Source organism: Rhinoraja longicauda, chromosome 29 (genome assembly GCF_053455715.1).
Source record: "Rhinoraja longicauda isolate Sanriku21f chromosome 29, sRhiLon1.1, whole genome shotgun sequence".
NCBI classification, from domain to species: domain Eukaryota; kingdom Metazoa; phylum Chordata; class Chondrichthyes; order Rajiformes; family Arhynchobatidae; genus Rhinoraja; species Rhinoraja longicauda.
Genome location: NC_135981.1, coordinates 20,585,177 through 20,657,265, shown reverse-complemented (window position 1 = coordinate 20,657,265; position 72,089 = coordinate 20,585,177). Strand labels below are relative to the sequence as shown.

General features: G+C 40.5%; 2 protein-coding genes and 1 long non-coding RNA gene across 3 annotated transcripts; 1 reads left to right on the top strand and 2 right to left on the bottom strand.

Moving 5' to 3' along the window:
• Window positions 1-33,777: 33,777 nt before the first annotated feature.
• On the bottom strand, window positions 33,778-52,035 carry LOC144607772 (uncharacterized). Its single transcript, XR_013549140.1, has 3 exons — window positions 51,901-52,035; window positions 50,168-50,254; window positions 33,778-34,505 (listed from the first exon to the last, which is right to left on the bottom strand). It is a non-coding gene; the product is annotated as an uncharacterized LOC144607772 (long non-coding RNA).
• Window positions 41,373-49,781, top strand: dlx4b (distal-less homeobox 4b). The gene is made up of 3 exons (XM_078424829.1): window positions 41,373-42,466; window positions 43,217-43,410; window positions 46,752-49,781. Exons 1-3 carry the CDS (start codon window positions 42,166-42,168, stop codon window positions 47,001-47,003), a joined length of 747 nt encoding a protein of 248 aa, XP_078280955.1. The 5' UTR covers window positions 41,373-42,165; the 3' UTR covers window positions 47,004-49,781.
• Window positions 52,036-57,075: 5,040 nt separating the features above from the next.
• Window positions 57,076-62,558, bottom strand: dlx3b (distal-less homeobox 3b). Its single transcript, XM_078424451.1, has 3 exons — window positions 62,102-62,558; window positions 59,651-59,841; window positions 57,076-58,263 (listed from the first exon to the last, which is right to left on the bottom strand). Exons 1-3 carry the CDS (start codon window positions 62,427-62,429, stop codon window positions 57,958-57,960), a joined length of 825 nt encoding a protein of 274 aa, XP_078280577.1. The 5' UTR covers window positions 62,430-62,558; the 3' UTR covers window positions 57,076-57,957.
• Between the last annotated feature and the right edge of the window lie 9,531 nt (window positions 62,559-72,089).

Genomic DNA, 72,089 nt, shown 5'->3' with positions numbered 1-72,089 from the left:
ACGTTCTTAATGCCAAGCACATTTGAAGGAAAGGAATTAGCTTGGCAAGCTGCATGAACTACACATATTAATCTAAGTCAAAGCAGCGAGGTTTTCTTTGGGATGACATTTAATATAAAGTGGAATGACTAATGTTGTCACAGGAACCAAAATGGCTTGCCAGAAACAACATTACACCTTCCTCTATCGTATTTACATGCTGTGTCTAGCAACCAAGAAACAAGGAATGTGTTATGTAGCTTCTGTAATTGTATCTGCAGCCCAGTGAGAGTCGACAGGCTGTGGGTTTGTGTGAAATGTATTGATCTGCACATCAAGAAAACTCAAGGCTACTAGGGCAGCATTGAAAAGGAGTGGAAGCAATCGAAATCTGTGCACTGCAGTGACGGTGCATTCATTTCGACGATTTACGCTTGTTTTTCATGAAGAGGTACAAAAGCGACTTGATGGGGATGCACCTTGCATGTTTTCAAAAATGCATATCTTGTTTTATGCAGAAAAACATGACAGCGTTTTTCTCCTACATATGTCATTGGGAAGGATGATCAGTAGATTTCACTCACTTTTGAGAATGTAATGTTAAGAACTTGAGAAACCATATTTTTTTAGCAATAGACAACATCTATTAATGGGAAAAAGAATCCAATAGATATTGATTTGAAGCAACAAAAACATCACACTTCTGTTACTACAAAATATATTCATCCTCTTTTTGTAACCAGAGAATTCCATTGGAAGTAGCTTCATTTTTGTTCAAAGTTCTCAAGAGTTCCTTATAATGTATTGGTATTAGTTTTGGTTTATTAACATGGAAGTTAAGATGCATTAATTATCAATTTGTTCTGAAAATAAGCAAGCAAATCTGCCACATAATGTGCTAGAGTAATTCAGCAGGTCAGGCAGCATCTCTGGAGAACAGGGATAGGTGACATTTTGAGTCAAGACCCAGAGTTACTCCAGCACTTTGTGTCCTTTTGAGTATTAACCAGCATCTGCAGTTCCTAGCTTCTACAAACCTGCCACAAACTTGTTTTCACAATTGAGCCATTTTAGCCATCCCTGTGTCTCAACCTCATGGTATGGACAGAGTTACATGTGGACCTGACAGGAATTCATAAATTCATGTTATTGAAGCAGAATTAGGCCATTCGGCTCTTCGCGCCTCCTCCGCCATTCAATCATGACTGATCTATCTTTCCCACACAACTCCATTCTCATGCCTTCTCCCCATAACCCCTGACACTCGTACTAATCAAGAATCTGTCAATCTCCACCTTAGAAATGTCCATTGACTTGGCCTCTGAGGGTAGGTCCTTTTACTCTGAGGCTGTGGCCTCTCTTCCTAGACTCTCCCACAGTGGAAACATCCTCTCCACATCCACTCTATCCAGTCCTTTCACTATCTGTAGATACATCCCTTCATTGCAGCACGTGAGACATCACAGCATATCCCATGCCACATTCTTCCAACGCCACCCCGCAACTTTATTGAATTCATTTTTATTGCATTCTGTGGTTGTAAGTGTACACAGAGCCACTGGGTTGCATTTTACAATGTATATCTGCCACTCTGCTGCTTTCCACTTTGCACTCCCAAACCATCTGCCTCATTCAAATATCATACCCTGCGTGCCAGTGGTCTTCCTCAGCTTACTTTATATTGAATATTCTTCATCCGTGACTCTGATTTATGATGTGATAACTTAATCGTGGGAGCTCCCAGACAATGCACATTAATTCATCTATCAGCGGGACAGTAGTCAATACTCTCTGTGAAAACAAATAATGAGATCACATGGAATTGCCCTGTATTTAATTTTTTTAAGTTAAACTTCAGATCACCTAATTTAACCCCAAGTAGTTTTACTGTACAGCAGACGAAAGGCAAGCATCTTTACTTTACAGCTTCAAAGTACAGTTGCAGATAATCAACAGAGGTTCAGTTGGAGTAAGATTATTACATTAGCTTCCCTTTTGCATGTTTGAGGCATCCTCTGAAACAAAAATGAGGATGTTTGGGAATCACTCCAGAATCGCCATTTACACAATTCCAAATTCACTCCAGAGCCGTAACAATTACGGGAACAGTCTGTTTTTCTCTGGGGCAGAGCCTGTAGACTCCAGTAGCATTTACTCCGGTCTGGATTCACTCTGGAGCTACAAAGCTCCATTGTGAGTTGAGATGTTTGTAGAATGTTGATAAAATTAGAAGCACATGCATGTTGAAACTTTAAAAGCTTTATTCGATGGATTGAATTAAAATTACAGTTCTTGGTTCCCGCAAAGCAATATAATTGTGATTTTTAAATACAGACTATCTAAAAATGTGCAATGTTTGTGGTCGCAAGCATATCTGTGGGATCATTTTATGTTCAATCTACCGAACTAAGTGCGGTTACAGTCAGGAAATCAGAATTAACATCCCATGCAGTCTGAATAGGCACATTCTTCACTCTACATTACAATAAGATTTCATTAAACTGTAGTGCTATGCTGACTTCATTGCACTTTTTGTATTTGTGAAGGAGAGTTGAATTGGCTGCATTTCAAATTCAAGCACTTCATTTTGTATTGACTGGAATAATTCTCACTCGAATTTGTAAGTTGAGGAGTTGATTGTTTGGATGGAGACTATTATTGATCTATCAGCAACTTCCCATTGCTGTGTAACCATCAGGTAATAGCCTATTGAACAAGTGTGGGTATCTCAGGTGACATAGGTGCCTCAGGCAGTCAGAAAACCTCTGGGTCACAGTGGCCACTGGGATATTTACCTTAAAGTGCGTCATTGGAAGTTCCTCTGACAGTATCCTAATCATTCTTCCTTTAAAGTGAAAAGAAAAAGGAAATTTTATTTTAATTTGGAAAGAACTTGATATCTTGAAAGTTGCAAAGTTGCAATAATATTGTTTACTAAACCAAGTGGACCCGTTGGGCCCAAACCTTTCCTGCATTGGTGCAGCACCCTCTCCTCTCCCCTTCTTCCCCCACTCCCCCCTCCCCTCTCCCCCCTCCCCTCCCCTCACCCCCTCCCTCCACCCCCCTTCCCCTCCCCGCCCCTCCTTTCCCCCCCTCCCCCCTCCCTCCCCCTTCCTCCCTCCCTCCCTCCCCCTCCCTACATCCTCCTCTCTCCATCCCCCTCCTTCCCTCGCTGAGAGATAGATTTAAACTTTAAAATGTGAATAACTACAAATATAACGCCAATTTCAATGAAACTTCTTCCATTAGCACCAAAGGGATGACGGTGAGTAAGGTGGGCCTAAAATTGTCTCGCTATCGTGTGCCGTTTTGGCTGTAGTTCAGGAACAAACAAACAAACAAACAAACGAGAGTTTTAGTATGTAGATAAGCTCAGTACATTTATTATTATTATTATTATTGGTGTTATTATTGTTGTTATTATTATTGTTATTATACATTTATTATTCTTGCTTATACAGGGCCACACAAATTTCCTTAGGGCATTATATATTTGAGTTTATGCTTTCCTCTGTTATTTATCTGCATCTGTTTGTGACATGAAGATATTGTACAGTAGTGATGTATTATTGTTAACAAAATTCAAACACCATGAAATTAAGATTTGTTCATGTTGACTATTGGGTAGACCTTTTCGAATAAAAGTTGTTATTACAAAATATAAGACGTTAATCAAAGTGAATCAAAGGAATATATTTTTTAATTGAACTATTGCTGACTGGTATGCACGCAACAAAAAAGCTTTTCACTGTACCTCAGTACCGGGACGATAAACTAAACTAAACTAAATTAAACTAAACTAATGTGTTGTCTCAACTTATTATATTAACAAGTCATTCCACACACCAAATTGGAGTCTTTGTAAGGAACTGTAAAACAAATTTAAGGAAATAGAAGGTGATCTGCTGCTGCCTGCTTCATGGCCTAACCTTTTCAGAATATATTGAAAGAGGTGGTAAAATAAACCACTGTATCTGTGAAGTAATCCCTCTCACTTCTCGTCAGTTTTATTTAACATCTTGTATAGCAGCAGAGGCACAAGCACCCTTGCACAAAGAATTGATTGCTTGGACAGAAACCAAGGATAACAATCAGAGGTGGTTAAAGAAAAAGTTTTACGAAAATAAAAAGTCCCACTTGTTCTTTGGATGGGGCTGGAGGAGGGTGGAACTGAACGACTGAATGGGAGGAAACCTGATCCCTTCAGCCCGTACAAAGAGGAAGGCAGACACATGAGAGCATTTGAAATGTAGAAGATATGCATGCTGTTTATATTGTCATACAATATGCACGACAGCCTACTACTCATAGGTATTACTGAACATATAAAGTTAATCACAGAAGAATGTCAGATGGTGTTAATCTAAAATCATTTTGATCACAGCAATAAAATATTGCATATATTCTTTTTAACAAATATTAATTCTTATGGTCTTTTCTTCCCTGCAAGGGGGCAGCACAGTGACGCAGCAATGGAGTTGCTTCCTTACAGTGCCGGATCCTGACTATGGGTGCTGTCTGTACAAAGTTTGTACATTCTCCCCGTGACCTGCGTGGGTTTTCTCCGAGATCTTCGGTTTCCTCGCACACTGCAAAGATGAACAGGTTTGTAGGTTAATTGGGTTGTTAAAACTGTAAATTGTCCCTAGTGTTAGTGTGCGGGGATCGCTGGTCGGTGCGGACCCAGTGGGCCGAAGGGCCTGTTTCCGCACTGTATCTCTCAAGCAAACGAAACAACAACAAAAAAACGTCCTTTCAGTTTTTCTGCATTTTTTGGAAAATGTTCCTGTTAGGTTTAGGTTTAGATTTATTGCTGTCACTTTTACAGAAGTAGAGTCAAACACTTTTGTTTGCATGCTATTCCATCAAACGCAAGGATAAAAGGTAGAGCAAAGACAAAGATTATAATCTCTCAGCATTGCAGTGCAACAGTTCCAGGGAAAATGTCCAATATCCGCAATGAGGTAGGTTGCTGAATCGGGACTGTACAATAGCTTATGGAATGATCGTTCAAATGTCTGATAACAGAAGAGAAAAAGCTGTTTGGTTTAGAGATGCAGTGCGGAGACAGGTCCTTCGAACCACTGAGTGACCAGCGATCCTTGTACACTAACACTATCCTATATACTGTGGACATTTTACAATTTTTACCTGAGCCAATTAAAACCTACACACCTGTACGTCTTTGGAATGTGGGAGGAAACCAGAGCTCCCAGGGAAACGTACAAACACTGTACCCATAGTCAGGGTCAAACCTGGGTCTCTGGCACTGTAAGGCAGCAACTCTGCCGTGCCGCTCCCAGACTGTTCCTGAGTCTGGTGGAACAAGCTTTCCAGCTTCTGTGTCTTCTGCCCGACAGGAGTAGTGAGAAGAATGAATGACCGAGGTGGAAAAGGTCTTTGATTGTGTTGGCTCCTTTCATCAAGGCAGCATGAAGTGTAGTTGGAGTCAATGGTGGGGAGTCTGGACTGTGTGTGCCAGTGTGTAGCATTGCTTATTGCATTGATTGCATTGGAGGAATCAGTCCGTAATTTAATCTGGGATCAGAGAAAGCTTCTATCCTATGTTGCTCAAAGCAGTATGCTGCCACCTCATCACACAATGCCACTGGGACATCTTAAAGCAATACATCTTTAAGGAAAGTCTTGCCATCAGTTCAGCCAACTATCTCCACATGATAATTACTGATGTAATTTAATGAATTAAACATGGATATCAGATATATTGCAAGGGTATAAAAACCACGAATGAGTTTGTCAGATTTTTATCCCTTCAACCTATTGTGTCCATCTTGATTATCAAGACCCTATTTTTAACCACTTGGAAAATTGTTATGAGCCATCTTTTTGAACTGCAGCAGTCCATCTGCTTGTTTGACAGAATATTCAATGATTCAAACCCAATAACTTTAATTAGCAGGTAGATCATTTCAGCCAAAAGGAGAAATGAATGAGCTGATATTTTAGGAACATGCCCAAGGCTAATTTTTGTCAGTTTTTAAAACTGAATTAAATAGAACACATTCCACAATAAGTGGATCAAAAGGAAATGAAGCTGAATTATTAATGTTTATTGAGAAGCCTAATACTAACTCTTACATAAGAAAATATAAATAATGTAATCTTTTCCATGTTTAAAGACCTCATTGAGCAGTTGTCTGTTTAAAGTTTTGAAGTATATTTCTGTTGAAGTAATCATTTCCTTACTTTGCCATTGATAAAAAGCAACACATTTGAAAATGATCAGATCGAGGGTGGTACAGTGGTGTAGCTGGCAGAGTTGCTGCCTCACAGTGCCAAAAACAGGGGTTCGATTCTGACCTGTGTGGAATCTGCATGTTTTCCCTGTGACAGCATGAGTTTCTTCCTACATCCCAAAGATTTGTGGGATTGAGGTTTAATTGGCATCTGCAAATTTCCCCCTGTATGCATCGAGTTGCTGAGAAAGTGGGATAAGATAGAACTAGTTTGAATGGGTCCTGTTTCCATGCTATGTCTCTAAACTAAACTAAACATCGCAATCTCTCTGCTATTCCATTCAGAAAAATGGGCAAAATTGAATTATTACTTGAATTGTTAAGTCAAACTAGATGTGTTGGCCAAAGTGGAATTATAATATATTATATTCTAAAAATATATTAGAATATAATTATAATTACAATGTAGGACACACAACAGAAAGGTTGGTGGAAGAAATATCCAAGGATTTCACATTTCTGACTTATATCATCTCAGTTACCTGATTTCCTAAAATATACAGGTGGAGACATTTTGAAAGTTCGGGATGAGTTGAAGAGGCAGATAAAGTCCGATGGACTTTAAAAATGCCAACAAACAATAAACATGTCCAATTAAAATGTATGCAGTGATCAATCTTCCATTGTTACACATGCATATATTTTAAATAATAATAATTTTAATGGCCAGTTGCTGTTGGAGAATCGAAAGTCTAACATAGTGACAAAGATCTGGCTTTTCCTGGTATTAGTAGATGCCATCAAAACTTTGCAGAATGATCAACTTTGCAGAATGATGAGTGTTTCCAACAATGTCTATTTTTATTTCAGATTTCAATATTTGCAGGTTTTTTTTTTAATTTCCCTTTTCTTCTGATTTTATTTCAACATCCTGTAAACTTTCATAGCTATCATATCCTCATGTCCGAAAAATACAAAGTGCTGGAGTAACTCAGCAGCTCAGGCAGCGTCCATGTAGAACGTCAGCCATGTTCTCCGGGGATGCTCCCTGACCTGCTGAGTTACTCCAGCACTTTGTGTCCTTTTGTTTTGTAAACTGCAGATCTTTGTTTCAACATACTTATCCAAATATCTAGTTACCTTCAGAGATCTGTGGACATTTTCTCTGAGGTCCCTCTGTTTCTTTCGACTACTAATGACTGCAAGTTCAATTGCACAAAGTTCAATTAGAGTACAACTGTCAAGTCTTTGAATCGACCTAATCGTACCTTGGCAAATGAACACTGCAGATCACCTCTTGCACACCATGGATTGGTTTGTGAATTGTATGATGTTTGCACTAATGTCTTGTTTTTTGCAGTCTTTTTTATTTCACTGACATAAAACCTGTGTGTAATTTATGTATACTTTCTGTAACGTTTATGTTTCAGTGCATAGTCGTTGCCCATTTGATGATGGAAGCAAGATTTTCATCTATATACTAAAACTCTTATTTGTTTGTTTGTTTGTTCCTGAACTACAGCCAAAACCGTACACAATAGCGCGACAATTTTAGGCCCACCTTACTCACCGTCGTCCCTTTGGTGCTAATGGAAGAAGTTTCATTGGTATTATATTTTTTAAGTTATTCACATTTTAAAGTTTAAATGTATCTCCCAGGGAGGGAGGAAAGGGGGAGGGAGGGTGCTGCACCAATGCAGGAGAGGTTTGCGCCCAACTTGGTCTAGTTGTACTTGTAACTCACTGTGCTTTTGAGTATATAAGAATAAACTCGACTTGACTTGACTGGACTTGACTTGGTTTTCTATAATGCTGAACCATTGCTATTTGTCACCATTAACCTTTTTGCCTGATCCTATCCTGTATATTCCTCAACAACCACATGTGCCGAGATTTGTGAGTTCCATTTTTCTTTCATTGGGAATGTTTTGTGTCTGAACTTCCATTATGAACACTTGACTCTCTTACATTGATTTAACCCGCAATTTCCGGCCCTTTGGTACTGAATTACATCCTAGGCTAGTTAAAATTGGCAGTATTCCATTTTTTTTCCTCCACTGGTCTAAAAAGTTAAATAATCAGTTTCTGCAAGTAACTAAATACCGTCACCACAATTTGATGCTTCTTGGATTTTTGCTGGAATTCTCTGTTCAAATGTTCTGCTCTTGGTAAAACTAAACACGAGGAAGTATCCAACAGAGGATTTGATAGTGTGGATCCTTGAGTAATTTATTTTGTGGGATTTGGAGATTTAACCAAACGTTAACCAGTGTTCTTTGCTCCTGCTAAATTAGAAATCTTTTTTTTTTTTAATATATAAATCTCCAATGTCTTGTGTTACCCTTTTAAAAGAAATTCTGGCTTGAATCATTTTTATTAATATATTTCACATTTGAAATCTGCTGCCTTGTTTAAATTACATATTGCGGTGCTACCTAAATATACAGTTGCTTTAACAAACATGGCATGTTATTGCAACAACATGCATGAGCACTTTTAAATATTTTCAGTATGCTGCACATGGTTTCTTTTGAAAACCATTGCTGTGAAGGTTTGTCTTGTAAAAAGTATAGACTCACCTCTCCAAAAAATGGTGAAGGATCTTCCAAAATTTTGCACAAGATTTGAGAAGAAAACTGCAGGGCAACCAATGAAACAGAATTCCATGCTAATATAAAGAATCAAATAAAGAGAGTCAAATGGAGATTCTGGAGTCTTTAATTGTCACATATACCCACGTGCAACAATTACATTTTTACTTGCAGCAAGTTAAGATGCCAGTAAACCCAATATACATGGATAAATACAAATATTATTATTTTTTAAACCTATAATACTAGCGGAGAAACAAAACTGAAGTCTGGAGTGCAATCAAAGAAACAGTTCATTGTTGCTGAGGTTATTGTCGTGTCGTGTTCAAAGGCTTGCTGGTTGCTGGGAAGAAGCAGCTCTTGAATCTGATGGTCAAGTTATGCTGGCAGAATCTGCTGCGAAGCATACGCAACTTTAGTCAGAGGGTGGTGAATCTGTGGAATCCATTGCCACAGAAGGTTTTGGGAGGCCGTCAGTGGATATTTTTAAGGCCGAGATAGATAGATTCTTGATTAGTACGGGGTGTCAGGGGCTATCGGGAGATGGCAGGAGAATGGGTTTAGGAGGGAGAGATCAATCAGCCATGATTGAATGGCGGAGTAGACTTGATGGGCCGAATAGCCTAATTCTGCTCCTATCAATTATGAGATGAAAATATTCAGAAAAAATAAACTGTGGGATTTAGTAAAGATGGGTACTGGGTGACTGGCCTGAGTGACTGGCCTGAGTATGGTGAGCTAAAGGATCTGTTTCTGTATGGGTTTGGATAATTCACTTCATAATTAAAGTGAGAGAGGGATGATATTTAAGGTGTCCTATTTAAACCTGCATTTAATCTCCAGAGACAAAGAAGTGTGGAAATATTCTGATCCCCAGAGATAATCAAGGAAATAAAACTTTTGCTCTTCCGTTATCTAAATCATATTCCTTGCACACTCCGGTAAAAGAATACTCTCGTTCAATAATTAATTGACAAACTTTCTTGCAATTAACAAAATGACTGAAATAAATTCACTTTAGTTTTCAAAGTGATGCTGGTTTTTCCCAAAATGTCATCTTAAAAAGATACTGAGGGTTCTGCAATTGATGCACCTTTTCTAGCATTATTACTACTATGTATGTTAAGGGTGGCATGGTGGCGCAGCAGTAGAGTTGCTGCCTTACCCATTTGCAGTGCCGGAGACCCGGGTTCGATCCCGACTACTGTCTGTATGGAGTTTGTACGTTCTCCCCATGACTGCGTGGGTTTTCTCCGTGATCTTCGGTTTCCTCCCATACTGCGAAGACGTACAGATGTGTAAGTTAATTTTATATGTGTAAATTGTCCCGAGTGTGTGCAGGCTTGTGTTAATGTGCGGGGATCGCTGGGTAGTGTGGACTCGTTGGGCCAGAGGGCCTGTTTCCTCGCTGCATCTCTAAACTGAACGAAACTAATCTAAAAATAGACACAAAACGCTGGAGTAACTCAGCATGACAGTCAGCATCTCTGGAGAGAAGGAATGGGTGACTTTTCAGGTCGAGACCCTTCTTCTGATTGGTTAGGGATAAAGGAAACGAGAGATATAGATGGTGATGTGGAGAAGTAAAGAACAATGAATGAAAGATATGCAAAAATGTAAAGATGATAAAGGAAACAGGCCATTGTTAGCTGTTTGTAGGGTGAAAATGAGAATCTAGTGCGTCTTGGGTGGGGGAGGGATAGAGAGAGAGAGGGAATGCCAGGGCTACCTGAAGTGAGAGAAATCACTGGGCTGTAAGCTGCCCAAGCAAAATATGAGATGGTGTTCCTCTAATTTGCCAATCTAAACTAAGTATATCCATTATTACAAGTTCATTAATACTTTGAAAAATGGTTTGAGGTGAATTGTTCCCCAGCTCATTTTGGGTTTGAATGTTGATTAAAATGACATGGCCAGACTTGATATTTCATTACAATTCATTGAATACTTTTGACTTTATGATGCTTTGTTAACCGATTTATTATGTGTAGAGAAACATTTATAGTCACCTTTTCAAATTGTGAGGTGATTTAATAATAGATTAGTATGCCTCTGATATCGTATTAAATCACCATTGACTCCATCTACACTTCACGCTGCCTTGTAAAAGCAGCCAACATAATCAAAGACTTGCCCCATCCCGGTCATTCCTTCTTCTCCCAGCTACCGTCTGGCAGAAAGTACAGAAGCTTCAAAGTGCACACCACCAGGCTCAGGAACAGCCCCCTCTGTTATCAGGCGTCTGAATGGTCCTTCCATAAGCATGGGTACTGTTTAGTTCGCCTCTGCCCCATTGTGGGTGTTGAATTTTGTCTCTGTAACTGATGAGCTACAATGCATGACAATGCTGAGAACCATATTCTGCACTCTGTCTTCACCTATGGTCTAACTATTGTAATTGAGTTTGCATTAATTGTATTCATGTTAGGAGGGAGAGATAGATCAGCCATGATTGAATGGCGGAGTAGACTTGATGGGCAAATGGCCTAATTCTACTCCTATCACTTATGATCTTATGATCTTATGACTTATAATAGTGTGATGTGATCTGATTGAATAGCATGCAAAACAAAGCATTTCACTGCACCTCATTACACATGACAATAATAAACCTAAACTCGAGCCTAAGCAATATATTCTGCAATCCATGTAAACACTTTCTTCTACATGTCTGTGTACTCTGCGCCTTTAGTTGAAATTGCAGAAGCCAATGGGCTCGCCCTCTCTCCAGGATAACTCGGTCCATAGATTGAAAGAGAACTCTGAACAACATCTTCAACTGCAAATTGTAGCCATTCATCTCATTCCTCTACAATTTCTACCAATCATTTACCTGTAAAAATTCCAGGTGTATGTTTATACTGTAATTTAGGATGTACATTTCGAATGACTTGCTCCAAGAACATTACACTTCCACTTCAAAAGCCCAATCTTTCATGGTATTGTTTAGCTAGTCAATAGCAGTGCAAGGAAAACAGAACAACATAAAAGGTCTGAGCTATTTGTTACTGCATCCTAGGGGGGGAGGAATTTTCTCTGATAACCCTGCTAGAAAAGTGGACTAAATTGAGTGGAACAGAATATCACTGATGTCCCAGTTTCAAGTTGCATCCGTAACCCACTGAACTGAATCAGAGCAAACTGAATCAGTCTGAGGAAGAGTCTCGAACAGAAACGTTGCCGATCCATGATCTCCTGAGAACCCACTGAACTACTCCAGCACTCTGTCTCTTTTCTTCTATCCTTAACCCATTTCCCTGATCTCTCAGCTTCATAGGTCTATGGTGCAAAATCTGACATCGGCTGGAGTTTGTGCAAATGGCGACGGGAGTAGAAGCACAGAAATAAAATAAAGGGACTGGACTTAACAGTGATCTCCTCATTCTCACTTTTCTCCAGATTTTCTGTTGGAAGTTTTATTGAACCGTTTACTGATTTTTTTTGAGATCCTGGTCACCCTTTATTGCCTTCGACTAAACCATGATGTCCCAGAAGCTGATACTGGCTGGAGTCCTGCCAGAAGCATGCATGGAGTGAAACTATTCACATCAGTTCAGCGAGTGAGATGAATCCAGTCTACCCAGGATTTAATTTATTGAATAGCTTTCCACTCAACATGCTCCAAGCTTCATATGCAAGTATATTGCTTAAATTGTTAGCACATGAATTTCAATTAATAGTGGTGTCACAACCTGTTTACACTTCTGTTGGTATGCTGGCTGATGATAGATTAAATTATTAAAATATGGGCTCTGCCAATGTAAAATATCTGCAAAAGGGAACTTGGAATGATTTCATTCACATCATTCAGTGACCTGGAGTCACAACATGCCACATGTGCTCCATATGGCATACATCAGAAACTAATCGCAATGATAAATGCATTATGTCATCTGCTAAAACCATTACAAATTAGACAAAGCTAAAGATAGGTCTCTGGCCCAGCAACGTCCCTAATGATTGTTGGCATTTTAGTTATAACCTATTGCAGTGGTCAGATATTACTTGCCACAGGCAGATTATATAATGAAGCCTTGAGTAGGACTTAAGTGAATCAGGAGATCTGTGTACCAGGAGAGCTAGCTCAGGTCATTAATCAGTATCTATCTATCTCACACGCATTAACTCAGTTTGGTGAATGGAAGTGACACATTATCTCCCATTCTCTCCCACGGAAACGTAGCAGCCTATTTCACTCACCATTCACGTTGGCATCCAAATAGAGACATGTATTTATTAATTAAAAATCAAGGGTAAAAATTGAAACATTATTATTTTTCTTAACGAGGCCATAGTAACTATTGCGATATAACAATGGCACCTTTCTGAAAAAGGCCCTTGACCCGAGACGTCCAGAGAAGCTGCCTCACCTGCTGAGTTACTCCAGCACTTTGTGTCCTTTTGTGTATTAACCAGCAGCTGCAATTCTTTCTTTCTATCTTCCTGTCAATCCAAAGCAGCTTGAGAAAAACACAAAGTGTTGGAGGAACTCAGTGGGTCAGGCAGCATCTGGAGAGAGAATGGACAGGTGACGTTTTGGTTCAGAACCCTTCTTGAGGATGATCAGTCTGTCCATTCCCTCCCCAGAGGTATTGATAACTGACCTGCGTTCCTCCAGCACTTTGTGTTTTGCTCAAGATTCCAGCATCTGTCGTCTTTTGTGTCTCCAAAGCAGCTCTGCAGTTTTGGGGCTGGATCCAAGAGCAGAGATATCTCACCAAGTTCCCAGTCCATCGTTAGACACTGAAGAGCATCTAGCAAGGGAATATCGTTGGGAATTTACTGGCAGAGCTTGGATGGTGAATTTAGAACTTCCGCAGTCACGTCAGAAAACCTGAAGGTGTTTACATGACATTTACATAGGTCTGCATGGCTTTTGGGAGGTTGAGTTTTAATTATGCCCTTTACTCAATGGGCACAAAACAAGCTCCTGATTCTCATGTTATTTCCAACGAGATGAGATTATCAAATAATTCTTCTGATAACATTTGGAATAATATCCAAAATCTCTTCTATTGTTTTGTTGGGAAACACATGTGATTGTTCACAAATTCAAACTCAGAATGTATCTCCTATATCGCATTAGTCAATAGACAATAGGTGCAGGAGTAGGCCATTCGGCCCTTCGAGCCAGCACCACCATTCAATGTGATCATGGCTGATCATTCACAATCAGCACCCCGTTCCTGCCTTCTCCCCATTATCCCTGACTCCACTATCCTTAAGAGCTCTATCAAGCTCTCTCTTGAATGCATTCAGAGAATTGGCCTAAACTGCCTTCTGAGGCAGAGCATTCCACAGATTTACAACTCTCTGACTGAAAAGTTTTACCTCATCTCTGTTCTAAACGGCCTACCCCTTATTCTTAAACTGTGGCCCCTGGTTCTGGACTCCCCCAACATTGGGAACATGTTTCCTGCCTCTAACGTGTCCAACCCCTTAATAATCTTATATGTTTCAATAAGATCCCCTCTCATCCTTCTAAATTCCAGTATATACAAGTCTAGTCGCTCCAGTCTTTCAACATATGACAGTCCCGCCATTCCGGGAATTAACCTAGTAAACCTACGCTGCACGCCCTCAATAGCAAGAATATCCTTCCTCAAATTTGGAGACCAAAACTGCACACAGTACTCCAGGTGCGGTCTCACTAGGGCCCTGTACAACTGCAGAAGGACCTCTTTGCTCCTATACTCAACTCTTCTTGTTATGAAGGCCAACATTCCATTGGCTTTCTTCACTGCCTGCTGTACCTGCATGCTTCCTTTCAGTGACTGATGCACTAGGACACCCAGATCTCGTTGTACGTCCCTTTTTCCTAACTTGACACCATTCAGATAATAATCTGCCTTCCTATTCTTACCACCAAAGTGGATAACCTCACACTTATCCACATTAAACTGCATCTGCCATTCATCTGCCCACTCACACAACCTGTCCAAGTCACCCTGCAACCTCATAGCATCTTCCTCACAGTTCACACTACCATTGGATTATTAGACTGTATTGTCTTGTTCAACAAGTGTACGATGGCATTCATCACAATAATACATCATCAGGCTCATTGATATATTACAAATATGTATTTCCATTCTGGTTTCTAATTCGAGTAGTGTGTTTAGAGCCCAAAAATGGCCACAGCTATCAAACATTATTGCTTTTATCTCCTTGACATTAACTTCCCCACTGAAGTAAATAGCAAATAATAACTACATTGGCACGAACATACATTGTGCTGCCCAAATATCGAGGAATGGTAAATTGATATTACAGCCAATTGGTTTGGTTATATGTGAACCCTGCTAAAACCCCAAAATAATCTTTCTTGTTAGGTCACAAAACCCAGCCACACTATCACAATACATTCACCAACAACAACAAAAAACAACTGCTGGAGGATCTCACCAAGTTAGGCAGTATCTGTGGAGCAGGACATTCAATGTTTCAGCCCAAGACGTTGCATGCAAGGTCTCAAACAGAGGTAAACCATCCATTTGCCTCCATAGATGTTACTTGAACTGCTGAGTTCCTCCAGCATTTTCTTTTAGTGCGAGATTTCAGCACCCATTTTCTCTTTTGTCTCCAATAAAAAGTCAATATCTTAAAGTTACTTGGAATGGGAAATATATATTATCCCTAGCCATGACACTCATGATCCATGAATGAATAAATAACAAAGTAAGATAGACACAAAATGCTGGAGGAACTCAGTGGGACAGGCAGCATCTCTGGAGAGAAGGAATGCGTGATGTTTTGGGTCAAGACCCTTCGTCAGACTGAAGATAGGTCTTGATCTAAAACGTCACCCATTCCTTCTCTCCAGAGATGCTGCCTGTCCCGCTGAGTTCCTCCAGCATTTTGTGCCTATCTTCAATGTAAACCAGCATCTGCAGTCCCTTCCTAAACAAAGGAAATTAGCTCAATTGGGAAATCATGAGAACAATGGACTGGGTGAAATAAAGCCAGTGGACCTATAGACGTACAGGTATGTAGGTTAATTGGCTGGGTAAAATGTAAAAATTGTCCCTAGTGGATGTAGGATAGTGTTAATGTACGGGGATCGCTGGGCGGCACGGACTTGGAGGGCCGAAAAGGCCTGTTTCCGGCTGTATATATGACCTAAATTATTCTTGAGGGTCACTGATTGCACAATTTTCACTTTTACAAAGATTTTCATATCACAGATCAGGACATCATACAATCTTGACAACGCATTGGCAGCTTGATGTAAAAGTAATGTTTTAGAAACAGAATCATAGAAAGTAGGTACAGGAGTAGTCCATTCGGCCCTTCGAACCAGCACCGCCATTCAATATGATCAAGGCTCATCATCTAGAATCTGTACCCCATTCCTGCTTTCCCCCCATATCCCTTGATTCCGTTAGTCCTAAGAGCTATATTTAACTCTCCAGTGAATTGGCCTCCACTGCCTTCTGTGGCAGAGAATTCTATAGATTCACAACTCTCTTGCTGAAAAGGTTTTTCCTCATCTCAGTCCTAAATGGCCTACCCCTTATTCTTAAACTGTGGCCTCTGGTTCTGGACTCCCCCAACATTTTTCCTGCATCTAGCCTATCCAATCCCTTAAGAATTTTATATGTTTCTATAAGATCCCCTCTCATCCTTCTAAATTCCAGTGAATATAAGGCCAGTTGATCCATGCTTTCATCATATGTCAGTCCTGCCATCCCAGGAATTAACCTGGTGAGCCTACGCTGCACTCCCTCAATAGCAAGAATGTCCTACCTCAAATTAGGAGACCTAAACTGCACACAAGACTCCAGGTGCAGTTTCACCAGGGCCCTGTACAACTGCATTAGGACCTCCTTGCTCCAATATTCAAATCCTCTCACTATGAAGGCCAACATGCCATTTGCTTTCTTCACTGCCTGCTGTAGCTGTGCTTTCTTTCACTGACTGATGAACAAGGACACCCATGTCTCATTGCACCTCCCCTTTTCCTAATCTGACACCATACAGATAATAATCTGTCTTCTTGCTCTTCCCATCAAAGTGCCATTAGATTTATCCACATTACGCTGCATCTGCCATGCATCTGCCCACTCACCCAACCTATCCAAGTCACCCTGCAGCCTCATAGCATCCTCCTCTCAGCTCACCCTGCCACCCAGCTTTGTGACATCCGCAAACTTGGAGGCGTTACATTTAATTCCTTTGTCTAAATCGTTGATATATATTGTATAAATCGTTAATATATATTGTAAATAACTGGAGTCCCAGCTCCGAGCCTTGCCACACCCCACTAGTCACTGCCTGCCATTCTGAAATTGACCCATTAATTCCTACCCCTTCCTTCCTGTCTGCCAACCAGTTTGCTATCCATATCAATACCCTACCCCCAATACCATGTGCTCTAATTTTGCACACGAATCTCCTGTGTGGGACCTTGTCAAAGGCTTTTTGAAAGTCCAGATACCTCACATCCACAAGCTCTCCCTTATCCATTCTACTTGTTACATCCTTAAAAAATTCCAGAAGATTAGTCAAGCATGATTTCCCCTTCATAAATCCATGCTGACTTTGACCGATCCTGTCACTGCTTTCCAAATGCACTGTTATTACATCTTTAATAATTGACCCAAGCAGATTCCCCAGTACTGATGTCAGGCTAACTGGTCTATAATCCCCTGTTTTCTCTCTCCCTCCTTTCTTAAAAAGTGCGGTTACATTAGCTACCCTCTAGTCCACAGGAACTTATCCAGAGTCTATAGAACATTGGAAAATGATTACCGATGCACCTTTCTAGGGCCACCTCCTTGAGTACTCTGGGATACAGACCATCAGGCCCTGGGGATATATCTACCTTCAGTCCCAACAGTTTACCCAACACCATTTCATGACTTATGTGAATTTCCTTCCGTTCCTCCATCACGCTAGATCCTCAGTCCCCTCGTATTTCTGGATATTGGAGGGTAATTTTCCAGGATTTAGTAAATTGTTAACTGAAGCAAGATAAGAACAGTTGTGGTGGATGTGGAAATGGGGTAATGCAAGTTAACCAGAAAGATTAGAAATGTTCCTTTAACCTCTCAAGCAAACCTTTCATTGATCCCATAGGTTTTGTTCGGCTCTTCAATTGTCTCATCAACTCTGCCAATCCTGTGAAAGCCACAATCATTATCTCAGCCTCCTTCATTTAAGACCTAACCTTTGCTTCAGCCAGCACAAGCTTGGCAGTGTTGAATCTGCCAAAGTTTCAGTCTGGCAAACTACCTGAAAAGAAGGGAACTTTCAAGCCCGCATCTGTCTGGGGGAAATATAGCATCCCCTTGCCTTTTCTCACACCTGGGCCAGCTTGTCAATTTAGTCTGCTGCCCTGTTAGCAACTGAATTTTAAAACATTACTAGACCGAGTGGACCCGTTGAGCCCAAACCTCTCCTGCATTGGTGCAGCACCCTCTCCTACCCCCCTCCCTCCCATCCCCCTCCCCCTCCCCCCCTCCCCCTCCCCACTTCCCCTTCCCCCTCTCCATCCCCCTCAACCTCCCTTATCCCTCCACCCCCCCTTATCTCTCCCTCCCCCTCCCTCCCTCCTCCCTCCCTAGGAGATAGATTTAAACTTTAAAATGTGAATAACTTTAAAAATATAACACCGATTTCAATAAAACTACTCGCTTTACCATTAAAGTGACGACGGTGAGTAAGGTGGGCCTAAAATTGTCAAGCTATCGTGTACCGTTTTGGCTGTAGTTCGATCACAAATAAACAAACAAACAAGAGTTTTAGTATATAGATTAAAATGTTGTGTCACTAAATTGGATAGAACCTCTGCTTCTGTGGAGTATCTGGATTTGTCTACAACCACCACACACCTTACGTTCTCTTCCTGACTCCCCCCATAAATGGCAGACTTACAGTGTTCAAGGCTGATGCTTCCCATGATTTCCACACCTTATGTTATTCAGGGAATTCGCTTCCAACCTCAAGCAATATGTTTGCCCTCTCAAGACTTGCAATATTCTACAGATCATAATACTGATGTAAACTATTTGCAGTTTCTCCACTCTGCCAAAGCTAAAATATGCGTCTTCCAAGTCTGGCTGACCCATTCACGAGCATGTTGCCCACACTTCATTCAGGCCCATTCAGTTTATTAGCAATTTATTAACATTATTAGAGTTGTACTCCAATTCTCTCTTTAGCTGTTTCAATGCATTCTTCAACAAAGCAAGTGATAGTTGTTTTTTTTTTAGAGATACAGCAATAGAAGCAAGTCCACGCTGACCGTCGATCACCCATACATACTTGTTCTATGTTATCACAATTTCTCATACACTCCTCATACACTAAGGGCAATTTACAGAGTCCAATTGACCTATAAAGACGTACGTCTTTGGGATGTCGGAGGAAACCCACACAGTCACAGGGAGAACATGCAATTTCCACACAGACAACACCCGAGGTCAGGATCAACCCCGGGTCTCTGGCGTTGTGAGGCAACAGCTCTACAGGCAGTCCCACTGTGCTGCCTGCACACAGTTCTGGTTTGGCCTTGTGTCTGGTGAAGTGAAAAGAAAGAGTGAGAGGGAAAACAGAAAGGGAGGTAACTAAAATCTGAAAAAGAGAAAAGAAAAAGAAAAAGCAAAAGACGGAAATACGGAGTTATGTTACATTTATGTCATCCATTTTACAGTCCCAGGACATTCCGAATTTTTTTACATCCAATTAAATACTTTCAAAGTCAATTGAATATTTAATTACTCAGTCCCTACATCATGTAACCTCTTATCATTCTGGTGCAGCCCTGGCAAATACTGTTTGTCAAGCCTTTCCTTGGTTGCTCTTGGGATGCTGATGATGGAAACAGATCTATCCGTAATTGTCCAGTGGAATGGAGGTGTCTTTTTCTTTATTGAGTGTAGCTGCTCAGCTACAATTCATGAATTTTGGTGTCAACTCTTAGAAACAAAGGGAGTTGTATATTTTCTTGGTATTTTGATATTTTCCATATTTTTTCAAATTTCAGTGTATTTTTCTGGCACAAGTCAGAGTTTGCATTTGTTAAGTGCGCTGATATACTGACATTACTTTCATTTCAATTGAAGCCACAGGTGAGGAAATTAAGATCATATCTTCCAAGCAAAGTGATCATTTAGTCAGAATTACATTTACATTTACTGTTAATTGGTTTATTTTTCATTGCCTAGCTTTAATTTAAACACTGACTCATAATTTCTGACCATTCATCTGAAGTACAAGCCAAATGTTATCAAGATCAAAAAGGATTAAATTTTAGCTAATGCACAGATATTTAAAGTGTATATCATAAAGTCCACTCCAATAATCAACCACATGGTACTAATATGGCTTGATACTAGGGCTATAAATGTCATGTATATTGTCAGGAAATCAAATCTCCACACACATGGGGTAAAAATTGGCCCTGGAACATTTTCAGATGCATACCCAGTGGTGCACACACAATGAGCCAGTTCCCAAATTAGAACAAATGATACTAAGCCAATATTTTAGACTTAACTGTATTGTAAAATTTGGTAGTATTTTCCTTAATATTATGTTTCAATTATTTTGTTGGTTTTGGGCCAAATAGTGCTTTGCTTTGAGCCCCATGGATAATAATTATAATAGTCATGGACCTCTGAATATATTGTTACATGCAGAAGAAATTCTAATGTAACAGTATGTCTTAAGCTCACTTGACTGCAATACTTTTGCTAAGTGAATATCTGATATGTGAATTTTCCATTGACTGAAAATCAATTTAGTTTTAATCTTCTCCTAATTGCTACTGTTAACTGAATGTGGGTAATTTGTGCACAGAACCCACATTGGTTTGAGATGTAATAGAGATGGATGCATCATGTTGCAAATTGTAATGTGTGTATATTTAATATCTTATCATTAAAATTATATCTTAGACCAAAATAAGACATACTTCGCTGACAACTTGCTGTAAGGTTCCCTGCCTGAATAGTTACATATGTTTGTTGGGGAAAGGCACACAAGAAGCAGTGTATATTAATATCAGATTTAAACTGGTTTCTAGCAACTGCATTCGGGAAGGAATTTCTGGTGCTTTTATTCGTGAGTGTTGAAGAATAAACGTGGCAGATTTGCAAAGAGGGTTTGGAGTTACAAATGCAAGAGGGTTAACAGAGAAACAAACTTCTCCACGTGCTGATTCACACAAAACTGAGTTATACATTTTCTCAGGCAGTGTTTTTGTGCTTTTGTTTTTACTGCAGAGACAACACTGAGCTTCTAGGGATATCCAGATGACAAGGTGATATTTTCTCCTCATAGTAATTGTGCATCTCTCCATCTGACCAATTTAATCTAATGTAAATGCAACAAAAGGGGCAAGGCCTAGAACTTCATCCAGCATTACATGTTCTCTTAATCTGTGGTAGAATGGAAGTTTACATTTCCTATGAATTAAATTTAAAAAATAATAATCATGTTGTACCATGCCTGCAACAGTTTGGGTATTTTTTGCAAATAATGTACCGTCTTGAAGATTTCACTAAAACTAGCATCTCCCCAAGACAGCCTGAACTAGCTCAGAAATCAGGCCTGCATAAAGCCTAACAGGTTCATATAGTAGAAACAAGGAACTGCAGATGCTGATTTAGGCAAAAGGGAACAAAGTGCTGGAGTAACTCAGCGGATGAGGCAACATCTCTGGAGAACATGGATAGGTGATGTTTGGGGGTCAAGACCCCTTCTTTACTCATTAATTACTGGGAACTCTGACATTTTATATTCCATCCCCCAACTGTTCTGGAATGGAAGATGGAGTCTGGAGTTACATACAGGTTGACAGACAAGTTTTTAATGACAATTCAGTAGTTTCACGACCACTGTTACTAACACGAACATCTTATTCCAAATTTACTTAAGTAATTAAATTTAAATTTGAGATGTTAACTGCTATTATTAAGAGTGAAGGCAATCAGGAAAGAGTGAAGGCAATCAGACAAAGTCAATATGGCTTTGCAACAAGGAAATCATGTTTCACCACTTTATTGGAATTTCTTTGAATAAGTAACATGTGCTGTGGATAAAGAGGAATAAGTAGAAATTTGGGTTACCAGAAGACATTTTTATATGATGCTACATCAAGCAATATTGGAGAATATATAAGGAAATTGGAGGTAACATATTGGCAAGGATAGAAGGTTAACTGGCTAATGTGGAATAGTGATGAAACTTGAATTAGTCTTTTGTTTCTGGTGGGAAAGATGTAATGAATGTGGTGCTGTAAGGGTTGGTGCTGTAAGGGTTGGTGCTGTAAGGGTTGGTGCTGTAAGGGTTGGTGCTGTAAGGGTTGGTGCTGTAAGGGTTGGTGCTGTAAGGGTTGGTGCTGATGGCCAAGTATGTTTGCAATTCATATCAATGATTTAGATGAAAGCACTGAAGGTATAGCTGATGGCACAAAGATAGGTAGGAACGTAAGTTGTAGTTTAGTTTAGTTGAGAGATACAGTGCGGAAACAGGCCCTTCGGCCCATCGAGTCCACGCCGACCAGCGGTCCTCGCACACTAACACTATCCTACACACACAAGGGACAATTTTACAATTACAATTATACCAAGCCAATTAACCTACAAAGCTTTACATCTTTGGAATGTGGGAGGAAAGCAGAGCACCCGGAGAAAACCCATGCTGGACACCAGGAGAACGTACAAACTCCACACTCACAGCACCCGTAATCAGGATCGAGCCGGGGTCTCTGGCACTATAACGCAGCAACTCTACCGCTGCACCACCATGCCGCCCAAAGAAACAAGTAACTGCAGATGCTGGTTTACAAAAAAACACACAAGGCCCAATCTTCAACTAGGCCAGGTGAGTTGCAGACACGAGGTTGCTAACATATACATATCCAAAGAATTCTGTCCCTTAAGTCTACAAACAGAAAAACATATTTACATAATAATATCTAACTGCATCATGAAAATATAAAGGTCTTCCAATAGCTGCTTATCTTTTTTTTTTAACCATTTTTTTCCTAAATACTGTATGTACACATATAGGTTATTGTAATGAGAAATTAATTTGAATGTAGAAAAATGTGCTTGGGCCAAAGCTCATCAATATATATATTTTATTCAACTGTTGGAAACTGTTTTAAAGTAATAGTGAGAGTTAAAGGCAACCCCTTCCTTGCTTATTTTACTTTCTGTTGACAATATTTCTTTCCTACAATAAACTTTTTTTTGCTAAGCCCAGAATCAAATTTTCATTTGCATAGTATTGCTCTTCCCATTCTTTTGGCAATTCATATTGTATCTGATGCACTACAGTGGAAGATTAATATTGGTAACTCTGATAGGAAATTAATTTTCTAATATATTGAAACCAAAAGAGGAATGCACCCTGATAAAGAATAGTTTTATGCAGCAGGAATACCCGAAAAGCATTAGTATATAAAGCGTGAGTGCCAGAGGTCATGTCATGTCATAAGTGATAGGGGTAGAATTAGGCCATTCGGCCCATCAAGTCTACACCATTCAATCATAGCTGATCCATCTCTCCCTCCTAACACTATTCTCCTGCCTTCTCCCCCCGACGGCATGGTGGCGCAGCAGTAGAGTGGCTGCCTTACAGCGAATGCAGCGCCGGAGACTCAGGTTCGATCCTGACTACGGGCGGCGTCTGTACGGAGTTTGTACGTTCTCCCCGTGACCTGCGTGGGTTTTCTCCGAGGTCTTCGGTTTCCTCCCACACTCCAAATGAAAAAATGAAAAAATTGTCCCTAGTGTGTGTAGGATTGTGTTAGTGTGCGGGGACCGCTGGGCGGAGCGGACTCGGTGGGCCGAAGGACCTGGTTCCGCGCTGTATCTCTAAATCTAAATCTAAATCTAACCTCTGACATCCGTACTAATCAAAAATCTATCTATCTCTTCCTTAAAAATATCCACTGATTTGGCCTCCGACAGCCTTCTGTGGTAAAGAATTCCACAGGTCGGACAAGTTGAAAGAACAAAGGGCAACCATTGGGACTGCATTGAACACTTCGTAACTTTGTCTTATATGTGGCGACTCTTTGCATAATTTGTTAATGGTATGCAAAAGAATTTCACTGTGAGATGTCACATGTGATAATAAAGTATTTTAACTGAGTGATTTCTTACCCTTCACAAAGTCTTTATTACTTATAAGTCATCAATATACATTTCAAATTCTTTATTTTATCCATGCAAAACAGCTTTTTAAAACAGGGTGCTGAAACTGATATTTTAGAAAATGCGTTTTCACAATGTGTGATATACCTCCAGACTAAGGGACAGTTTCTTCACTGCCGTTATCGGGCAACTGAACTATCCTATCACCAACTAGAGAATGGTCCTGACCTACCATTTACCTCATTGTAGATCTTTGGCCTATCTTTAATTGGACTTTACTGGACTTTAACTTGCACTAAATGTTATTCCCTTTCTCCTGTACTTGTACACTGTCAACGGCTTGTTTATAATTATGTCTAGTCTTTCCGCTGACTAGATAGCATGCAACAAAAAAGCTTTTCACTGTACCTCAGTACACGTGACAATTAACTATACTAAACTACAACTAACCTTAAAAAAAACATATTATGAAAGACAAAATGGCTGGTCTAGAATTTTCCAAGTGGAAGTAATAGTAAATAAAATAATAACATAAAAACTATATATAAGCTAACTTACAATGGTTGAAATGGCAGTAAAGTATTCATTGCTTATATTTGTTAGATATAGAACTACAATATATTGCTCATCAAAACAATGTTTATTTTTCTATAAGATTTTTTAGATTTAGATTTAGATTTTTTAGATTTAGAGATACAGCGCAGAAACAGGCCCTTCGGCCCACCGGGTCCGCGCCGCCCAGCGATCCCCACACATTAACTCTATCCTACACACACTAGGGACTATTTTTGTATTTGCCCAGCCAATTAACCTACAAACCTGTACATCTTTGGACTGTGGGAGGAAACCGAAGATCTCGAAGAAAACCCACGCAGGTCACGGGGAGAACGTACAAACTCCATACAGACGGCACCCATAGTCAGGATCGAACCCGAGTCTCCGGCGCTGCATTCGCTGTAAGGCAGCAACTCTACCGCTGCGCCACCGTGCCGCCCTTGAAATATATCATTTTGAAATATATCATTTTATAAGTAATTTCCATTTAGGAAAATAATCAAGCCATGAATTATTCCAGCTCGGAAAATTTTAACATATTAACCTCGAGACTCCAGAATAGCCTTTGCAAATCTTCCAGTTTCCCTGTAACAATTTTGAATAGAGGTACTGAATAATCTCTGGGCATTAGACATAGATAAAGGACCCAGTTAAAAGTGAACTCTGAATCCTTGCCTTATTGATAAGTACTAGGTACAGTTTGGCACTGAGTCAATTTTCTGATGACTTTTCTCTAATCTGCCACTATCCCTTGAGCAACTTAAGGAAATATGACTCCAAATGTACTTACAGGTTTTTACAAAGGTACCACACCCTTCAAAGACAATTGACACAAAATATTCTTGGAATGAATCTGCTTCAACTTTGATTTCAAGTTTCTTGCTGGTCTAATCCAGAGCCCACAGTACAATTAGGCATTTGCCAGATTCAGGCTAACTCAAATCATTTTAACCCAGAATCTAACACAATTCAATTGAGAAGATCTCTACCTTTGTTCTTTCCTAAAAATACAACAGTTACCAATCAAGTTTAGTTTATTGTCATGTGCACAATTATGGTGGTACAAATGAAAGGTCCAGAGCCTTCGAATGCTCCTCACACATTAACCCAAACATCCCCCAGGATCATTCTCATAAACCTCCTCTGGACCAACGCTAGCACATCCTCTCTCAGATATGGGACTCAAAACTGCTTACATATTCCAAATGAGGCCTGACCAGCACCATATAAAGCCTCAGCATTACATGCTTGCTTTTATGTACTAGTCCCTTAGAAATGAATGCTGGCATTGTAGCGACCATAGAGATTGGTCCTGGGAGTCGAACCCTCAGATTGGCCAGCAAGGTCACGTGTGAGTGCGACCGTAGGGATTGGTTCAGGGAGTTGAGCCCGCTGATTGGACAGCGTCGTCACGTGTGGTTTTGGCGCCCAAAAACCAGTCAGTTAGGCGAGTTCTTCGAAGTGAACAGTTAGAGTTAATGGTTGTCTGTAATCTCGTTCGTTAAACTTTGTAATCGAATGTTGCTGTCGCAATAAACTTCTTCAACAAAGAACGAGCCTCCAGACTCGCCATAGCAGTGCAGTTTCCTTCCTCACCACCGACTCAACCTGCAAAATTAACCTTCTGGGGATCCTGCACCTGCACTCCCAAGTGCATATTCACCTCCGCAACATCAGTGCTCCACAACTATTTTGCAGGAGGGACAGATTGACCTCTGGGAGCCACATATGTGAAACTATCTTTATTTTGGTCATATATAAGTAACCAGACACAAAACAGAATCATTTAATCACAACCTGTATCAATTGCCAAGGCAGTGATGCAGCAACATTACTAAAATTAGAAGGTCCACAGCTGGCTTGCATGGAGTCTGAAATCAACAAAACCCATGAGATTGAAACTTGCAGCCATTTCAAAAGTCTACTGCACTCTTGCATAGTTTTTGCATAATACTACCATTCAACTATGTGGAAGTATATGATTTCCAAAAATTAAATTTATGTTATTGTTTCTGATGTTAGCCCTTCTTGATCTTCTAATTAGTTTTTCTGTCTTTCCCATTAATCAGATTTGACATTATTTCCTATTTGAATGAATATATTTTTAATTTTGGTCAGATAGTTTTTGCATATATTTAAGTCGATGTGTACTAGTATACTTACTACCAGGAATTAGTGGACAGATAGGTTCCATATGTTATTTTACAACAGCCAGTATGATTGCCAATTTTATCTGGTGGATATAATGACCTAGGAACACATTTGTCTTAGAAATAGTTTAATTCCCTACCTTACCGTGTTAGATTACCTGATTTGTGCCATGATGGTCCTCTTGGGGTCACTGACGGATTAGAAAGCTCAGTTCCATTCATGTCATGTGAACCCAATTCATTAAATAGGTTGATCTGTTCTGGGAATGGAGACAAATAGTCCCCTGGTTATATAAAGTGAAAGCACTCAAAATGTGGGTAGTACCATGGAAATCCAGAGTGGATCGCTGGTCGGTAGGTCGAAAGGCCTGATTCCACATTGTATTTCTAAAGTCTAATGTCATAAATGAAAATTATCACTGATACCATTTGCTCATATTATCATGCTACCATATAGCATTCATTCCAATGAAGTGTGAAAAGGGCTGGTGTGTAAATACTTTAAAAGTGCATTCACAGGTGGGTAAAGCAATAAGCTATTGTGTCAACACTTCTTAAATGCAAGATTTTGGTTGGTCTGGAATCATGCAGATGTGGCATCGCCAGTCTTTATTTTCAAACTATATCAGTTTTTAATAAATAAAACAGACATAGGTTTCTAAGATAAGAAGTGCTGGTTGTTTCATTCGCCATTAGCTTCCCTGCATTACAACTGAACAGACTTTCCCTTTCCAATCCTGAGCGAACTTAACATGAAATAATGGAACTTCTGAGAAATGACGGCTGAAATTTGAAGATGAGCGATAATTCACTTTTTTAGATGATTATTTAAGATAGTGAATATGGGCTGTAAAAACATTCCTATTATATTTGTAACAAGTTCTTGAGTATGTTTCGGGTCGAGACCCTCCTTCAATCTGAAGAAGGGTCTCGACCCGAAACGTCACCCATTCCTTCTCTTCAGAGATGGTGCCTAAGTTACTCCAGCTTTTTCTGTACGCTCAGGGAGGGCAGGGTAACCGTGTAGGAAATTATGAGCCATATACACATACTGACCAGTGTAAACCTTTCTCTAGAGCAGAGGCAGTGCTTTTTATGTGATGGTACCTGTAAGAAGTTTAAAAACTAGATTGAAAACTAGGATTAAAAACTGGATTGCATGCCATCTCTTCCTACAAGGCGAAGAAATGAGAGGGCCGCTCAAGTGACAGCGAAGCATAACTCCCACGGGAACTCAATCTGTTTGATGCACGCTTTCATAGGGAGAACACTGATGTGCCTTCCACAGCCCCGATGGTATTGCAATCTCAATCACAGAGGCTGATGTCAGAAGATCCTTCAGGAGGATTAACCCTTGAAAAGCATCTAGACCTGATGGTATACCTGGTCGTGTTCTGAAAACTTGTGCAGACTAACTGGAGTTTTTGCAGACATCTTCAACCAAAGGTGGTGTAGTGTTAGAGCTACTCCTTACAGCGCCAGAGACCCAGGTTCGATCCTGACTGTGGGTGCTTATCTGTACAGAGTATGTACGATCTCCCCATGACCTGCATGGGTTTTTGTCCAATATCTTCAATTTCCTCCCACACTCCTCAGATGTACAGGTCTGTAGGTTAATTGGCTTGGTATAAAATGTAAAATTGTCCCTAGTGTGTGTCAGGTACGGTTAATGTGTGGGGATCACTGGTTGGCGCGTACTTGGTTGGCCGAAGAGCCTGTTTCTGCGCTGAAGTCTGAGTTTCTCACGGGCCTCAAACGGGCACCAGCCCAAGCTAAGTAAGGTGAAGTGCCTCCATGACTACCGACCGGAGACAGTAACGTTCACGGTGATGAAGTGCTTTGAGAGGGAGGTTCTGCTGCATATCAACTCCTATCTCAACAAGATCCTGGGCCCACTACAATTTGCCTACCACCACAACGGGTCAATTGAGGATGCAAACTCACTGGCTCTCCACTCTGCACTGGACCACGCGGATATATATATATGTAAAAACTTCAGTAACATCCCCATAAAAAATAGAAGTGCACTGGCAGCTATATCCTTTCACTTATGCTTTTCTTCTTAATATATACTGTGCTGCCCATTATGATTTCACAATGCGGGGTGAAAATAAACCAGAAATTTAATCTGGAGGCATATGGAAGGTATTTGAAAAAATTGATCAGAAAATGAAGGCTGGCTGGTAAAAGATGACCTAACAATTCCATTTGTGCTTCCTTGGACATGCTTTATTGGTGCACAAGGAAGTGAACGTGTGTGGTTTATGAAGTAATGTCTTGCATCTTTCTCCTTTGAATCCCTGTCATCTCATATAGGTTAGCTGAAGGTTGGATGATTGAAAATTAGGAGTCGGCTTGCTTCAAATTGGAGATACACTGAATGCCTTATGAGGCAACAACAGGTTTGTGATTGTTATCCGGATATGCTAAATGACACTAAGCACAGAAAGGATCTCCATGCACTGGAAATGACTCCTCAACTGCAGAGAATCCTGTAGAAATCAATTTGAATGAGATGGAACATTGGATATAGAACATAGGATATTGTCAGCGTGCTCAGAAATGGAAAGGACTTGAATGCAGGCTCACCAAGAGGTACTGAAGAAAACCCAAAATCCAAATGCGAATGGAACTGAAAGATATGGACCTGGAACTGACAGAACTCAGAACTGTTATTGAACCGACAGAATGCAGAACTGATTAGTCGGCACCCAATTGGTGATGATTTCAGGTATTTATACCGTGATAGATTAGGGGAGCAGATTAAATGCAGGTGTGACTCCGAATAGCGCAGGAGACGAGTGTGGAAAGAGTCTCAAGTGTCTGGAGGCTTGGCAAGTGTGACAGATATAGGATATAGAATATAGAATAGTACAGAACAGAAACAAGCCCCTCAGCCCACCACTCTGTAAATAAACTTGCCCAGCACATCTCCTTTAAACTATGCCCTTCATGCTTTAATGCTGTGCCCTCTAGTCTGTGACATTTGTACTCTGGGAAACAAGTTTTTGACTGTCTGCGCTATCTATGCCTCTCATAGTTTTATATAAGTTTTATATAATTTTATATATGATTTTATTTCTGTTTGAGATTTAATTCTTTGCAGTGTTGAAATCTGCTGTGGAGAAGACCATGGAACCACATTCATAAGGTATGTCAGTTGAGGTCATGATGAGGACATTCAGTGAACTCTTGATCACTTTTGTAACTCAAGTTGCACTGGATAACTCCTGCTCATGTGCACTGTGTGAATTAACTCAAGTTCAGTGCTTTCAGATCACTGCATCCCCATCAGAACATAACCTGACCTAAAGATAATCCAAATACAAATATATAACAATAGTCCAAATGTTAGAACTGAGATGAGGAAAAACTTTTTCAGTCAGAGAGTTGTGAATCTGTGGAATTCTCTGCCTCAGAAGGCAGTGGAGGCCAATTCTCTGAATGCATTCAAGAGAGAGCTGGATAGAGCTCTTAAGGATAGCGGAGTCAGGGGGTATGGGGAGAAGGCAGGAACGGGGTACTGATTGAGAATGATCAGCCATGATCACATTGAATGGCGGTGCTGGCTCGAAGGGCCGAATGGCCTCCTCCTGCACCTATTGTCTATTGTCTATTGTCTATTGTTATTGATTCAACTGATGGTGCTGTATCTTTAGATTGCTATTGCACAGCCCATCTCACGTCTTGGTAGAATGAGTTCAGATATGCATTTATTCATGCCATCCGTTTTCCTGGTAATTAAATGCGAATATCACAATAGGTTTGTAATAATTATGTCGTTGTCAATACAAATCTCATCACAAAGCAACCTAAATCAAAAAGTATAATGCTGAATAAAATCACTATCAAATTGTCTAATATTTTAAGAGGATAATGAAATTCTCTTGAATGATCTTAAGGCTAGTCTGAAGGGTTTGAATGATAAAGTTCTTAAGTTTCAGGATTCTGCTTTTGTCGTCTGATTGTTGAATTACTTTTCTCTCTTGTAACACAATATATGTCATTCTCAATGTAGCAAATTATGTATTATCCAAGTTATGTTACATGTATTCGTATCCAATTATGACAATTCCATTTGACTATGAATCTGCAAGGATCTGTTTAAATGCAATTCTTAATGCATCCATTACCACAGTATCAATTTTAAACAGCCAATTATAAAGTATGTGCCAATTTTTAAAATACTTGATTAAATATCACTGGAAATGGATTAAACTGAACAATTATCTGCAACAAAGTCTAGACTGATTCTGGTAGAATACGTTTCAAATAATTAACAACTGCAATAAAGTATGTCGGATAGCTCAATCAGGACTGGAATGTAGCCCATAAACAAAAACAGGTATGAATGTGGACCACAAAAGGTGCTAGAGCAACTCAACTGGTCAGTCAGCATCTGGGGAGAGAATGGACAGGTGGACATTTCAGATGTGTAGGAAAGTAACTGCAGATGCTGGTTCAAATCGAAGGTAGACACAAGATGCTGGAGTATCTGAGCGGGTCAGGCAGCATCTCATTCCCTCCTGAGAAGCTGCCTGACCCGCTGAGTAACTCCAGTATTTTGTGTCTACCCAGGAGTATTGAATGTAGATCTCCAACTAGTACTGTATTTGCAGCTGTTGCCTTTCTATTGAAAGCTATGCAGATCACATGGTTCATGGGGAACATGTAATATATTACCCGATGGGATGTAAATTGCAACTTGTGTGAGGTTCAATATGATTTACAGGGAACATGAGCCTGGATAAAACACAAAGAGCAGGAGTAACTCAGCGGGTCAGGCAGAATCCCTGGAGGACATGGACAGGTGACATTATGGGTTGGGACCCATCTTCAGACCTAGATTCTTGCATATTCCAGCATCTGCAGTTCTTTATGTCTCCCTGACAGAGAGTCATTGAGTCATACAACGTGGAAACAGGCCCTTCGGTCCACACTGACCAACATGTCTATCTACACTAGTCGCACCTGACTGCATTTGGGCTTTATCCCTCTAAACCTATCCTATCCATGTACCCGTCTAAATGTTTCTTAAACGTTGCAATAGTACCAGCCTCAAATACAGCAGCACGTTCCATACACGCAACACTCTTTGTTAAAAGCGTTATTCCTTGGGTTCCCATTAAACCTTTCCCCCCCTCACCTTAAACCTATGTCCTCGAGTTCTCAATTCCCCTACATTGGGCAAGAGACTCTGTGCGTTTACCCGATCTATTCCTCTCATGATTTTGTACACCTCTATAAGATCACCCCTCATCCCCCAATGCTCCAAGGAATAGAGACTTAGCCTGCTCAACCTCTCCCTATAGCTCAGACCCTCGAGTCCATATAATTTCAAGAACACTGACCAACTCAAAGCAAATAAAGATGGTGAACTCTATTAATCATTCACTTATAAATCCTAAATGATTATCCATAAAGGTGAAACTGTTTCATCTCCAGGAGAGAACAACTATGAATTAAAGTTGAATCAAACCAAACCAAACCAAACGCCAACCACCAAAACAATAAATAAACAATAAATATATAAGTTAATAAACCACAATTAGGCATTTTACTTCTGAGCACTTTGGTGGGGCTAATATGTTTGTTACTGGTTCTTTGTTATTGTAACCTTGAAACATTTATCTGTGCTATTTCTTTCTATGATTACCTACAATTTACAAAGGAATAATTATTCAAAAAGGGTCATCATTAATTTGACCCTTCTGCACTTGGCTATTTCCACTTGTAGCGTGCTCAATAGTTTGTGGTATGTATAAATCGATACAATTCTAAGGTGGGTTGAAATAATTCAATATCCAGAAACGGAATGTCCAAATTAAGACACTCTCTGTCCCTCTGTTTATTGACTGCTGATTAACGGATGCTTGGCATGAAACCTATTACCTGTTCTCTAGTTAAAATAGAACAGGAACTACACGTGTGTGGTGGTGGGGGGGGGGGGGGGGGGGGGGGACCACCGGTGATGAAAGACAAGTAGGCCACAAATTGTACCGGGCAAGTGGAATAAAATCACGAGGAAATCATCTGCACGGTTCTGTCGCGGGAAGCTCAGGTTAGATGTTTAAATGTATCATTTTCAGAAACATTGCGTGGAAATGGACCGACATGCCTTTGACTTAGAGGTCCAAATGTTATACTACAAAAATAAGCACGCCCGCGGTGCCGTTTTGCTCATCAATCAACCCACATTTCACACAGTAAATTTAAGTTTCGTCCGAATTTGGCTTGATTTTTTTTTGTGGCAAGAACCTTGAATTAATTTCAATCGCCCCCTACCCCCGACGTCTCATATCTATAGAAAAGCATTCATTTCATCCAGATGAGATGCACATAACATTCAGATCCCCCCCTCCCCCCTGAATTGGCGTATAATTTGCTTTTCCTGCAGTCACAGTTGCGCGGCAGTACAAAAAAAATTGAAAAGGGAGCCAATTTTGACCCATAATTGCGCTTTTGGCTCGTTTTGTTCTCCTATAGAGTGCGTTATTATACTGATCAAAGCAATTTTCCCCGGATGTTGTTATCCGTGTGGCCTAGTAATATATGTTGGGTTTTGCCTGTTTTTGAAGAAAATTGCTGATGCTTTTATTTACAATTTTAGTGCAAACTGAGATTATTTTTTTTTTAAACCCAGACTGAAGAACAATTGTATAGATGAATGCAAATACAACCATAATAAAACTTGGGCGAAAGGAAAATAAATGCTGACTATACAACGTGAAGACTGAATGTACCAAATAACGCGGGCACGCTCATATTTAAGATTATTTTCTTGACGATTAAGAGTGGTTTAGCCAATTGAAACAGTATTGAATCTTTATCTGAACTTAGTTTAAAAAAGTTAAATTAATGTTATCCATAAACGAATATCAAAAAAAAAACTTTGGATATAATTTCCTTTTAAAATTTTATTCGACAATCATTGTCCTGTCAAAAAGATTGTAGAAGGTCTGAGAAAGTGAGCAATTAACTGCTCAACGGCATGAACATTGAAGTGTCCAATTTTAGGTCACTACGAAACCCTCCCCTTCTCCCTTTTCCCCCAACCCCTAACCCCTCCCCCTCCTCCTCGCCCCCTCCTCCTCCCCCCGCCTCCTCCTCCCCCCCTCCCCCACGGGCCTCACCTGGACTTGCACCTGTTTTCACCCTCCCCCTCCCCTTCCACCTACATTCCTTTCTCAAGCTTCACAATTCTCAAGCCTTCAATCCTTTTGTCTCACGCCTTCTGTCTTTTCACCTCTGGCCTTTGCCCAACCATCCACCTATCAAGCCCCCTTACCTCACCTGTATCAACTCTGTTACCTGCCAGGTAACTCTGTTACCTGCCAGGCTTTGTCCTAATCAGTCTGAACAAAGGTCCCGATCTGAAACCGCACCTAACTGTGTTCACCAGAGATGCCGCCTGACCCGCTGAGTTTACTCCAGCACTTTGTGTCTCATTTTGTAAACCAGCATCTGCAGTTCCTTGTTTCTCCAATTAACTGACTTGCCCCTTTGTGGCACACTCTCCCTTTAGGTCATCAGAAACTCCGTCACCGAATATATTTATAAATAAACTGCACTCGGCATAAAAAAAATATTCGTGAAAGAAGTCACATCACAGCCTGGTAAAGTTGAACTAGCCTCCAAAGATAGCAAAGATAAATTTAATTTTAGGCTGGGAAGCCAAGGTTCATTGAAAACAGAAGGGAATGTGTTTCTCAGGGAGTCCCCGTTATCTCGGCCGAATGGCTCTGCTTCAGCTCCCTTCAGTCGTTCACTTTGCAGCAGCCCAGGCCACGACACCAATGTGGACCCATCAGGAGGAGATCGATGGCGGGGCCAAAGTGGTCCTAAAGTGGCAGCGCACGGGCCCGGGAACCGCAGGATTAGTCCCCCTTCCACTCGTCCTTCTCCACAAATGCTTTCCAAAACCTGCAAGATTAAACACATCCAGCGGTTATGTGATAGTTGGCCACTATCCAGTACCACAAATGTAATAGAAATAACACTGACTTTCCGAACCTACCAGCAAAAGAAAATTGCAAATAGCTCCATTGCGCGCTCGTTTACAAGAGGACGCTGTGTCGCATTTAGATTATTTTGCACGGATTCAAACTCAATTTTGATTATATGTTTGCTTATGGGCTGTTATTTGTAAACTACAGATCAAAAGTGCTGATTAGGAGGTGAACAATACATTAATGTTAATAATACGTTAAGGTTAACAAAACCATTGTGAACGCTCCATTATTTGAAGTAGAAAATTAAACATCAAATAATAATATGATCTGCTAAGCTTGTGGTCTCTGGTATATGGCTCGTGTTTGGTGTTATTAAAAATACAAATTAAGATTTTAAAATTCGATGTGTCACAGCAACACGGAGCAATATGGTAAACAGTTTATCTACTGTTCAAGTTTCCCTGAATATAGGAACTATGTGAAGGTGCAACGAAACTCTATCTGTGGACTTTGAAACGTTTGAATGCATTGTGAACCAAAGCTGCCTCTCTGGATGGGGGAACGAGAATGCCCATTGAGTATGAAGAGCCTTTCAAATGTTTTAATCGCCGCGAACCACAGCTGCACGTTGCTTATTGCTGATAAATAGTTCAGCCCAATCAGCTCGCGATTATAGTCATTTCTGTGCCATCAGAAAATGATGATTACTGCCGAGTAACACTGGCAGAATCTGAAGTATCGGAGCCATAGCATTAATGGCGAATAATGTGAATGCCTACCATCCTCTCCACCCCCATAAACACATCACAATATAGTTGGTATAACGGTCATTGTTTATCGTGGAACGGTCACATTGGGAGAAATAAGTAGTAAGTAGTCGTGTATTAAAAAAGAATGTTTGTTAAAAATTCAGTGCCGGAGAATTATTCCAGTTGAAGGTTGACAAGTTTAAAAATCAAGAGAGCGATTTGAATTTATTCCAATTTACAACGATGTTTTTTTTTTAAAGAATCGAATAATTGGATTTAATTTATTACATTATAATTTCAATTTCCCGCTGTATTGAGGGGAATTTCTCCAATGTTTCCCGTCGCAGTTTTGTGCCAAACTAAAGCTGCGACCTTTCCAGCTCAATCCAACTGCTTGGTGGTTCGCAGTTGAAATGCTATGATGCAGATAAAATCATGTGGATACCATTGAGCCATCTTTGTAAAAAAAAAAAAATGTTTAGTCAATTGCCAACTGATCATTTTTGTTGATGCAAAAGTTATCTGTTTGAAAAGTTGCAACAACCCAAAAAATGATTGCGGTTTCAATCTGACTTTAAATGTAGCATATTAATAAACGTTTATCAACACACGAACTATTTGAATACCAATGATGAAGAAGGTTACATTATGACTAAGCACGCGTTTAAACGAATGTTTAATTAAACTGGCTCTGCTTTTAACAGAGCAAATCTCTAGAAATGAAAATCAAGAGTCAAGTGTATTTAGTTGTCAGAAAAACACCAGGTAGTAACCGGAACAATACAGATTTTACAGGCACATTGGACGCAACGATAACAATGAATATGCAATCAATTCTCAGTTATTCAGAGTAAACTAGGCTATGAATGTGCAAAGGGCGTAGAACAATCATAAGCATTATCAGATTTGAGACCACGCTCGCAGGGAGAGTGCACATTTGTCTAGGTAGATGTACATCCTCAAGTGAAAAATCAGTGTTTTTTGATTACTGATCCAATCGTCTCGATTAGCCCACACAACCTAATGAGTGGAATAAGCAAAGCCCAAATGAGAAGAATGGATTATAGTTGGAACAAAGCGGCTGCTTTGCGTTTCATCGTGCCATCATAGCTAAACTCAGTAATTTTCCTTAAGCCAAGGTTACCCACTTTAACTTGACTCTGGCAATATAAACCATATTTATCTTGATTAAAGAGCACTATTTTGGCTTTGTGAATTAAGGGAAACCTCTCTACCCAATCAAATAGACCAGTTTCTCCGGTGGATCTAAATAGGGCACTTGTTATTTATGCCTATCTTACGCCATGGTAGTTCGTCTTGTTTTTAAAACGTATTAATTCGTTTCTAAATCGTGCAGTGCGGGTGTTGAGACGCCTGGATGTCTGCTCTGACGTTGCCATGTCTAGTTATTAGAGCTCCTCTCCGTCTATTACTCCACATTGAAGCCTCAGCCTCCGATGCATTGCTCCAGGGCTCGCCTTTGTTCTTCCTATATCCATAATTATAGCTTTTAAAAGAGGGTACCTTTCCTTTTCTCGGTTCTTCTCCGTGTTATGACAACCGCTTTGAATTGTCACCGAATGATTTACGTCTTGGACTGCACGATTTGATAATCCAGCGTGTTAAACGTATGTTTTTGCGAATCTAAAATGGTCCAAAAAAATAAAATATCTCCAAACAAAAAATCTGATCCTTACCTCCAATAACGAAGCAATGCCATCATCCCTTGCATTTAGATTTCAATGTCAAATTGCTAAAATGTAATATGTGCACCATTGTGCGGGGGAGGGGACATTCTTAGCGAAATCCCAGTGTATTTTTCATGTTTCGCGTTTTAATGAAGTTATTTTAAGTTGTTACCTAATTGAAGTGCATGTTCGAGTAGGGTCATAATTTCAGGGTGTATTAAAATTAAATCGGTACAACTTGAAGAATTTGTAAAACTGGATTGACGTGGATTGACAAGTGAAATTTCACCCCAAAATAATCAGAGTTACATGTTGTAGCTATAAAAAAAAAAATTTGGGAAGGGTATATGTAATGTATTTAAATACATCTGCAGGTTAGAATATGCAATCAAGATTGTACACTTGTTAACGGATTTAGAACAATTAATTTTGACGAATTTCTTATTAAAATAACTGGTGAACGTTAACTTTGGAAAAAAAATATTTGAAAGTTAGTTTGACCCATTGGATTCTTCATTTGAAGCGTTCTTTATGATCGCTATTGTATGGGTTCCCTGATTTTATCAGCCAAGCTATCTCACCTCAAACGTTATCTTCCAATGTATTCACAATTTCTGAATTAATCGCCTTATTCTTAATAACACAACTCACTTTGTTCATCTTACTACGGTGCTAGTCGTTAATTCATTCTATATTGTATCTTCCCTGCAGGATTGTTCGCTGTTTTATAAAGAAATGTGCGTTTGTACTGACTGGAAAATTGCAGATGTGTCGATTAATTAACATTACAAGGTCAGACGTCTTCGTGTTGCACAATAATCGCGAAGAAAATATTCACTAAAATAATCACCCTTAAAACTATGAAACTGAAATGAAAGACGAGTTAGCCAAATAGGTATCTTTTCTGAATATTTCATGTTGAACTATATTAATACATCAAGCTTGTATTTTGCAACTTGTATCCCTAATGTTGTGTCAGATATATCATCTGTTGCCTCTCAGTGATAGTGATCGGGTAAATAATATTTAATGCAAACACCGAAGAAAACTATTTATTCCTTTTATTGACCGCTACGTTTAGGGTATTGGGTTGCACAATTTTCAGTGTGTAAGTCTTACACGTAAACAAGAATACCAGGTGAATTGGTTTAATCCATGAGATGGTCATATATTTCCAATGTAAAGAACAACTGTTCTGCCTGAATGGGCACCTAAAGTTTATTCAACATGAAGAAGAGCTCATTGTGGAATAAAGTTCGAAAGGAATGATGTAACGGACATTTAAGTCAATCGCGACACATATGGACTGCCCAGGAAGATTTGTAGTCGATACTCAATGGTTTAACTTAATTTGTAAAAAAATGATGTTTTGGCTGAAAATGGAAAGAAAATTAAGAGTGTTGATTGAAATTGTGCCAATGTCAAATGCTTTTCTAGAATCACAACACCTGGATAATGCAACTCGCCCCTTTTTTTTTTTAACATTCTCAATCTTCTGGTGATTTGTTTACATAACAAAGCAGCAGTTATTTGGCAAAGTGATGCTATTCTCAGTCGCATACCACAAACATCAGGCACACGGGGAGATGCAGCCATTGTGATCGGTATCAATGCACGACTCAAAACTTCATGGATGGTTACGAAAGATGAAAAAGCAAGCGGCGACACACGGTACAAAATGAAATCTGTTCGTGAACCGGGTGGAGAATCACAATCCCACGTGCCTCGAATAAGATAAATGTAGTTTATGTCCGTTAGGGAAGATTGAAGACATTAACAGGTATATGCGCGGGTGTGCTACATCAATTGCACCTCTTCGTATCAGATGAATAAAAAAATAAGATTACACCGGAAAAAATAATGACTTGTTAACACGTTGTTCTGCATAGCATGTGAGTTCTTCCAAGCGGCTGGATAACTCCGTTCGCTTTCAATTAAACATACATTAAACATAGGCACCCTTAGATTAAATATCTATGAACGCAGATTAAATGGACACCCCTCCAGAGGTGAATGCGAAATGGAACACCGGGTGGTAATTTCTGCAAAGTGCTGGTTAACATTTATCCCAGGCTGGTACAAAACCTTTGCAAAAAAAACTATTTTCAAAGGAGACACATGGTGTATAGAACATAGAAAGGTTTCAGAAAGAGCTGTGATTAGGAGCAGGCATCCGAACGCTAAACCGCACATCAGAAAATGGTCAACAGAGCGAATTTGTGTAAGCAGGAAGCTGGCATTGCCTCTGAATACAGAATAATTGCTATATTTTGGTTAACACACCCCATCAATGCAAATATCCAGCATTATATCCTGCTTATTCTATTTTTTTAAATGCCAGTTTCCATACTAATAGACCTTTGCTTTTATTTAAGCCTGCCTCCCAGTTATTAGGCTTTAGATTTGAAATGAGCAATATTTCAGATTTCAAAATCGCTGAGTGCTTTATACTTTCAGATTATAAAAATGAAAAGGAAATCGCGAAAATTATCCTCAACGTTCGTAAGATAGGTGCACCTGTTATATAATTAACTATTTAATAGCTCACTGCTCTCTTTTCTGGATGAAAACCTTTTCTTTGCCTGAGCTTTGAATGACCGTCCTGTTACATTTGGAAGGCTGCAAATCAACTTCCCAGCAGGAGAAAACAAACGTATGGAAAGGAACATGCTCCACACAATGAGAGGTTTATTCATGGCGCAGATCTCAGGAATAATTACGGACCGCTGGAAGGCAAAAAAAACTGTTAAATACTGACTACATCCCGCAGCGTTCTTTTATTTTACAAAACCAATTTTTTTAAAGTGCTGAAAATCTCGACAAAGCAGAGATATCAGGGAACACGCTTCGGCACAGGGGATGAAAACACACAAAAAAAAGGTGGTTTCGCTTGGCGCGTTGGTCACATAAGTTACAACTCCAGCTCGTCCACCTGCCCTTTGCCGTTTGCTCCGCTTTTAAGGTATTTTGGGATTGCAGAAAGTGTCTCCAACGTTAAGCAAAATACCACGTTTGTCACACGAAAAATTTCTAAACAGTTTGAATCTGTTCACGAGATGAATAAAATCGCAGGTAGAAGATAAAATACGAGAGAGAGAGCGAGAGAGAGAGAGAGAGAGAGAGAGAGTTTATGTCACCTCTTGATTATTTTATTCTGTGACAAAGAAAAGAGTTAAACATCCAGATTGGAAATGTCAGCTTTTACACCAGCGAATCATGAAGTATAGTCCCGGTATCCGTGAGTGTTGGGCTTCATTTTGATTTAGCATCGTGTAACTTATATTTTTAGAGAATTTGAGATTCTTTGGGTGTCGCATACATGCTCAGATTGGCAATTTAAACACTTTTAAAAAAACTTTAAATGCAACGATGATTCGATTAAATACAACGCAATAAAATAAATGCAATGACGCCTTTTTGTTGTATTGTGAATGAACTGTAAAGATTGTTTGAGCGTTTCATATTGTACATTTCACAGACCGTCAAGAGAAAGGCGCGGATCGGATTTCTTTCTCGCGTGTTCCACTCCAAGGTTAATATGCAAAGCAAAACAAAGAAAATCTCAGTCTCCCCACATGCTTCCCGACACCTTTGAACCTCCTCCATAGGTAGCTCCCTCATTCATTTCCAACGTCACCCTTTGCTGTCACACCGATTTCCTATCTATCATCTTTCTCTGGCGCGCGTGTAAAATAAAATGCATTTTATGTTTTCAAACAACGCGCTGACATTTCGTTCGTCCTTGGTGCAAATATCATTTTCATTTGTTTACAATCTCCACCCCCACCGTCACCTTGGCAATATTATCAGCCTGTTTCAGCCAGATCGTGCGTTTTTTGTTTTGCTCGGTAGCCTTTCCTCTTAATACAGATTCGCGAATCACCCGGTAATTTGGTGACACGCCCAGCGCGGTTTGCGCAAAGCGATCGGCACGTTAAAAAAAACAACACAGAAATTAGTAAATGACCTGGGCTTTAACAATTCCTCGAACGGATGCATTCAGGATTCAGCCAGCGTTCAGTTACATGATCAATACGAGACAAATACCTGGTGGTACACACCGAGCGCCAATTGTAATTCCCCACACCAAAAGACAGAAGTGACAGCGCCAGACAACTCGTCGCTTGTTGCGGGACTAAAGACATTTATAGTTGAAGTGGGTATCACATGAGAATCTCATTTAAATCGCCGCATTGATTAGCAGATAGCGGAAGAGACCGGGTATAATTAAGGGGTAAAGTGGAAGGTAGATGTCCCGAATCACACTTTAAAAAAATACGCGCCTGCGAGTTGGGTTTTTTTTGTCAATAGAGCGTGGAATTGTTTACAACACGGAGTGACAGATGTAACTGCTCTAACTCAGAGCTTCTTGTTCTGCATCTTACGTGATGTAACGCGTGCAATTTCTATGTAGCCATTTTAGATTCCACGATCAACAGAGCAGTGAACTTTTGTCTCCGGAGTGTTGCAGAACGAGCCGGGCGGTATTTTAAACAGGAGAGATCGCTAAAGCGGCAACTCCGTGTTCTTACAGCGGTAGTATTTTTAATCGTTCACTACCCATTTCCTTTTTTCAGAGAGGGAGAGGAAAAGAGAGAGGGAGAGAGAGAGAGAGGGGGGGAGAATAAGCCCGTCCATTTGCGTTTGCAAAGCTCCTTTTGAATGATTGCTGCAGATCCTATATTTATTATTTGTTTACAAGTTGGGGGGTTTTCGGGGCACGCCATAAAACAGTTTCGTAGCATGTTATAACGTGTTTATGAAATTGTCTGCTGATTATTTCGGATGGGTTGTTCGCTGATGGAAATGCAGCTTTCATTAACTGATTGTAATTAAAGTTAATTAGGATCGCCGCCGGGCAAGTGATGTAAGACGCCGCTGGCCCAATCGCAAGGCAGGAGGCAGCCTATTGGATACGTTTGCACACCAGATCCATATGCATGAAGCTGCCATGCAAATCCAGAAGTTTTCCTGAATTTCACGGGGAATTCTCTCAACTTAACCCTCTCTTTTTTTTAAAAATACTCGGCGGACAAGTGGGGAAATCACTTCTTACTAAGGGGGGGTAACTGAGGAGAAGACGCTTGGATTTGGTTGGCGATCAAGCTCTTGTCAGTTCCATGTGGCGCGTCAATTTCATGTCAGTTTCCTGCAGACTGATCATTCCCAGTCAGCCCTGTGCACTTCCTCGTTAATGATGACTATGACCGCGATGGCTGACGGTCTGTTAGCACCAGACTCTTCCAAGTCGGCCTTTCTGGAGTTCGGACATCCAGCTCAACAGACATCTCCTGGCATGTCCCAAGGACACTACCCGGTGCACGGCTTGCACTCGAGCGGGCATTCTCAGCACGATGGTTCCTACTCGGGCGCTTCTTCCTACGGCAGATCGTTGGGTTACCCATACCAGAGCCCAGTTAGCAATCACGCACCCCACCCGTACATGCCATACCAGAACAACACCACTTTGGGTCACACCAGGTTAGACGACACAGGTAAGAAAGAGCACTTTCGGACAACCAGCCTTTCCGGTGGCAAAAGCCATCGGTTTACATCATGATTTCCTTCGTCATTCTGCTATCAAGTCAGCCCCCCCTTTACCAGAGACGCGATGCCGAGATTTGAGAGTCCCCTGTTATGACATTATTTGTGTGTTCATAAAAAAAAATGTACTTTAATCGCGTTCTTTAAATAGACACGTGCAATTAGGGGACGATAATGCTGAAAATTCAAGAGCTCGGCGACACACCATTCGGTCTCCTGCCAAACGCCCGGACAATTAGCCGACGCTCCGGCGAAACAAGTCATTGGTTGTCGAGAGGTCCACTTTGTTGGGGAAATTGGGAGGTTAAACGATCTGAGCGGTTGCGGTGGATCGCTGCTACAGTCTCCAGCGAAATACTGCTGGCGTGAAGAGTTTTGAAATCTGACCCTTTTATGTATATTTGTGTAGTAAGCCGTATCATATCGTAGTTTGGAAGTCAAAGCCTGAGCTCTTGCAAGGCGGCCAGTATTTTCAATCGATCAAAACGTTACTGATTTCCCTGTAATAATTCACATTGCTAAGCTAACCCTATCACCCCCCCCCCACCCCCCCCCCCCCCACCCCAGCTCCCCCCACCCATCGTGGGATCTCAATTTGAGGGTAGTTTGATTCAACCCGTACCGGACGGGAACATGGGATGGATTGTTGTTGTGTTAAATGTGATGGCCTCAAGGTTTAGTCTCTCTCATTTCCCTCCGAGATCACGAGAAGTCGACGGTAATCGAAAATGGAGAAATCCGATTGAATGGAAAGGGGAAAAAGATCCGAAAGCCGAGGACCATTTATTCGAGCTTACAGCTGCAGGCTCTGAACCACCGCTTCCAGCAGACCCAGTATTTGGCGTTACCAGAGAGAGCAGAACTCGCCGCGTCTCTCGGACTCACCCAGACACAGGTAGGATGCCGAACAGAACAAACCCCCACCCTCTTGGATATACGAAGGTTCACTTTTTTTCCCCAAGAATCGAAAATGCAATCTCTTTGTTCTTGTGAGAAAATGCGCGCACTCACACGCAACGCATCCATATTTACCTAGGTCAGGTCTCATTTTTTAAACTACCAACACCGTGTGTAGTTGTAAACTTGGGGTAAACTCATTGAATTTGCCAAGCTACCGTAATTGGCGATGACTTGGATTTAGAACTTCTAGCAACAAGCGTGGAACCAACCCTTGGCATTTGTGTGTGGTCTCGCCACAACTCAAAGCCGCTTTTGTATTTGTACATTCATCAAAAATGCGAACAGAATTTCCCTTCTCGGAGATGGTCATGAAATAATCAGTGTGAAGAAGCGTCCCGATCCGAAATGCCGTCTGTTCGTTTCCCTCCACTGATACTGTCTGAGTTCCTCCAGCACTTTGCTCCTTTCTCCTCTCGGGTTATTTAAACCTCAATGTGTTTTTAAACATGCAAGTTGAATGTGTGTGTGTAGCATCCTACCACTGCCCACCGAAATGACAGAGGCCAATTATCCGACTTTGCGTGGCGCCGCTTCTTGTAGTTTCATCGTGGGGGCTTTTTATTTGATCCGCTACTAGAACTGGAATTAAAGGGCCAAATACATTTATAATTGCTTATTTAAAAAAAAAATCTTAGTTAACTGGTTAAAAAAATAGACTAGTGCAGTCTGACAACCATGCTGCCTGGAGCACCCATTTGATCTTGACACATGCACAGTGCCTTTGCAACACCCATATAACAAGATTACTCATGTCATTTTCTAATGGCCACAATTCAACATTGCAAACTCTACTAAAATCAACGAGGCCGCTAACAATGAAAGGTAGTCCTTCCAGTTTTTCAAAACTTCTGTGAGAGCGCTGTGGATGAAGCAAATGACTGGGGAGGCCACAGGTAGCGGGGTCACACTGGAGAAGCACTTTTAAACACTGCTTAGTCTACCAGCTCATTGATACAATGTAGGTTGTACTCGAGTGCAAGTGCCTAAGTTACATTCAGTATGCGATTCCACAACCAACCATAATCTGGACAACCGCGAAGATTTTAATGAATCTATCATTTCACTTCTCATTGTGTTAAGGCCCATGTCAAGTATTTTAGTATTCTCAGCAAACTGAAAGTACAACTTGCTCCCTTCCTGCGCAGGTCAAACTACACGAGATTCTTGTTTCTCTTTTTCCCCCCGTTCTATTCTTTCTGATATTTCCAGTATTTTCAGTTGAAAAATGAGTTCCTGACGTCCGCGTGTTCAAAATAAGTTGACTACGCTGGGATTTCAATTTCGTGTGAATGTCAATACTCGTATTGAATATGTTTTACTGAAGAAAAGACCCAGAGAGAGCGTCTGTCCCTGAACATGGGAACCGCAACTGAGAACGCGTGACGCTCTTTTTTTATCATAGGATTCGAAAAATAACAAAAATACATTTAAATATGACTATAATTAATTGCCGTATAACACATTCCTATTTAATTTTTTAATGCCTTTTAATTCTAATTGAAGCTGCCGAACCTAATTATTAGAAACAATGCATTTGTCTTAAAGATTAAATATCCCATCTGATTTCGGATTTCAACGCCTATAGACAACTTTATTGAAAATTTATTGTGTATCTTTTCAAATAATATAAACATCGCAATCTTTCACATCTCAGCTACTAGTTGTGCTCAAATATACTGGGAGTATTGTGCAGCCGGACAATTGCTAGCGGAACATACAGTATCTGCGCACTGCTTGCCAATCAGAAATAAGTGCTGAAGTTAATTAATAGGGTCCAAATATAAAATAGACATTATGCAAACATATGTGAAGGGCAAAAATGAGGAGCATATTTCGAAGAGAAGCAGCTTTGAACGTTCACTTCTGATCTCACAGATTGCGCGAAACACACTTAAAAAAGAACACGCGAGTTCAATGCGACTGTGGTCTTACAACAACAGCACCAACAATAACCTAAAAAACGATGCTGCTGCCAAACACTGAGTACCTTCTTCCGAATCTGTGATACTTTCTCAACACTTAGTGCATTTATTTAGTCTGTTCCTATTTTTGTATCCCGTTACCTTCCAGAGATATAATTATACAATCCATCTTGATTATTTTCCTTACTTACGTGGATTTGGGGGTAGGGTGTGAGACAATCCCTTGTAGCGTTATATTTTAAACTAAAACTTGAGGTGAGTGTAAACTCGCCTCAAAACATTTTGCCAACATTAAAATAAAATAAAATGTTGCTATTATAAACCACTAAGGGAATATTTCCAATTTCGTTCGCAGGATAACTGGCAATTTACTGCAAACCTTAAATATCACCGGCCGCTTAGGCTTTAAAGAAATAGCTTTAATCTCAGGCTAATCCTTATCAATTCGAAGCCAAACCGAGCCTTATTAAAATGTCAACTTCCAAACGAAACTCTACACACGTGTATTTTAATACGGAATTACGGTTTGGATAAGATAATTAAGATTGCGAAAGTAAATGACTTTCCCCCTTCACAGATGAGATGAGCATGTGCCAATCTATATCAAAATCCTCACTGCTTTCCTAAGAAGTTTGCGATCCCAGTAGATTGGAGAATCTGTACCCGAATCAAACAGCTAAACACAAAGTGCTGGAGTAACTCGGCGGCTCAGGTAACATCTGTGAAGGGAATAGATGGCAACGTTTTGGGTCCAGACCCTTCTGGAGACGGAACCGAAACCTCAAACTATCCATTCCCTCCACGGATGTTGTCTGGCCCATTAAGTTCCCCCACCGCTTTGTATTTTACTCAAGATTCCAACATCTGTAGTTCATCGTGTCTCCCGAGTCCCTTATTACGTGTCCGCTCCTTGTATATATCCGTATCAAAACTGTTTTTAAAATGTAGTTCCTTTCGACAATGCGTTTCATTTCCCCCTGAACGTTCAACATTGAATTGTTGCAATGATTTGCTTTTGGGCCTTCTGTAAATCAGCTTGAATGGTCAAGCACCACTGGGTTGAGAAGACCGTGGGAAAGGGGTTATAGTACGTTGAATCCTCTCTATATTGCACACCCACCCTGAATATACATTAACGTTGTGGCTGCCTTGTTCCATTGCAAATTTATTTCAAATGGATTAAAGTATTACAATTTGAGATGTTTTTAGTTGGATCACTTATAAACTTAGACTGGTGACTAATCCATACAACAATGTATTCTACATAGCAATTTGGACCAAGTGATCTCAGTGTTGGCTTGGACTTAAACAGTGAAGTAAATAAGATGCCTCTTTTTGTTTAATTTTGTTTCAGGTGAAAATCTGGTTTCAGAACAAACGCTCCAAGTATAAGAAGCTGATGAAACACGGCTCCAGTGTACAAGAAGGTGACCACCTGCCCACCTCTGCTGCTTTGTCTCCATGCTCACCTAATATCCCACCAGTCTGGGACGTTGCCATGGCAAATAAGGGCACCACTATGCCACCAAACAGCTACATTAACAGTTTTGGGTCATGGTACCCACCGCCACACCAGGACACCATGCCGAGACCCCAGATGATGTGATTGACCAGGAGTACAATCTATCCCATGGACTTTCTAACATTTAATGGAAAAAGTCACATGATTTGTGGTAGTCTTATGGACCAGAAACAGTGACTGATTTGAGATACCAATGGCTATGTGCGTTCAGTCATATCCAAACAGGTTTGTCCATGAAATGCACTGGGTACATAGAGTCAAGCTTCTCTAATGAGTGCAGTGCAAACCTTGTATGATGTTTGGAATTCTATTGGAGAAGTTTGATGCATCTGTAATCAACGTTGTGAATTGCAAAAAAAGGACTGATTTTATAGCTCTTCTATTAAGCTCAATTTTAATGTTGTTTAAAAGAAACTTACTTCAGGATGCAGATCCTTCTTAGTTGGTTAAAATACAAAGGCTGTATTTCAAAGTGTTTACAGGCAGGCTTGTGGAGGATAAATTACATTTTAACCAAGTTTTATTTAATTATCATAATTCTAATTTGAAGCCTTGCAGTTTTCCAAACAAAACTGCAAACACCTCTTCAGTTGAAAAGTATCAGCCTGGAATTTATAGTGGTTCTTTTTGTGTGCCACGGATTTTTTTTGGTCAGGGCATAGTGAATATGATGAATTAAAACAAATACAGTTGCCATGATGTGTACAGTTGGAAATAATTGTTGGAAATACAATGTTATTTTCCCAGCATCTACAAAGAGCAAAAACAAAACAGACTAAAGTTTGGGTCTTTGATCCTTAATCCAAAAATCCTTAAAATTCTGGAAAAAAAATGTGCTGTCTATTTTCAGATGCCAAGGGAAATGGTGCATTTCCAATGTTGTCAGCATTACAAAAAAAATCAATTGTCTGCACTTTTATATTTGCTTTATGTTAGAACTATTTTTGGAGATGCGGTTAATAATACATCACAGAAACAGGCCCTTCAGCCCAACTTGCCCAAGCCAAGATGCCCCATCTACACTGGTCTCACGTCTCTAAATATCTTTCCTATCCATATACCTTAAGTGTCTTTTAAACATTATAGTACTGCCTCAACTACCTCCGCTGGCAGCTCGTTCCATATCCCCACTGCCCTCTGTGTGAAAAAGTTGCCCCTCAGGTTCCTATTAATTTTTTTCCCTCTTGCCCTAAACCCATGGGTTTTTTTAGGACGTAGGTTTACAGAAACTTTAAAACACCCTTTCCAATTTTAGTCTATTAACATTCGGACAGGCAAGCAAGTTGCATCATTACCATGCACAGTAGTTTCATCTGCTATGTGTAAGTTTAATTGATTGCTAATCAAGACTGAAAGTGTTCAAAATAACTAAAGGCAGAAGGCCTATTTTGGATCAAAGCAATCCAATTAGGACAACGAAGGTATCCTCAGCCCACCACCACTAACAGCTACTCCCCTCCAGATCACCATCTCACACTACCCCCAATAAACTGTACAATTAATAATGAAGTGCCATGTGTTATATAATCAATTGGATGTGGCTCACATTTGAAATACAGCCTAGGTAGGGAAATAAACCAGACATGTTTAGATCATCCAAGCAATATGAAGGCAAAGAAGATGTCTTGGAGAACCGAACGATGGAACACAGTACATGTGTGTATATATTGTTAATTAGTTGTAAATAGTGCATATGTATTATGTCATTATTCTAAGTAAATCAGTGATATGCGTCCAAAACATCTTATATACACCCCGATTCTGATAAACATGGCTACTCGATTTAATAGTACGTTTCTCAGGATAATAGAAGCCGGAACGTGTTAGCATTTTTTTAAAGAAAAAAAAGCAATGCCGACTTACTGTGGATTTAATTCTTAAGTGTAAAGGAAAGGCAGGATGATTGCATGTAATTGATCAAACTATTCCGTTCATTTTACACCCCAACAAGATTTCTTACTTACGTTTCCCGGAGGTCAAACATAGACGTAAAGCTTACTAGATTTTAAAAATTATATAAAATGTTCTGCGGTCACGTTAAAACAAAAAAGTGGAGGAAACGTGATTTTATTTTTGCATGACCACATTAATTTGCCGAAAAGAATTGGTGCATATCTGGAGATGTTGTTATTTGTCTTTCTGATTAAAAAGGCTTTGGACTTTTAAAATCCTGCTGTTGTTTGGAGTTTGATAAACAAGGGTCCAAGCGCCTTTGTTTCAGTAAACCTGGAATTGTAATGAATTTATCGGGATGTTAGTTCAGTTAGACCGAGAGATGGATAGCATTTTTTTTTCTTGATTGTTGCATCTATTTTTTTTTTTAAACGAAACATAAAAAAATCTGACGACATTACTTGAAGTTGGCGCGCTTATTAAATAAAAATCCAAAGGAAGTTTTTTGGAGGCAAGTGGGGTGTGTTTACGTATTTTCTATTTAAAAATAAGCTTTAGAGTGACGCATGCCATCTTTTTTGAGACCCTAAAATGCAATTGAGAAAAAAATGGAAGTTAGTACTTGTCACACGTTGAATAATTGCAGGTAATAACCTGTCTTTCCAATGTTCATTGCTTGTTTGTCTACTAAAACTTCCGGCTGATGTACTTTACACAACCTGCTTTGCCACCAACCGATGGTGTCACCGGCAAACAATCACATTATAACGAGCCCAAAACTGTATATTTAATTTCACTGTTGACAATAATATTGCTTATGCGTTTCAGTCGAATTCAATCTTTTTCTCACAGTTCAATTCAATCTCTTCATCACCTAGATGCTGAAAGTTATTTTGTTTCCGAGTCAGCATTCTGTGTAATTTTATTTTGCTATTTTGGAGGTCAATGCTAATGGGTGTCTTCATTGTGTTCCATGTAAACCATTCATAAATAGGATATAGCATATTTTATAACCCCCACGCCCCACCCCCTCTCGCCACCATTAAACATATGCAATTGTTTAAAATATGTGCTCCTTGACTGAATATTAATTAAGACTAAGAATCTGCTGCAGTAAGCCTCTTGTTAGCCAAGTAAACACAAACTCACCGTGCCAAACATGATTGATTAAGTAATAATATGCATTGACTGTCAGTCGGAACTAACGGCCTGAAAGCCTGTAGGCAGGGAAGAATATGGTCGACTTTTTCCTTTTTTTAAAAAAACCTAAAAGCGAATAAATCTATATTCCTTGTTCAAAGGTCTGACAGATACACCTGTGTCTTACATTCCCAATTAAGAAACGTCCTACTTACCACGTGTCTCTCCCATGTCATGGCCCGCAAACTACAACACGTATTGAAATCCGTGGTTAGTTCTCCCAATTTTTTGTCAAAGTCAGCCTACAAGACAAGATAGTGTATTTACAGATTTTAATGCATAAAAGCTCCCATGTCAAGTCTCCCCCCGTAACATCTGCACTACAAACCGTGTGCAAAGCCCACTTCCCTGCTATTTTAAGATTTTTTTTAGGCTTGTGTGAAAGGGGCTGTAATTAGAGCAATTTTGACTACAGCTCCCTGAATAAAGCGCCTTCCATCAAGATAATTACCAGCAATTTTCGGTCGCCTAAATGCACTGCTTAATATGTAACAATTCCGAGTGGGGGAAAAAAAAAACGAGAAATCAGGCAGATGCTCCGGCTGCAGTTTTGTTACACAGATTTGAGTTGTTATTACCTAAATTACTTGCAGGTGTATATTGCAATCAACAAAAATACTGATAAAAGGAAAAGAAACAGGCTTTGGATCGATATAGAAAGCAAACCGAGAAATCTGCATTACAAAGGTATTTATGCTGTGGCAGTAACATTTCTGTTTGTCGTACTTCAACGGGGGAAAAAAAACGTTTGTCTGATCCCCAGTAATAGGCTGCTACTGTACCCATGGACAACCTATTGTCGAGAACTGAATAGAAAACGGCCGAGTGTTGCACTGGACTGTTAAATCCTCGCGTTCCATAACTTATTTTCCTGGATAAATGAATACAACACTCCCCTTTCCTGCCCCGTGGGCTCCAACACTCCGGTTTCTCCCTCTCACTCTCCCACCCTCCAGTAAACCTCAGAGTGGAACCAAAGGATCTGAAAATAATCATTGAGGCAGAAAGCGACCGGTGATTCCAAGAGAATGTTTTTTTTTCAAACTTAACCATCCCTATTTAGTTTAGGACCATTTTTAAAGAAGGATAATTTTACACCATTGTGTTTCATATGCCACCTGATACACCTTCTATTGTGACACTTATCTCAAAATACTTCAGCCTTAAATTTCCCCTCTTAAACGTTAGCATATTTTTCAAATGACCTGCCTATGGAGTTCAGTTCAGTCTCCGCACTTCTAGCATCAGGTCTGTAAGTAATTTTAAGGCGCTTGTATAATCAGCAAATAACGTATCAACAAACCCGCCTGATAAGAAGGGACAAATAATTCTTATGCAGTCAGTATACCTTTGGGGGTAGCAGAGAAACTGCACCAGGAAATCGCAACTGGGTGTAGACCTTTTATTAAAAAACTTGCATTTTGACTGATATAATCAAGGTAGCCTAAGAACTGTTTTTCCCCGTTGGCCCCAGCGGATTACAGTTATGGGATTTGAACACTTAGTCGGTATTCTTGACCGTGGTTTTCACAAAACTATTCCAGGCGCGCCCTAACGGATCGACCATCGATGCGGAAAAGTTGTGGGATTAACAAAGATCGTAAGCAGAATCAGTATGCCAAAACGTCAAGAACGCCTTGGATGAAATGCAAAGCATACCACATACAACCGCAGGGGTGAGCAGAACACACATCCTACTCACAACCCGAAACTTAACATATTGATCAGCAATATTGTTGGACATCCCCGCGTCCCCCCTCACCCCACCCCACCCCCCCCCCCCCCCCCTCATTACTGAATAAATAGGATAATTATATATCTTAACTCTAGCCGAGAAAATATCTGTTTCAGAGCACACGAGAAGGACAAGCGAAGGGTAAAGGCTTACCTGCTATGGCTGGTTTTTACACAGAAATTATTTTTCAGCCTGGAAAGAATGACAATTTGTCAGCTTCCACCCCCCCTCCCTCTCCCTGAAATACATTCAATAAAAGTGTATGGAGCTAACAGCGGAGATGCAGCTACCCTGGTTAAAGCTCCAAGTGTGAATTAATTCAGCTATCAGCGTCCTCTTTATATTCTCAGCTCAATTAGCCTTTATTACTGGCCATGTTTACTCATCGAGAGATGGGATAAAATGTGTTGAATAGAGAAATTGCTCATCTTTGCAAATTATAGGTAATTTTAAAGCTTGAGATTATAATAATAGCAGTCCAATCTGGACAGCCTACGTAGTATAGTCTTCCAAACAGCATAATTACTGGAAAGGTTTAGGAACTCCAGAGTACTGAATTCATTATTTACTCTTCTCTTTGACGAACTTGGGGCTGTTTGATGAATACAAATCGTACTGATATAATTACAGTTCGGATTATTATTTTTTTTATGATTGTGAGCCTCTGGGAAACATTCTCCAGTATATCTCGGAAAGGATGCAACTTGTCCAGAGCCAGCAGTGGAGTTCAGTTGTGCTTTATTTTTCTCCTTTATTACTTTGTACACCACGAGAGAGGTTGGGAAAGTGCCCCCTTTAAGGTGAGGTGAGGAAACTTGCCTCGGACATACTTGAAATACTTTCCATTGTAATTGTTCCAAAAAAAATGTTTTTGAGGTCAGATTTGAGCTCCTAAAATGTAAATGAAATTCTGCTGTTCGCTTTGATGTCTCACGGTCAGGGTCTCTAGATGTTGCAAATACAATTATAATCCGCATCGCCGGATTTCTGTTTTCGGTTTCAAACAAGCGAAAGTCTGAGTTGGAATCCTACTGTATTTCATCTGGCAAGAATTGCTGAAGTTGCATAGATTTTAACCCAGAAAGGACGATTTTTGCAAAGTTTCCTGCTACTATAATGTATAGGATTCCTTGTGTTTTGTTTTCGACGCAGGATTGCGGGAAGACCCTTATTTTTGTGGATGTTTCTGAATGCAACACATGTCCATCACTCCGCGATGAGTTACACAGTGAATTGTGCTGGATCCAGTTTATATCCAGTATTTTAAATGTCATGTCATGATTTCAACGCGCTGTGATGTGCCATGTATTTCGTGTTTCACATACCGGCGATAAATTGGATACAGTGGTTGTTTCCTTTCAGAGTCCTTGGGTATGAAAAAATCATTTAATATATATATTACACGCAGCATCTGCAGACATGGAGGCTCATAAACAATGAAATTGGAGCTTGAACCAATTTTTAATTATAACCCCCAACCTCACCGCCAACTAACCCCCACCCCAACACACAGACGCGCCACCACCTTCATCTTTTGCCCTTTGCTACCACCCCCCCTCGTCCACCTATCACCCCCCCCCCCCTCCTCTCGTACAACGCTTTCACTTTATTTCCTTTAATGGGCGGGCTGTTTTTAAAACATGTTTTGAACGCAACTCTTTGCGAGCTGTTCTTTGTATTGCGAAGCTTCCTCTGTTAGAAACTGCGCTATCTCTACCATCTTAAACGATCGCAGTCCACTGCTCCCTCTACCTGTCTCGCGTAATACGTTCCAGCATTTACAAATCTGGTCTCGGTTTTCAAAACAAAACTTTTTTTTCCCCCATTTCGTACACATCTCTATTGGTTCCGACCATTAAACACCGTGTATAATAACGTTAAACTTCAACGCACACTCAAGTACCGCATGCTGACTTGCCCGTCGGAGTGTATAATTGAAACCAGCATATTTACAATGTGTTCTGTAGTCAATGCGTTAGGACCAATGTATTTACAATATGTCGTATAGTCAACGTATCTGCTATAACTGTTCTGGATAGTGGACGGTGAATTGTCCATGTCTTATAAATCCTTTCAATTTTAACATGGAAAGCAAAAACACCTAAAAATAAATAAAAGTAATCCCGTCTCAAAGTACCCAACAAAACCAGCAAGGTTGTGGCAACCAGTTCACCTGTGCAGATTAAATCAGATAAATATCAAACCCAGGCAATCTAATCTTGTCGTATCTCAAACGTAAAATTTGTCACAGAGTCTGGTGGTAAAGTCATGCGTATTGTAAGTAGTCAGATAAACTGTTTTGGAGAGAAAAAAAAGAGCGGAGTGAAAAAAGTGACAGGTTTCTCTTCGATTTGACACGGTGGTACTAATCGATACACTACTCAGCGACAACGCTTCACTTAAAATATAATTCATGCGGTAACCGGGAAGTGAGAACAAATGCCTCGTTTATCCACTTTGTTGGTCTTTTAGTTGAATTTTAGGCTGCCTATGTTTCGGAGAAGGTATAACCGGTTATGATAGGAGGCCTCTGGTCCTTTTGTTCCCGACAAAACCTCAGAACGAAGGCACATGAGGTTGCAAATGCTGGAATCTTGAGCAAAAAAAACTGCGGGAGAATCTCAGCGGGTCAGGCAGCATCTGTGGAGGGAATGGACAGCCGACGGGTAAGAAAGGTCGTCCCTCTATTCCCCCCCCCCCCCCCCCCACAGATGCTGTCTGACTCGCTGAGTTCCTCCTGTAACTTGTTTTTGTTTTTGTTTAAAACCCCAAAATATATTAGTTTTCCTTTTAAGTAAAACCTTTTGTAAAAAAAAAAGTAGCTCGTTATAGGACAATTCGGGACGTACTGCAGTGGCAACGAGAATGCATTTGACACAACATTGGGCGTCTGTTAACATTGCAAACTTACTGAGGTACCTGTATTTGTAATGAGGACAAGTCATAAAATTGTAACACCATCTCGATGTAATCACAATGCATCGTTCGCTTGTTTCCCGCGCATTACATCCACACCGCCACACATAAGACTGGACATTTCCACCCACCGTTTTTTTTATAGAGTGCAATCATAAAATTATAGTCTTTCATTGTGACCATCCTGACACAAGCAAGCTATATCTTAGAGGAACGTTTATGCGCAGAGGGGAAAGTTATCTGTAAATCATCCACAACAAAGCCTATAGTGTAGTTAGTTGGATAATGAGACGACATAATAACAGCCAATGTCAGTGAAACAATGCGAATGTCATGTCTGCATTTTTTAATAAAGAGGACGGATAAATGATGAGTGTCTTTTAACTGCTGCTTCTAATTTATATTTCAGGGCTTCCATGAAACCACCGGTCTTTGTTCTTATCCGCCGATATAATTTAATTATTTAGACTTCTGTATTCGGGAACTCTCTTTCCCAAATGATTTTTTACAGGTGTCACCATCGACTGTGGCCAAAGCCATTCATTCAGGTGCAAATATTATTTTACTGGCCCCAAATATTCTTTTTAGATGAATTTGAATCATTGGCGTTATTAAAATTACCCTGACAGAGGACTGGCCTCATCCTGGTTAAGCTAACAGAGAGTGTATAAACCAACCCGCGAACGTACGCTAAATCTTCTTGGCCTCTCGTTGATAATGGGACTTTAGGTTCACATTATACAGATTCTCCAGTAGTTTGGTTTTTTTTGCTCAAGATTCCAGCATTTGCAAAAGGCATAAACATCACTTCAACTGCACTGTTGTTAGGATCCCGTTATATCATTTTCATTACCACCCACGGTATTTAATCTAGCGTGTCTATTACGCAGACTTGTTTATTGCGCCCGCCACAACAGACAAATAACTGATCCACGAGCAGTTGATGTTGTTTGGACGCTGCGCTGGCGTGCCGGAACGCTGGAAGGAACCTTTACACGTACTCACGACCCGAGGAAGGTATTGTCGTCGTTCACCTATACGCATAGATGTGCAAACCAATACAAATACACCCAAAACGCTGATAAAATGGACCACCCGCCGACCCGTTTATAAACGAATGGGAGTGTTGTCAGTACTACAGTAAAGGCTTGTACAGAGCATGTCTTTGCATTTCAACATATGAAGCGTCTTGTTAATAAAGGCGGTTATATTCATTGTTCCGGTTATGAGTTATGAATTACATTCCCCTGATATTTGCGTGAGGCTGAATGATTAAGTTGCGACATTATTTAAAATCTGTCTTGGCCGAGGAGTAGGTGTAGTCACAGCCAAAGCTGTTAAATACCAAAATCTGAATCGGTTCTGAGTTAATTATTTGGATCTCCAATCTTTATGTGTTACCTGAGGAAAATGAAAATACTTGAAATATTTCCCACCCTAAACATTCGTCTGGTGCATGGGGCATTACAGGACGGGGGCAGGATAGTTCAAAAACTTGTGTCATTTGCCTTGAGTTACAATCTATTTCCCCCCCCCCCCCCCCCCCCTCTGCTCCGTCGTCTCATCCTCCATCCCAGCCCCGCTTCAATCAAGTGGTGTACAGATCCCTGCCCTTGTAAAAGGCGGACGGTGTTATTTGTATTCGGAGGCTGAGTTTGGTAAGAAAGGGGTTAAATCGGGCAGCTCCTGTTGTAGTCAGCCTGGCAATTGCAACAGCTTTGATGCACTTGCTGGTATGCGAATTCTAGCACGATATTAACCCCAGGCGATGGAGCAGTTTTTTTTCTGGCAGTAGTTGCTAATAAAATCCTGCTCCACACAACTCAGTGTCTCCAGCATGTCTGCCTCGCTGTCGCCTATAGAGCTTTTGCACGCAGCCCTCCAACCAAACTGCCTTTAATAGCAGGAGATGGGTGTATTTTTAACTATTTACTATCCGCATGCTGACCCTTTTACGCAGCTCTTGATATTTTTTCCATCTAGTTACATTTCCTTGTTGTATTTTCGGCTCTCGCTCCAATTTGTACAGTAAGCACGATCCAGGAAATGGATTAGAATGTAAATTGGTGAACTATCCTCACAGTTTAACAGCAGGCATGTTTCTGGTCCTACGTTAAAATACAGGTGCAACTTTGGGTCACTTTAAATAGATCATTTAGTATAAACATGATGAAAGTAAACACTACCCAAAATGATACTTTCAATAAAATGCAACTTCGTGCGCGAGTATGAATATTTAGTAATGTCTTATGACTTTTTGACTTAATGGGGCATAACGTAAATATTAAGAGTTCAAGTAGCAGTTTAGTTTTGGGTAACCATTCTTGTCAAGGTATTTCATGGCATCTTTTCCCAAAAATAAGGCGAGTAAAACAGGTCATGGAATGATGAGTTTTATTAACATTATCCTCAAGAATATCATCAAACATTTAAAAGATTTTATTACAAAACAGACCATAAGTTACAATAGAGTTTATTGTCCATTGAGTCTCCTTTACAAGCCACTTTGTTCCAAAGAAATGTAGGATGTCTTTGAGGAATTCCTCCCAGTGTCATACATGTTCTTGAAAATTACCCGCAAGGGTGTTCCTTAATTATTCTACAATTGATGTGTAAAATGTTATGTACATTTTTGTTTAGAAAAAAAGATAATTTTAGACAGAATATCATAAATACAGTTCCTGTTATTTGTCAGAAAATTTGTACCATCATATTATCTATTGCAAATTGAGTTTTTATTTTATGGTAAATTCCATGTTGTTTTATCATATTGCATTAGACATCATTCAAATTGATACCTTATATCTGCTGCATTAAACAAAATGACTGCTAATCTAATAATATACAGGCAGTAATAATTTAACCACTCCAATAAACCAAAAAAAAACCTTAAATAACATAATAAAACTTAGGCAAAAATGTAGAATATTATTTGTTACTGAAATTGGGGAAATTATCAGTTCGGTATGCAACAACCATCTGACAACAAACAGAGTTACAAAATGCTCTGATTTTTTCTTCTTGATATACAGTTTTGGATATTATTTACAACTGATGTGCATCACTACATATGCAAAAGGGGATGCAGGGTGTCTGTAATTAAATGAGTCACGCTGCTCAGCAATTCATTTCCACCCCGATTCTTCATGAAGTATGGGTGTCAAATTTTATTTATTCATCCTTTAAGGAGCTTTCACCCCTAGTGTTAAAAGTTATAGGATACACGCACGTTGGAGTTTTCCAAAAAAGGTAAAAGGCAAAGAGTTCAAAGTTTTTGAAGTAAAAATAAAAGTTTTAATAGACTGCTCCAGTACTCTGAGCTGAGGTCTGGTGCAGTGAATTTGTTGCTGACAAGTGAGAGTCTGAAGGGTGTGTAGGGTACCAGTGATTGAAGTCTTCCAGGTAGTTCTGAGAAGAATTATGTGGGGTCTGATGCTGGAGGAGATTCCTAGTCGTACTGTGACTATCCCAGATAGCTGGAGAAGGAGGTGAATTGCATGCCATTGAGTCACTGTTGTTGGGACTGTGCTCCATTGTGAGTTCCCCATTTTTATATAACTTCTTAAATTTGGATCGTCTATTCTGAAACCAAATTTTCACCTGGAAAGATAGGAAAGAAAAAATAATTACAATTGGCAAGATAGGTTTTGTTTTCAAGTACTAAGAACATGAAAGAGTAAGCACATAAACAAGTAGTGGGAAATACTATTATAAATTCATCTCTTGGAATTATGCACACCATAGCAATTATTGCAGGGATTATTTCAGTGCAATTATCTAATTCCTTTTGTTGGTCATTCTAGCACTTAACTTATCTAAACTTGTAAATTGTGAAAATACTACTTTCACGATTTTCATGGATGCCCTTTAAGTAATCCATGGCAGTCTATCTTAAATAACTAAGAAGATATTTTGGAAGAGCCTTTGAAATACTTTGAGCTGAAATATTTTGCTCCAATGTTACCTGTGTTTCTAATGTTTTCCAACAGAGAAGATTGTTTGTTGGTTTTTAAGCCACAACTTCTCAGTTCAGCAATAGGCAATTGTGCATTTTAACATCAAAATTTGATTTGAGCGATAGAATTCTCCAAATAGTTGAGCATCAAAGACATTAAGAGACTCTGAGTTCTATCCAGCCACTTGCATAGATGGTATGGCAACTCTGGTTCAAATACAGGAGTGGGCAATACACTGAGTTTAATTAATGTAGAGAATCACATCTGTGGACATAAACTTAATGGATGTAAATATTTGCTGAATCCTCTTTTATCATTAATCAGGTAACATGAATACACACTATGTGTAGGAAACAAAACTGCAGATGCTGGCTTGAATCGAAGGGAGACACAAAATGCTGGAGTAACTCAGCGGGTCAGGCAGCATCTCAGGAGAGAAGGAATGGGTGACCAGGGGTCTTGACCCGAAACGTCACCCATTCCCTCTCTCCTGAGATGCTGCCCGACCCGCTGAGTTACTCCAGCAATTTATGAATACACACTACTCCTGTCTGCACCACTGCTCATGAATTAGTCCAACACTTGAAATGTTGCAGTCTTACATTATCCCAATTTAGTTGGTGCTTATCTCGTGAGGTTTGATAAGGGGCAAGGGTTGACGATAGAAATAACTATATAATGACAGGGAGCAAAATATTTAAGGAAAATAATATTATGAAATATTATTTAGCCTGCAAAGCAGATTTATGAAAAATTAGGAACGGGAAAGGACAAGTAATGGGAGATTATGTGGAATGGTTGGGATACACGTCCTAGGAAGACATTTAAGGTATTTAAGAGGGATCATTATCTCAGCTGGTACACCCGGTTAATAAAGAAAGGGAGGGCTTTTCCAACAACAGAAACGGGCGTGGAGTCTAAATCTACACTGATACTAACTTCACCTTCCCAGGGCAAGCCTTAGCCTGGGGATACAGAGTGAAATGCAAACGCAGTGGGCGCACCGATACTGTGAGATTAGCGAGTCTTACCTGTGTTTGCGTCAGTCCCATTGAAGCCGCCAGTTCCGCTCTTTCAGGTAGCGCCAGATACTGGGCCTTTTGGAAACGTTTCTGCAAAGCGGCCAGCTGGAAGCTGGAGTAGATCGTTCGCGGTTTACGGATCTTTTTGGGTTTCCCGTTGACAATCCTCACTTCGGGATCCGGCTCTTCTTTCACTGAAACTGCAGCACAAAAACAAAAAGAAAACAAACTTTAAAACACAAAGATTTCCTAGAATGGTCGAAGTTTCACAACACTGCAGTCGGTAAATTATTTCCCCTTACCCAAGGGATTTAATTTCACGCAGAATAAATCAAATGGAACAGAGAATTAAAATCTGTTGGTGGATTCCTTTAGGCGACAAGGGTGTCACGTTGATTAGTCTAATTGAGAAACATACTGTCTCTAAACTCTGGGCTATTTTCTCATACGGCTGCTGAGTTCAATAATTATTCCCATTGCAACGTTACAGAAAGAGGGAAAGGGTGGATAACTATTATCATTAATAATTACTATTATAAGATACGAGCGAGTTGTTGTCTCATTTGACCGTGGACTCCCCTACCCAGTTTCCAATTCCGCTGCTTTGATGCCCAGCGTAATCGTGTTTAGTTACCTATAACTTGACATATTTACATATGTTGTGAGCCCATGGCACTAAGCATGGTACCCTGACAGAGTGGGAAAGCACAGTGCTATATCAAGCCGCTATCTTCACAGCAGGGTCACAAGAATGGCAATTATGCTTGGTTTAGGGATAGTTGCGAACACTATTGAATATGACACAGATAAATGTATAGACGTTGAAAATATCTGGAGAGTTCTTTGGCACCGTTTTTTATTTTGTGTATATATTTTTTACATTCTGAATAAAGGTTTCTTTTGGGGGGGGGGGGTCACTCGGACTCGTGAGGCCATCTTCAAAGGTTTCAAAGGTCTTTTATTGTCACGTGTACCAATTCAGGTACCGTGATTTGCGAATCTTGTGTTGCTTATTGTCAATTTCCCCTTTTTAGAATTCGTCTATCAATCGTGGGGAAAATGGGACTCATAATCCCCAATCCACGTTTGCAATGTAGACCCTACACATTCTCGCCTTGCCGGACCGAGTCTGACCAGATTTCGCGAGTCCGTATGACCAGAAGCTAAAACTGGTCTTATGATCCCAACGCAATACTGACCCACTTTTCCACCTCGCCACACGGGGTTGGGTCGGACTACCTCTATAAACATAATTCCGCGCTGCCCCACGCCTATGCAAAAAAAAACAACAATCTTTGTATGTTGATAAAACGATGTAAACTATATTTAAACGGTGCACGTGTACAACTGACAGGGGCATCTATTGATGACCGCCTCTGAACTTCCCTAGCTTCCTATTGCTGCAAAAAAAGCCATTTTCAAAAAATAGTGTCCCCGCTAATAAGAGTCCACACGATTTTCGCATTTACCCCTCCCTGAGATCTTGGTTTCGCCAAAGAATCGAACGCTTGACTTTTCCTGTCTCGACCGGTGCCCTCGTGAACACTCTTACTTAAAACTCAAATTATTTAGTTAACGATGAAATAGTCTTGAAGGTCCTGGTCACTTCTGCCGTGACATTTACAGTGGAATCTCCCGACAAAGTGCCGCATACATACCCCACCGCGAGGCATTGGCTCTGCTTTGGCTGCATTAATAACAGCGCCAGACCATCGATTGCTTCGCCGCTGGAGTCTATGCTCTGGTACTGTGTATATTCTACCGATTCGCCTCTCTGTTCCAGTATGTGCAATCATCGTGCAATATTACTGAATATTCTGAAGAAGGGTCTCGACGCGAAACGTCACCCATTCCTTCTACCCAGAGATGCTGCCTGTCCCGCTGAGTTACTTCGGCATTTTTGTGTCTATGTGCAATGTTGTGCCTGGTTTCTATAATGTCACAAGGAACTGCAGATAGATGCTGGTTAATACACAAAAGGAGACAAAGTGCTGGAGTTACTCAGCGGGTTAGGCTACCTGACCTGTTGAGTTACTCCAGCACTTTGTGTGGGAGTGTAGCTATATTGATTAACACAGTTCAATTATTTAACGACCGGTCAGGTGTGACTGGTCATATGCAAACATGCAGCGTCTTCGCCGGTCGTTTAAGCGACGGAGCTCTCCCGTAAACCCCTTTTGGAAAATCCAGCAATATTCAACAATTCGTTTGCAAATAGAGCGCCTTCCACAAACTCTCTCGCTCCACAGCAGCGGCTGGTTAATTCACGAGTCCTTTTATTCACAAAATGCTGGAGTAACTCAGCAAGTCAGGCAGGGTCTCGACCCGAAACGTCACCCATTCCTTCTCTCCTGAGATGCTGCCTGACCTGCTGAGTTACTCCAGCATTTTGTGAATAAATCGATTTGTACCAGCATCTGCAGTTATTTTCTTATACTACTTTAATTCACGAGTCCTTACCTCTGTCAGCCGCAGATACTTGATGATCTCTGTGGAAATGGCCATACTGGCGGTACGAGTTATTGTAAGCGTACTCGGGCTTCTCCGAGTAAGAGCCAGGCCCCGGGAGATTGTTCAGGTTAAACTGGTGATACGGGTAATGGTTGACGGTCTGGGAATAGGCTGAAGTCGGGTAGTAGTCGTGCGGGGGGTGGCAGCTCTGCGGGTTATAGTAACCAACATCTGTCGCCGTGGACTCTGGAAGAGTTGGCGAATCTTTCGCGGGATGACACCCCATGGAACTCCGGATGTCCGTCAACAGACCCGGCAGCTTTTTCTCGTAGCTCATTCTTTCAAAACAAAAATGCTTAACACACACACACACAAACAAAAAAAACAAATCTTTAAAGCTCGGACTGTGCACACATTACTCTGCTCCGTAGAGACGAGATCCTTGTAGCAATTGCAACTCAAGGCAAACTGATGTAACCCAACGAGCCAGCGCGGTTAAACCCCTAATTATAAGGAGCAGAAGGGTGGATGCAGAAAGCCTATTGGTTGTAGGGATGTCGCCGGGGGAAGCAGCCTCAAGTTTTTCAGACTTCCCACGCTCGTGTTTGTGGAGCCAAGTCTATTATCACTCTTCCTCAACTATTAAAAGTGTCTGCCTGTCGGTGGATGCTCCTTCCAAACATACATTTTCAGGGGTTTGAGGAATCTCAAACAGAATTCGTAACAAGCTCCAACACGTTTACCTTAAAACCCATCGGATCGGCAACTCACTTATTTTCTTTAAAAAAAATATTTTCTGCCGGCCACTTTCTTGCTGTTAACTTATGCACACTTAGAAATACTGCAAAGGAAATCTAAGCACAATATTACACACCAGCTCGTTTGAAATGCCTGCATTTAGCCCGTACACTGCAGTATTTCCAGAGATAGACACAGAGTGCTGGAGTAACAGCAGCATCTCTGGAGAGAAGGAATGGGTGACATTTCGGGTCGAGACCCTTCAGATATGTTACCAGAGTTTGGGGTCATCTCAAACTTTGCGCTAAGTTCCTGGCCGAATGCCTGAGATGGGGTTTGAACTCGATACCCGATTTAGGATCTATATTTTTTTGTTTATGTTTTCTGCTGTAATATTATCTTCCTTTAAAATTAACACAATTTTCGAGGGGTTGTGACATTTATACCCATTTAATCTATAATCAGTGCATTACCTTTATGCTATCGTGTACACTTATGCTACCATGTACACTTATATTCGGATTATTATTTTTTTACTTGCAAGATTACCAAACTGCAAAATAACTTCAAATCCACCTCCAGCAATGCATCAGAGTGTTTTGGTTGCTGGGAGTTAGTTAGGTGTGGTCTAACCTGCGCTGCAGGTTTCTCCACGATTGCAGACGCCTGACACACACACAAAAAAACAATGCTGTCTCCACCTTTTGCGAAACACCCTTCTCCACCGCGAGAAGCGAGGAACCAGAAACCAGAAACGCTGCAGCGACTGTGAGTCACGGATAGCCGCCAGCTCCCCACAACCTCACCCCCGCGGAGTTACACCAGCGACAGGCGCCAAGTTACTCTTGACTCGCCGTCATGGTGACTAATTGTTTACCTGACACGCCAGAAAAGGAGAATACAGACCGTCGGCAGGTTTTTTTTTTTTATAACGCCTTTTCAAGAGGGTCCAGAAAACTTAGTGGAGGAACATGAATAAGTTTGAAAACTGGAGAAATGTAACTGAGTCCGTCATTCGAACAAACTTTAACTGGCCCATTAGATCCATTAATAAGTCAGGGAAACTAGCAAATACTACAAATCACAATATATACCCTGGAATATTTTACATAAAACTTAATGACATACTTTACATTAATTTAGGGCAATGTCTCGCATGTGTAATGTTACCTGAATGTGTGGAGGGAGGGAATGTTTGCTGTAATGTTAGCGTGTTACTTATTGATGCTATTCCCGGCTTACTGTGTAAGCTAGGCAAACAAAACATATGGGCAATTCGCGCCATGCATTCTCTCTCCAAACCAGTCCCCGTTTACTGTCTAGGAAGGAACTGCAGATGCTGGTTGACACCGAATACAGAAACTGAAGAAGAGTCTCGAACCGAAACGTCGCCCACCCCTTCTCTCCTGTCCCACTGAGTCACTCCAGCATTTTGTGTCTTGTCTGTCCCATGTGAATCGCCGCAAAGAGGCGAAGCCCTGACTTCAGATAAGCGCCCTTAACTTTCACGGAATGCTTCAATAAGATTACAGTCAAAGACGCAGGTTTTGAATTGAAAGTGGAAAACGCCACAGCCAATTTTCACACAGTCAACTCCTGCAAGCGGCAACGTAATAATATGACCTACTTCAACCATTACAATAATAACAATAATTAAATAGTAAGTTCATTTATTGTTAAAACATGCCAACTATGCTTAGGCTAACTCTCCCAATCTCATCATAAATAGTGGATGTAATATCTCCAAAATGGCAGATGCGATATTTTAAACAATTTGTAATTCATTTTCGATTCTAACGATGAATATAAGAAAATAACTGCAGATGCTGGTACAGATCGAAGGTATTTATTCACAAAATGCTGGAGTAACTCAGCAGGTCAGGCAGCATCTCAGGAGAGAAGGGATGGGTGTCGTTTCGGGTCGAGACCCTTCTTCAGTCTGAAACGTCGCCCATTCCTTCTCTCCTGAGATGCTGCCCGACCTGCTGAGTTACTCCAGCATTTTGTGAATAAATACTAACGATGAATATGTTCAATGTTGTCGGCTGAAAAGCAGTCAACAATTAGAACAAACAGTTTCTCACATACAGCGGCGCATTTATGGCAGTCGGCGAGTTGGGAATTTCTGGGTCACCTCTCACCCAAAAGGAGAACACCTCAAACATTGCAGCATTCCCAGCCCGGATTTTACTGATCCATTATTTCGAGTCACACTTGAACCTAATCCTTCTGACTCAGGCAAGAATGCTTACTAATTAATATGGGGGAGAAGGTGCTGATTTTGCTATCCTTGTGTGTGGTGGGGACGCAATGGGATTCAATCGATATACTTGTTATGAAACCCACAATAACAAATTTAGTTACAATTGTTTCAGGATTGCACTCATACCGACGTTGAAACTTATGGAAAATGAACAGAGAGAAGATTGAATTCTCACATGATTGACACTACATTTATTTTAATAACACTCGTTTGCTGTGGGTGTGAAAAGGGACACGACGCATTGATCACATTTCAATTAAATAACTCTTTTACTAAACAACTGAGCCAAGCGCCCAAGACAACCGATTTCTTAACCAGTCTCGCTGGCTGACAAGGTACCATTCAATGTACAATGGCGCCACCCAGTGTTTCTTCTTGGTAGAATTGCAAAGCCCAGCTTGATTTATGAAAATAATAAAAAGGCACAAAGTGCCGGAGTAACTCAGCCGGTCAGGCAGCATCCCTGGAGAACATGGATAGGTGGCGTTTCGCGTTCGGACACTGAAGAAGAGTCTGAAGAAGGGTCTCGACCCGAAACTTCACCCATTCCTTCTCTCCTGAGATGCTGCCTGACCCGCTGAGCTTTTTGTGATACCTTCGATTGGTACCAGCATCTGCAATTATTTTCCGACACTATTTATGAATAGAGGTGGACTTGAGGATGCGGAAACATAACAGGCTGTGTAGATGCTGGAAACTTTAGCAAAACTCAAAGTGTTGGAGGAACTCAGCATCTCTGGAGGGATTGGACGGGCGATGTTTCGTGTTGGGACTTCTTCAGATTGGTTTAAAGTCTGGAGTCTGAAGACGGCTCCAACCCGAAATGTCCTCTGTTCATTCCCTCGCAGATGCTGCCTGATCTGCTAAGTTTCTCCAGCACTTTGTGTCTTAGACTTGATGATTCTTGGGCAGCTCTGATGAAAGGTCCCGGAGCTAAAACATTTTCCGTTTTCAATTTCAGAGTTGCAGACTCTGCAGGGTTTTTTAAAAAAAACGTTGTTATTTGTGAATAGTCTTCCTGGAGTGAAAATCCATTAAAAATAATCTTGTAACCAGCATTTCATTATTAACCAGCAGAAGTAATTCAACCATATCTAAATTGACTTGATCAATAATTAAATAACATTTATTGTAATATAATTTATGACTTGTTTTTAAAATGGGCAGCTTGAATAATTGCATGCTTTTTCTATCACTGAATGAAAAACACATTCCGCATGTGAATTGAAAATGGATATGTTGTGTAACTGCTAAAGGCACTGTCCAAAGAAGGAAAGGTTGCACGCTGAATAACAGGCCCATCCCAATCCGATGTGTTGTATGTATTGGACATGCCACATGCATGTTTTTATACATTTTGCTTTAACAGCGTGGGTGTCTGACAATAGGTTAATACACGCTGGGCCTAAAGAACTGAGGTATGTTTTTCTGAAAGATACACCCAGTAAGTAATATTATTTATCATACAAGAAAGGCACCGAACATAGTCTCAGTACTGCTTACAAATTTGGGATGATTTGATAAATCCTATGATGTAATCTATAAATATTCCTAAATCATGGATAGACACAAAATGCTGGAGAAGGAATGGGTGATGTTTTGGGTTGAGACCCTTCTTCAGACTAGTCAAGGGAAAGGGAAACAAGAGATATAGACAGTGATGTAGAAATATAGAACAAATGAGTGAAAAATGTGCAAAAAAAGTAATGATGATAAAGGAAACAGGCCATTGTTAGCTGTTTGCTGGGTGAGAACGGGAACCTGGGGTGACTTGGGTGGGGAGGGATGGAGAGAGAGGGAGTTACTTGAAGTTAGAGAGCAATATTCATACCATTGGGTTTTATGCTGCTCAAGTGGAACATGACACGCTGTTCCTAAATCATGGTTTCATACAGAGTTCCTCCAGCATTTTACATTTTCACAAGATTCCAGTGTCTGCCATTTCCCATGTCTCCATTTCCCAATATCTCTTTTGCTTACTTTGTTTTTGGAGATCAGGACTACTTAAGTGTTTTTTACAAGTGATGCATAGCAACCTCTTCACGGCAATGAAAATAAATAAACGTTCAGCGATGGATTCAAAAGCAAATTAATGTGGATGCTGGGCTGAAAGTGAAGGAAATACTCAAATGGGGTGGACAGCATCAATGAAGATTGTCAGCCTAGATACTAGCCCAGAACTTCTGCAGAGCTGTTTGTTGCTGTTTGCCCACCAGTTAAACCTGCTGTTACCTGATGTGATGCTTTTACAGGAAGCTGGCGTTGAACTCAACAGCGCAGAGCCAAGCTGATGGGAAATTCCACAAAAAAACGTTGTCAGCAATCACAGGGTTGAACTGACTACTAAAGAACTCAAATATATGTGAGCTTCTGCACAGTTTTGGAGTTGGAAAATTGCTGCCCTTTTTTTGTTTCCAGAAAATCCAGGCTGTCAATTTTGTTGCTTTCCATATCCACACTTATCAACTGGCTGAGTTCTTTATGCAGTTTCTGTTTTTATTTGAGTGTATAGTGCGTTAATACACTTCACAAAATGAGTGCAGCTTTGCATCTGTTGAAATAATGAAGAGAAAATGCTGAAAATATATAAGCGAAATGTCAGCACCTGAGAAAAAAAATTAAGTTCCAATCATGATTGTCAGCATTTTCGCAATAATTCAGCTACCTGCAAAACATTTTTCAACTTCTTATTGGTATTTCAGACTCCTGAAATTCAAGTTTCCTGTTGCCATGGAGAAATTGTTCAGCTTTACATAGCTGAAAATGCAGTGGGAACATCGTAAGTAATAGACCACTTACACTAAACATCTTAAGCTGATGTGGAGTATTTTAACCGTGCTCTGACATGCACACACAGGTCTGTGTGATTTGGTGCAAAGTCACAAATTTCACTTCAATGAGAGGTGTAAGTACTTCCCCTAGACATATTCTTGACTGATTGAATTTTGCTTTGCTAAAATTTAATTATATTCAAGAACCAAGCATGGGCTAAAGCATAATTTTAACATTATAAACAACATCTTATCAGAGGACTAACTGTCCTAATCGTACTTGCACAAATATGAATGTACATATCTAATAAATCATTCAGTGGTCCGTAATCAGGAACCTATATTCTGAAGGGTAACTTTGTCACACACAAGGGGGGTGGGTGTCTAGAACAAGCTGCCAGAGGAGATAGTTGAGGCAGGGACTATCCCCACATATAAGAAACAGTTAGACAGGTAAATGGATAGGACAGATTTGGAGGGATATGGGCCAAACCCAGGCGGGTGGGACTAGTGTGACTGGAACATGTTGGCCGGTGTGGGCAGGTTGGGCCGAAGGGCCTTTTTCCACACTGTACCACTCTATGATTCGATGACTCTATGAAAACATATTATTCCAGTTACACATCCTACACAATGGGCGCAATTTACAGAAACCAATTAACCTACAAAACTGCACATCTTTGGAATGTGGGAGGAAACCAGAGCACCCGGAGAAAACCCACACAGTCACAGGGAGAATGTGCTAATTTAATAAACGACAGCCTCAAAACGTACACATTTACAAAATCACAGCCTCAAATTCTGAGTATAGCTGAAAGACAATGTAACTTGTGCAGAAGTTGTTTATTTTCATGGTGACCTTTGCTTTATTCAGTAAGCTTTTCTATTTATTTTTTTAAATATTTATTGATGTTGCATTTGTTCTTAACATTCATAAAGATGTTACATTATAAGAAGGTACAACTTGTGTATTGGACAGAATTGGACATCAAGTTAAAAACACCCGCATGGCTTATCACTATTGCAAATCAGCTTCCAGCCACCCTGTTAAAACAGGTTTCAGAGGGTAGCCTTCTCTGCTGAAACATTTTTACGTGTCAAGGTGATAGAATTTATGGGTTTTGAAGCAATCTTTAGAATCTGAGAATCTTACCTGAGTAGACCCTCTCTTACAAGAGGATTATTGTCAGATGCACTTATTGGATGAAACGATAGTGGGTTTCAGCTACTTGCTGAAGAGGGTATAGGAGGTTCTTCAGTATCACTGGAAGAGCAGAACCTGATCTTGGTCAATGCTTTAAAGATACAATTTATTTTTCTTTTGGGCTGCAAAACATTTAATGGATGGAGATAAACACAAAGTGCTGGAGCAACACAGCGGGTCAGGCAGCACCTCTGGAGAAAAGGACCAGGTGATGTTTCAGGCCACACCTGGAGTACTGTGTGCAGTTTTGGTCTCCAAATTTGAGGAAGGATATTCTTGCTATTGAGGGCATGCAGCGTAGGTTTACTAGGTTAATTCCCGGAATGGCGGGACTGTCATATGTTGAAAGACTGGAGCAACTAGGCTTGTATACACTGGAATTTAGAAGGATGAGAGGAGATCTTATCGAAACGTATAAGATTATTAAGGGGTTTGGACACGTTAGAGGCAGGAAACATGTTCCCAATGTTGGGGGAGTCCAGAACAAGGGGCCACAGTTTAAGAATAAGGGGTAGGCCATTTAGAACTGAGATGAGGAAAAACTTTTTCAGTCAGAGCGTTGTGAATCTGTGGAATTCTCTGCCTCAGAAGGCAGTGGAGGCCAATTCTCTGAATGCACTCAAGAGAGAGCTGGATAGAGCTCTTAAGGATAGCGGAGTCAGGGGGTATGGGGAGAAGGCAGGAACGGGGTACTGATTGAGAATGAACAGCCATGATCACATTGAAAAGGCGGTGCTGGCTCGAAGGGCCGAATGGCCTCCTCCTGCACCTATTGTCTATTGTCTATTGTCAAAACCCTTCCCACGGGTGCCGACCCAAAGTGTCACCTGTTCCTTTTATCCACAGATGCTGCCTGACCTGCTGAGTTGCTCCCACACTTTGTGTCTATCTTCGGCATCGACCAGCATCTGCTGTTCCTTCCTACACATTTAATTGATGGATTCGTCTACATAAAATTGTACAGCAAAATTCAGAAAAATCTAATTTAATAAAAGCTTTGAGATTCCATGAGGGTATGATCCAAGTTCTTATTTCACATAAGGAAAAGTATAAGCAGGTTAATTCTTCTTTGGTATCCTTTCTAATGGGAACATGGTACATTTATATCAAAGGGAATCCGAGACAGTAAATTACCTACTTACTTCAGATGTGCTAACCCTTCATTTAGATAGAAAAACAAAAGAGTTTCTTAAAAGCAAGAGAACTATACCAATGCCATTTCATAACATCACAATGGGTTGGATCATGTTCTCTCTGAACCATGAGACCTCCGAACTATCTTTAATAGTTTTAGTGGACTTTATCTTGCACTAAGCGTTATACCCTTTATCCTGCAACTGTACACTGTCGACAGCTTGATTGTAATCACGTGTAGTCTTTTCACTGACTAGATAGCATGCCACAAAAAAATCACTGTACCTCGCTAAGGTAATCGCTAATAATAAACTAGGCTAAACTAAACTAAACTAAACACACAGCTACGCTAACCCTCGCCATATGTGTTAGGGGGGGCATAGTGGTGCAGAGATGTTGCTGCTTTAAAAGTAAAGGGACCTGACTGCGGATGCTGTCTGTATGGAGTTTGTATGTTCTCCTGCTGTGACCGTGTGGAGTTTTCTATGCGTGCTCCGGTTTCCTCCCACATTCGAAAGACATGCAGGTTTGTAAGTTAATTGACGTACGTAAATTGACTCTAGTGTGTAGAATGCGAATCTGGGATAACAGAACTAGTGTACTGGTGATCGTTGGTTAGCATGGACTCGCTGGGCCAAAGGGCCTGTTTCCACGTTGTACCTCTAAACTAAACTAAACCTAATGTTCCATTCCAATGGCAGCACCTACATTTAGCAGCCCTATGGTTTCCTGCCACGGACTATTCATGTACTGGAGAGGTTCATGAGCAGTCAGGTGGCCTCACCAGATAGGCCCTGAAACACCAGCCCAGAATGCATGAACGAGTTGACGCAAAGTGCTGGAGTAACTCAGCGTGCCAAGCAGCATCTCTGGAGAACATTGACCAGTGAAGTTTCGTGTTGGGACCCTTCTTCAGACTGATTGTAGTTGGGGGGAGTGAGGATAGAAGAAGTTGGGATATCACCTATCCATATTCTCCAGTGATTCTGCCTGACCTGCTGCATTACTCCAGCACTTTGTGTCCTTTTTTGTAAACCAGCATCTGCGATTCCTTGTTTCATCATTAACAAGTTGCTGCTACTGAAGACCTTTCCTATTTAAGAACAGTTCAAAATGTTTAAATAATCAAACTCTACAAAAATGTCAAACTCTACAAAACTGTAAAAAAATTACATTTTATTTAAAATGCAGAAGTGATTGAAATCTATATATTACTAACACTCTCATCTTGTCTGTTTGGTTGTTGCTTTGTTTGATTGTGCGTACCCGAAATACAGCCAAAACAGCGCAACACTTTTAGGCCCACCTTACTCACCATCGGCCTGTGGTTCAAATGGTTGTTAGATTTTTAAAGTTATTCACTTTTTAAACTTCAAAACTCACTTTTTAAACTTTAATAAATCCTTTTTCCACTTGCCCTGCCTGTCAGCCACGCCTGCGCAGTAATACCTCCGTGTTTGTCGTCACGATGGGAACCAAACGTGTCCGTGCCTGCGCAGTTGGGGCCCGTTGATCTAATACTTACGTAAGATGGCTGCCGGATCTGCGCGTGCACTCAAAGCGCGCTGGTTGTCCGCCGGGGCTTCTTCCCGCTCAAAGCAACGGCCGTCGCCGTTGACCTGCTGCTGCACGGGAGGTTTGCACCCAACGGGTCCACGAGTCGCTCTGGAAGCCGCGATGGCCGCCCAGAGCCGGGGTGAGCGGTATACACTGGAATTTAGAAGGATGAGAGATGATCTTATCGAAACCTATAAGATGATTAAGGGGTTGGTCACGCTAGAGGCAGGAAACATGTTCCCAATGTTGGGGGAGTCCAGAACAAGGGGCCACAGTTTAAGAATAAGGGGTAGGCCATTTAGAACTGAGATGAGGAAAAACTTTTTCAGT

Bases quoted from the DNA above. Each gene is read 5' to 3' on its own strand.
- dlx3b (XM_078424451.1), bottom strand. From the start codon at position 62,429: ATGAGCTACGAGAAAAAGCTGCCGGGTCTGTTGACGGACATCCGGAGT. The intron at 59,842-62,101 runs GTAAGGACTCGT...TTTGTGCTGCAG, and splicing joins AGTATCTGCGGCTGACAGAG to TTTCAGTGAAAGAAGAGCCG. The intron at 58,264-59,650 runs GTAAGACTCGCT...CTATCTTTCCAG, and splicing joins TGGGACTGACGCAAACACAG to GTGAAAATTTGGTTTCAGAA.
- dlx4b (XM_078424829.1), top strand. From the start codon at position 42,166: ATGATGACTATGACCGCGATGGCTGACGGTCTGTTAGCACCAGACTCT. The intron at 42,467-43,216 runs GTAAGAAAGAGC...TTTCCCTCCGAG, and splicing joins CACCAGGTTAGACGACACAG to ATCACGAGAAGTCGACGGTA. The intron at 43,411-46,751 runs GTAGGATGCCGA...ATTTTGTTTCAG, and splicing joins TCGGACTCACCCAGACACAG to GTGAAAATCTGGTTTCAGAA.